The sequence below is a fragment of the Oryx dammah genome, unplaced genomic scaffold, assembly GCF_014754425.2.
Source record: "Oryx dammah isolate SB20612 unplaced genomic scaffold, SCBI_Odam_1.1 HiC_scaffold_3, whole genome shotgun sequence".
NCBI classification, from domain to species: Eukaryota; Metazoa; Chordata; class Mammalia; order Artiodactyla; family Bovidae; genus Oryx; species Oryx dammah.
In genome coordinates, this window is record NW_024070187.1 from 2,832,747 (window position 1) to 2,904,835 (window position 72,089).

General features: G+C 39.0%; 1 protein-coding gene and 1 pseudogene across 1 annotated transcript; one reads left to right on the plus strand and one right to left on the minus strand.

The window, feature by feature from the left end:
• Nucleotides 1-2,233: 2,233 nt before the first annotated feature.
• On the plus strand, nucleotides 2,234-37,368 carry NAF1 (nuclear assembly factor 1 ribonucleoprotein). Its single transcript, XM_040237365.1, has 8 exons — nucleotides 2,234-2,626; nucleotides 5,426-5,594; nucleotides 14,912-15,005; nucleotides 20,717-20,799; nucleotides 24,924-25,084; nucleotides 27,920-27,971; nucleotides 28,952-29,054; nucleotides 36,149-37,368. Exons 1-8 carry the CDS (start codon nucleotides 2,367-2,369, stop codon nucleotides 36,601-36,603), a joined length of 1,377 nt encoding a protein of 458 aa, XP_040093299.1. The 5' UTR covers nucleotides 2,234-2,366; the 3' UTR covers nucleotides 36,604-37,368.
• On the minus strand, nucleotides 34,290-35,375 carry LOC120861660 (annotated as a pseudogene).
• Nucleotides 37,369-72,089: the final 34,721 nt, after the last annotated feature.

A 72,089-nucleotide genomic window follows, 5' to 3' on the forward strand; every position in this document is an offset into this window, starting at 1 on the left:
TGCTGGAGTCTATGTGGTTGCAAAGAGCTTAGGTACGACTGAGCAACTGAAAAACAACAAAATTGAGATAGTGTTTTTACCTCCATTTTAAGGAGGATAAGGAAAATGAAATTTAGTTATGTCAGGCTTTCTTTCCCAAATCAGTTACACCAGCATGGCAATGGTAGAGCTAACATTCAAACACAGGTCAATTCAGCTGGACATACTGGGCTTAATTTGTGCTTACTCACTGTATTAGCAAGTAGTACCTCGACTGTAAATTCCTGCTTCTACTTGGAAGACTTCTACGATACATCATGTCAGTCTTTAACTTTCTATCACTGCTGAACTAGCAAATTCTATTCCACATTTCAAATATCTCTATCTCCTGTGCATTGACCTTTTTATTTCAATTAAATGGTAAATGTCTTAAAACTAGCGACAATGTATTATTCTTGTCATAATTTCTTTGAAGGTCTGGCACTGTGGAGGTCACATAATGAAACTGTGTAAATACTGATAGTGTCTTAGGCATAGTCCTTGACACATATGCACACTTACTAAATAGTCACAATGATTACTATTTATTATTATATGAGGGGCTAATCCCTCAAATTGAAGTTCTAACAGGAAAACAAGAAAATTTTTACCTCTTCTTCAATCCTAAGAACTTCTTGCTTGCCTTCCTTAAGACTGTTGGGACCTAACAAACGCCATGATAGGCTTCAGGGACTAAGGTAGGACTCACGGGAAAAGCTGAGTCATTGCCCAGTGAGGTCATCCCCGTGGATGCCAGGACTTGTCTAATCAGCATACTCCCCGTAACCTAGTTTGAATTTATCAGGACGTAAAAGACATCCCCCTGCAGCCAATAGCCAATTAGTAAATACCAGGAAACCCCTGCAGCCAGTAAAGATTAGCCAATTAGTAAATACTAGGAAACTCCTGCAGCCAATCAGCCCTTGCCAACTCTCTGTTCTAAAACCTATAAATACTGCTGTAAATCTGGGCTCGGGGCTCCTTGCTCCACTCCACTGCGCTGGATGTGGCGGGAGCCCTAGCTCGAGCTAGAAATAAAACCCCTTCATGCTTTTGCGTTGCTGTGGACCTCTTATTCTCTCAGTTTTGGGGACTCGGACTCTGGGCATAACAAAGACCGAGAGTCATGGTTTCTCAAGCCATTAGTCATTTCAGTCCCATTCCACCCTTTCTACAAAAGTGTCAACTAAAACACTAACAGGCAGCAACATGTTTCCCCCACGATTAAGTTCAGTTCAGTCGCTCAGTCGTGTCCGACTCTTTGGGACCCCATGAACTGCAGCACGAACTGAATTGCAGCACGCCAGGCCTCCCTGTCCATCACCAACTCCCAGAGTTCACTCAAACTCACGTCCATCGAGTCCGTGATGCCATCCAGCCATCTCATCCTCTGTCGTCCCCTTCTCCCCAGTCCCTCTCAGCATCAGAGTCTTTTCCAATGAGTCAACTCTTCGCATGAGGTGGCCAAAGTACTGGAGTTTCAGCTGTAGCATTATTCCTTCAAAAGAAATCCCAGACCTGATCTCCTTCAGAATGGACTGGTTGGCTCTCCTTGCAGTCCAAGGGACGCTCAAGAGTCTTCTCCAACACCACAGTTCAAAAGCATTAATTCTTCAGCGCTCAGCTTTCTTCACAGTCTAACTCTCACATCCATACATGACCACCGGAAAAACCATAGCCTTGACTAGATGGACCTTTGTTGGCAAAGTAATGTCTCTGCTTTTGAATATGCTATCTAGGTTGGTCATAACTTTCCTTCCAAGGAGTAAGCGTCTTTTAATTTCATGGCCCCCACGATTAGTGCTCTTTAAATTGGGAGCGCTTCGGAGAAAAGAAACAAAAATATCAGTTGTAATTTTGAGGATGGATGGTCATTGTGTTTGTTGCCTATCCACTGCTGTAACTCCATTTAACTTTAAAAAAGTTTCCTGTAAGTGTTGGTTCAAGGCTTCCTGACTCAAGTTTCCAATGGGCAGGGCCTCGCCCCATCAGGCGTCTTCCCAGTCTTGCCATCCCTCCTTCCCATCTCATCCTCCGTGTAACTGCCCCAGATGTAGCAGCAAGAAAGTCTCTCCATCTGGCCTCTCACAGGGAGCTTCCCAGGACGCAGGGAAAGTAGCGGCTTTAGGACCGCTCGGCTCCGCGTGCAAACGCCTTCGGACCGCCCCGCCTCGCCTCAGGGATCGCCGTTGCGTCCCGTTACGTCACACGCTGCCCGGAAGTGCCGCTGCGTCTGCTGCGGGGGCGTGTCTCCGGACGGCCCCGCGTGTGGTTATCCGAGCGGCGTGTGAAGCGGACCCCTGTTTCGTTGCCGCGGCCCCTGTCGGCGAGCGTCCTAAGTTTGCGCCATGGAGGTGGTGGAGGCCGCCGCCGCTCAGCTGCAGACCCTGAAATTCGGGGGCGCCGGCGTCGGAATTAGCCAGGAGGTGGCCGCGCCGGCCCCAGACCCCGCTCCGGTCGCAGCGCCGCCGGCAGACCAGGGGGCCCCGGAGTCCGCGGGCGAACCGTCGCCTCAGCTCCTGCCGCCGTCGCTCCCGGGGCCGCCTCCGGGAGGGAGCGGCCTGGAGACGTCGGACTCGGACTCCGACTCAGATTCGGACTCGGACAGGTCGTGCCCCCGGCGATCGGGCGCGCGGGGGAGGCTCTGGTAGCGGGAGGCCTGGGCCGAGGAGGTTGGAGGGCCCGGGAGCCGGGGCGCGTCCCTTGCGGCGTCTGCAGTGTCCCGGGGAGGGAGCGAGGCCGTCGGGGCCCCTCCTCTAAGGCTGAGGGTCCGAGAGCCCTCTATGGACAGTTTATCGTTTTTAGTTAGAACGTAGAAAACCTGAGACTGGGGGCTTATCCCCTGATCACTCGACGTGGTATGGCCTTGGGGGTTATAATTTAAAGTTTGTGGCAAATCTTTTTCTTAAGCTTAGTGTGTACTCTTGCTGGTTGAACCAGATAAATGGGGCATCAGATAAAGGATTTTGTCTCTTTTCAGATTGACTGCTGACAGTTTTGTTAGTTCGTAGAATTTCTCTGGTGATGAATTTTTCATGAAATTAGAGGAAAGTGATTCAACTATTACTACATGCTTTGCGTAGCTTTTTTCAGGCTTCTCCAGCCCTACCTCCTGTCTTTTATATAGGAAAGTTCTGTGGTGGGAGGCGAGTTCACTGAACCACGCTGAACCTTGTCTGCAAGTGTTTGAGTGTGTTTTATGCCATGCTGTGTCGGTGAACAATATAGACACGGCCCTTGCTTCACATTCTGGTGAGAGGGAGGAAAAATGAAGTAAAAAAAAAAGTGAGTTGTTGAAAATTACAAGGAAGGAACAAGCAAGGCACTTGTAGTAGAACCCAACCAGGTAGGACCCTCTGGCCATGTTAGTTTTCATTCTAACTACTAGAGAAATTTGAAGAATTTTAAGCAGATGATTTTCATGCTCAAGTTAGCATTTTAATGTTTTTCTCTGTGGAGAAGGAACTGAACTGTGTTGAAGAGTGAAAGCAGAGTGGTTGGCTTAGTGTGAAAGCAATGGGAAAGATGTTGTATTAGTCCACCGTGTGAAGGTGTTTGGATTGAATATTTTGAAACTTGCCTGATTTGGATCGCTAATAGATGTGGTAGTGCCCTATGAAGAGGGGCATCAACTGAGTGGATGGCGGTGCTGTTTACTGAGATGGGGAGAAACCTTTCTGGGATAGGGGCTGTAAACCAATAAGAATGTTAAATTCCAGTTAATTTGAGATTTCACTGTCAACAAATTGGAGATGTCAGGGAAGCAGTAGGAGGACAATTCTGGTATGGCAGTGTGAATTTGAACATCAGAATACAGGTAAAACAAATTTTTTAAATATATTTTTAAATTTATTTACTTTTAATTGAAGGACAGTTGCTTTATTTACAGTGTTGTGTTGGCTGGTTTCCGTGGTAAATTGACATGAATCAGACATAGGTATACGTTTGTCCCCTCCCTCTTGAACCTCCCTCCCACCCTATCCCACCCTCTGTACTTCAAACTTTTTATTGTGGACATTTTCAGACTCAGAGTAATATAATCACTGTACACATAGCCATCACCAAATTTCACAGTTTCCATTATTTCCTAGCTTTATTTAGTTATTTTTGGCTGTGTTGTGCAGGCATGGCTTTCCTCTAGTTAGGCCAGGTTGAGGGGCTGCTGCTCTTGATTGTGGTAGGTGGGCTCCTCACTGTGGTGGCCTCCCTGTGGAGCGTGGACTCTAGGTGTGCAAGCTAAGTAGTTGTGGTACACTGGGCTTAGTTGCTCCACAGCATGTGGAATCCTCCTGGACAGGGGATTGAACTCATGTCCCCTTCATCGGCAGGTGGATTCCCAATCACTGGAGCACCAGGGAAGTCCCCTTAACTTTGTTTTACCTAGCATTTCTAACTTTTAACTTGATAGTTTTAAAACCAGTCTCAGACTGCATGCCACCTTCCCTGTAAATTCTTTGCTGTGCATTTCTGATAAAATATTTTTTACATAACAACCATGTCATTATCAGCTATAGTAGAATGAACCCTAATTCCTTAACATCAGCTAATAGCACTCTGTATTTAGATTTTTCTAGTGGAATAGGAGTCGTGTTTACCAATTTCATCATTGACTGAGCATGCAATACTTTGATACGGTTCCAAAGTTTCTACCTCTAGTGACTGGATTCAGGACTAAACAGTGAAATACAAGAGAAACTGAAAGAAACAGAATTAGTAGGGAGAATGCACTGTTTTTAACTTGGGAGTGTATAGGTCATTAATTCGGCAGTTGTTACTAAGAGTTTAGGGATATCAAGACTGAAGATTTAGCAGTTATCTGCACATTGGTAATGATTGAGCTCATTGGAGGTTATACATGGAAAGAGTACCAGAGAGAAGAGGAGTATGGGACTTGTAGAAACAGCACATAAAAGGAGCAGAAGTGGGTGCCGGCGAACAGTTCAAGCTAAGAGGATAGTTTCTGGCTCTGAGAATTGTTGCGGAAGTCAAGGGCTAAAGGGGTTTTCAGAGAGTGGAGTGTTCAGCATGGATGGTAACTTGGAAAAGTTTCCAAATTGAAGACTGAGAAGAAAGTCTCTTCGCTTAATTGATCTGGTCCTTCTTGGTGACTAATAAGACAGGTGCCTGGCCCAGAATTCTCTTTGGTCAGTGATTTGTCACATGCTTCAGACTGATGCATCACATAAGTGACAGTTGTAAAAAGAGGGTTTGGGTTAGAGCAGGGGTTTTGTGATCAGTTGATGAGACTGCTTTCCAAAAACCATAGTCAATTTCAAAATGCTAGCCTTTGAATTATACCAGCAATCATAAACATCTAGTAAAGCAGATATTTTCTAGTTGAATAATCATATTGTAATACTATTGTAATAATGCTTTTGTATTGTTTTCAACTTTTTCTTCTATATAGTGAAACAGATTCTGATAGTTCAAGCTCCTCCTCTTCCTCATCATCATCCTCATCGTCTTCCTCTCGTATGTCCCTTCCTCCAGTTCTGTCAGATGGAGAAGATGACTTACTAGTTGAGAAGGAAAACAAGAATTTTCCTCTTAAAACAAAAGATGAGTTACTTCTTAGTGTAAGTACTTAGATTTGTTACTAAACTTAATTTATATGTTCTAAAATATTTTATGATACTGATGTGATTTAATTTGGCCTGTATCTGCTCCATGAATTTGAAGACCACTCTCAACTTTTACTGGTCATACTTTTGCCATGCCTTGGCTTTCTTAAGTGAAAGAAAGAATTGATTCTCAATGATTTCTCAGGTTGCTTCTAATGCTAACATTTGATAATGTGCTGGGCATCTAGTTTAGCTTGCTGCCTTTCATTCTTATCTTCCCTAAAGATTGTAAGATGTACAATCCATTTTTTGGGAAGGGGTCCAAAACTCAGGAAACTTTAGCTCAGTAGCAGTTGAAACTGTTTTTTTAATCAATTGCATTTGGAGAAATAGAAAGTAAAATTAGATCAGTTGCACTTTTGAGGATTTCTGTTTACTGGAAGTTTTTGGAGTGTTTTCATTATTACAGTTGGAGAAAACTTCTTTATTATGGATAGATACTTATTGGCATTTGAACTCATGGTTATTTCCTCTTAGACTGTATGCTATTCCTAGGAGGTTAATGATAGTCTTGTTGAAGCCTTATGGTATAAGAGGAAGGTCTTCTCAGACTTTCAGAGTATGGGCTGTATTGCCATATGGTTTTTTTTTTTCAACTCCCATGTGTACTTTTAGTTATTGTTAATGTTTTTAAGAAATTTAATGGTCCTTAATTATAGTTATAAAATGCTTAAACCAGTGAAGCAGTAAAGCAAGATTTGAGAGAAATTTTTAAAGTCTAGAGACATTCAGGAACCTTTTCATGACCATACTGGATCGATTATTTCTTTTTTCTCTACTCGCAATAAGGAATTTTCTATTTCAGTTATGGCTTGTGTATTGAGAACCCTGGAATTTGTGTGCGAATTCATCAGTGATTTATGTTTTCATACTGCCAACCTTAATCTCAGTGGTTTTTTTTTTACACAGAGGCTCTCCCAACTTATGATTATTTTCTGAAGTTATTGGCAGATTTGTTTGGAGTATTTAATAATTTCTTTTGCTAAATGGGATAATCTTAACAGGGAGAGCACTGACTTAGGACTCATACTGTGTCTATCACTTAGGACTTGAATTATGTCAGGTTATCTATAACAAATTTCTTCTCTGTGCTTCAGTTTCCATCTCCTTAAAATGAATAAAATATCTTCTTTTACACTTATTTAGAAGGTTAAATGGAGGAGGAAATGGCACAGTTCAGTTCAGTTGCTAAGTCGTGTCCGACTCTTTGTGACCCCATGAATCCCAGCACGCCAGGCCTCCCTGTCCATCACCAACTTCTGGAGTTTACTCAGACTCACTTCCATTGAGTTGGTGATGCCATCCAGCCATCTCATCCTCTGTCGTCCCCTTCTCCTCCTGCCCCCAGTCCCTCCCAGCATCAGGGTCTTTTCCAATGAGTCAGCTCTTCACATGAGGTGGCCAAAGTACTGGAGTTTCAGCTTTAGCATCATTCCTTCCAATGAACACCCAGGACTGATCTCCTTCAGAATGGACTGGTTGGATCTCCTTGCAGTCCAAGGGACGCTCAAGAGTCTTCTCCAACACCACAGGTCAAAAGCATCAATTCTTCGGCACTCATCCTTCTTCACAGTCCAACTCTTACATCCATACATGACCACTGGGAAAGCCATAGCCTTGACTAGATGGACCTTTGTTGGCAAAGTAATGTCTCTGCTTTTGAATATGCTATCTAGGTTGGTCATAACTTTCCTTCCAAGGAGTAAGCGTCTTTTAATTTCATGGCTGCAGTCACCATCTGCAGTGATTTTTGGAGCCCCCCAAAATAAAGTCTGACACTGTTTCCACTGTTTCCCCATCTATTTCCCATGAAGTGATGGGACCAGATGCCATGATCTTCGTTTTCTGAATGTTGAGCTTTAAGCCAACTTTTTCACTCTCCTCTTTCAATTTCATCAAGAGGCTTTTTAGTTCCTCTTCACTTTCTGCGTAAAGGGTGATGTCATCTGCATATCTGAGGTTACTGATATTTCTCCCAGCAATCTTGATTCCAGCTTGTGCTTCTTCCAGCCCAGGGTTTCTCATGATGTACTCTGCATATAAGTTAAATAAGCAGGGTGACAATGTACAGCCTTGACGCACTCCTTTTCCTATTTGGAACCAGTCTGTTGTTCCATATCCAGTTCTAACTGTTGCTTCCTGACTTGCATACAGGTTTCTCAAGAAGCAGGTCAGGTGGTCTGGTATTCCCATCTCTTGAATAATTTTCCACAGTTTATTGTGATCCACACGGTCAAAGGCTTTGGCATAGTCAATAAAGCAGAAATACACCATTCCAGTATTCTTGCCTAGAGAATCCCAGGGACAGAGGAACCTGGTGGGCTTCTGTCCATAGGATCGCACAGAGTTGGACACGACTGAAGTGACTTAGCATGCATGCATACATTGGAGAAGGAAATGGCAACCCACTCCAGTATTCTTGCCTGGAGAATCCCAGGGACAGAGGAGCCTGGTGGGCTGCTGTCTATGGGGTCGCACAGAGTCGGACACGACTGAAGCGACTTAGCAGCAGCATCCCTGTATCTTAATCACTTTTCTACTTAAATCTCTCCTAGAATATAAGACTCAATAAATAAAGGATCATAGTACTTTGGTGTGTACATGTGTTTCATTTTCTTATTTATCCTACTAGATCTGAAATTCTTCCCTTGGGAATTCCTTGAAATTTAATGCAAAATCTTAGTCAATTTATTTAGGTATTTTTCTGGATAGAGTGCCCATATTTTCATCAGAAAGTCAAAAAGAGTCTGTTTCCACATTTTTGAGGACTGGTTCATAGCTGATCTTCATGGCTCATGTAGTGCCCAACAGAGTGCTTTTCAGATATCTGGCTGTCAGTCAAGAGTAATATGTGACTTGTGGAATGGGTGAGTGAGTGGGCATCTGACATTCACTCACGTTTAAACTATTACAACATGTCTGCCATGTGCCAGGTGCTGGAAACAAGATCCGTCTGGTTTCTACTCTAAATATACCTACTGGAGAGGCAGACAGTAAATGATGGGGAGAAGTGCTGAAAGTGCTGTTGAATTGTGTGAATGTATGCTTAGGTCATATCAAAATTCCTTTTTTGCTGGGAAAATATATTAGTTTTTAAAACTTGAAATAGTGAGAGGGTCTCTTCCTTTTTGTGCTAGTTCTGAAGGATCTTTGGGAAGGATAGTAGGGACAATTGTAGTCTTTTTTTTTTTCTTTTAAGTTTTGGATTCTTAACTAGCTCCTCACACTATTTTATATTCTTAGGATTAGAAAGCAAATGTACTAGAAGTTCCTACCCCTACATATGGTACTGGAGATACGTAGAGGAATGATTTCTCTGGTCTGCCGTAAATCTTCTGGGGCTCTAGAAGGGTATATGAGGACTCCTTCGGGACTTGCGCTCTCAAGGTCAAGGGAAGAGAATGACTTGGCCTTGAATCTCAAAAATAGTGTGGCTGCAAGTACTCATTGTCTTTAGGATCTGCTCTTTATTGTTCAGATGTTTCTGCACGTGGCCGGTGGCTTGGCCTCTGATACTCCTGAATGAACGTCGTGGACAGAACTTGTATTGGTTTACTGGGAGCCTGATTCATGGGTCTGAACAGATAATTGAAGCTAGTGAGATGGGTATTCTGATGGGTATTCTGATTGCCTGGACATGAGTTGCACGGTCACTCCTATACTCTCGTGTGGAGAGTGTGTAGGAAAGTGTAAATGAGAGAAAGCAAATGGGCAAGTGTGAGGGTTGGAGTGTGTGATAAGTGGCAGAAAGGGAGTGTGAAAGTGTGTGAATTTTGAAGAGTATGGGTAGTTTCAACCCCATACAAAGCACAAGGGATGCGTTCATGGGAAGGGGAGGCTTAGAACATGGCGGCTGTTGTTCAGTCAGTAAAAATATTTATCTTCTGTGGAGGGAAAGAGGGAAATATGTGGAAGCAGTTAATCACATATGACATAGGTTGGACTCTTGGAGCTGCAACAGAGACCAGATTACATCAGGAGAAGGGGGATTTACTGTAAACTTACTTGGCTGGGAAAGCCATTGGGAACCAAGGTAGCTATTGAGGATGGCTGTGCTGTTTCTTTTATGTGCTTCTTGACATTCTCATAGCTCTGGGTGTCTTTTTATTTTCTGACTCACTTCTGTTTGCCTGTAGATTCAATCATTTTACTTCTAGTTTGCACTTGGGTTTCTTGTTTCTGGCTCTGTAGAAAATTTGATGTTACTACTTTCACTTTATCCATGAACTGGCTATTCATGCCATATTCTTTGCTGACTTTTGAGACAGCCCTATTACTTAGCTTTGAATTTGTCTTTTTTCAGATGACAGTTCATGCTTCCTGGAAAGCATCCCCTCCTTTGTTACATAAAGTAGCTCTACTGCTGCTGCTAAGTTGCTTTAGTCGTGTTCGACTCTGTGTGACCCCATAGACGGCAGCCCACCGGGCTCCCTCATCCCTGGGATTCTCCAGGCAAGAACACTGGAGTGGGTTGCCATTTGCTTCTCCAATGCATGAAAGCTCTAGGTGGTATTGAATGTGCCTTTGTTCAGGTCTACTGGTGTGTTTCTTCTAAGGCAGCAGGGCTGTGCAGTGGAACTGTTGGCTGTGTGTAGTCTACTAATTTCCTAATGAAATTCTGAGGAAGACCAGTGAAATATCCTGTGTTGTCTTTGCAAAAAGGTGTACATTAATTCAAATGGGTCATATATTTAGTACCAGTTTCAGAGTTTGTGATCCATCTATGAGATCTTTAGAACAAAGACCAGCTTTACTGGTTTTACGGCCTAACACTTCATAAAGTTTCTCATGTTCTGGACTGTTTCCTATCGTTGAGGCATTTGTTGTCATTCAGATGCTAAGTCATATCCCACTCTTTGTGACCCCATGGACTGTAGCACGCTAAGCTTCCTTGTCCTTCTCTATTTCCTAGAGTTTGCTCAAATTCATGTCCATTGAGTCGGTGATGCTATCTAACCATCTCATCCTCTTTTGCCCGCTTCTCCTCCTGCCCTCAGTCTTTCCCAGCATCAGGGTCTTTTTCAGTGACTCAGCTCTTCTCATCAGGTGGCCAGAGTATTGGAGCTTCAGCTTCAGCATCAGTCCTTCCAGTGAATATTCAGGGTTGATTTTCTTTAGGATTCACTGTTTTCATCTCCTTGGCGTCTTAAGAGACTTTGAAGAGTCTTCTCCAGCACCACAGTTCAAAAGCATCAAATAATTTTTTGCCGCTCAGTCTTCTTATTTTCCACTTCTCACATCCATACATGACTACTGGAAAAACTATAGCTTTGACTACATGGACCTTTGTCAGTGAAGTGATGTCTTTGGTTTTTAATATGCTGTGGAGGTTCCTCATAGCTTTTCTTCCAAGGAACAAGCATCTTTTAACTTCATGGCTGCACTCACCATTTGCAGTGATTTTGGAGCCCTGCAAAATAAAATTTGTCTTTGTTTCCAGTTTTTCCCTATTTGCCATGAAGTGAGCAGATCGGATGCCATGATCTTTGTTTTTTGAATACTGAGATTTAACCCAGCTTTTTCACTCTCCTTTTTCAGCCATCAAGAGACTTTTTAGTTCCTCTTTGCTTTCTGCTATTAAAGTGGTATCACCTGCATATCTGAGGTTGTTAATATTTCTCTAGGCAATCTTGATTCCAGCTTGTGATTCATCTAGCCTGATATTTCACATAATGTAAGTAGGGTGACACCATACAACCTTGACATACTACTTTCCCAATGTTGAACCGCTTACTCCTTGGAAGAAAAGTTATGACCAACCTAGATAGTATATTCAAGAGCAGAGACATTACTTTGCCGACTAAGGTCCGCCTAGTCAAGGCTATGGTTTTTCCTGTGGTCATGTATGGATGTGAGAGTTGGACTGTGAGGAAGGCTGAGTGCCGAAGAATTGATGCTTTTGAACTGTGGTGTTGAAGAAGACTCTTGAGCGTCCCTTGGACTGCAAGGAGATCCAACCAGTCCATTCTGAAGGAGATCAACCCTGGGATTTCTTTGGAAAGAATGATGCTAAAGCTGAAGCTCCAGTACTTTGGCCACCTCATGTGAAGAGTTGACTCATTGGAAAAGACTCTGATGCTGGCAGGGATTGGGGGCAGGAGGAGAAGGGGACGACCCAGGATGAGATGGCTGGATAGCATCACTGACTCAATGGACGTGAGTCTGAGTGAACTCCGGGAGTTGGTGATGGACAAGGAGGCCTGGCGTGCTGCAATTCATGGGGTCGCAAAGAGTCGGACACGACTGAGCGACTGAACTGAATGTTGAACCAGTCTGTTGTTCCATGTTCAGTTCTAACTGTTGTTTCTTGATCTACATACAGTTTTCTCAGGAGACAAGTAAGTTGGTCTGGTATTCCTGTCTCTTTTAAGAATTTTCCAGTTTGTTGTGATCCACACAGTCCAATGCTTTAGCATAGTCAGTGAAGCAGAAATAGATTTTTTCTCATATTCTGTTGCTTTTACCATGATCCAGGGAATGTTGGCAATTTGGTCTTTGATTCCTCTGTCTTTTCTAAATCCATATTGTACATCTAAAAGTTCTCAAGTACTGTTGAAGCCTAGCTTGAAGGATTTTGAGCATTAACTTACTAGCATGTGAAATGGGCACAACTGTATGGTACTTTGAATGTTCTTTGGCATTGCCTTTCTTTGAAATTGAAATGGAAACTGACCATTTCCAGTCCTGGGGTCATTGCTGAGTTTTCCAAATTTGTTGACATACTGAGTGTAGCACTTTAACAGCATCATCATTTAGGATTTTAAATAGCTCAATTGGGATTCCATAACCTCCAGTAGCTTTGTAGTGATGCTTCCTCAGGCCCACTTGACTTCACACTCCAAGTGTCTGGCTCTAGGTGATAGACCACAGCATTGTGGTTATCCAGGTCATTAAGACCTTTTTGTATAGTTCTTCTATGTATTTTTGCCACCTCTTTTTAATATCTTCTGCTTCTCTTAGGTCTGTACTGTTTTTGTCCTTTATTGTGCCCATGTTTGCATGAAGTCAAGATTGCCGGGAGAAATATCAGTAACCTCAGATATGCAGATGACACCACCCTTATGGCAGAAAGTGAAGAGGAACTAAAAAGCCTCTTGATGAAAGTGAAAGAGAAGAGTGAAAAAGTTGGCTTAAAGCTCAACATTCAGAAAACGAAGATCATGGCATCTGGTCCCATCACTTCATGGGAAATAGATGGGAAAACAGTGGAAACAGTGTCAGACTTTATTTTTTGGGCTCCAAAATCACTGCAGATGGTGACTGCAGCCATGAAATTAAAAGACGCTTACTCCTTGGAAGAAAAGTTATGACCAACCTAGATAGCACATTCAAAAGCAGAGACATTACTTTGCCGACTAAGGTCCGTCTAGTCAAGGCTCTGGTTTTTCCCGTGGTCATGTATTGATGTGAGAGTTGGACTGTGAAGAAGGCTGAGTGCCAAGAATGGATGCTTTTGACCTGTGGTGTTGGAGAAGACTCTTGAGCGTCCCTTGGACTGCAAGGAGATCCAACCAGTCCATTCTGAAGGAGATCAGCCCTGGGATTTCTTTGGAAGGAATGATGCTAAAGTTGAAGCTCCAGTACTTTGGCCACCTCATGTGAAGAGTTGACTCATTGGAAAAGACCCTGATGCTGGGAAGGATTGGGGGAAGGAGGAGAAGGGGACGGCAGAGGATGAGATGGCTGGATGGCATCACTGACTCGATGGACGCAAATCTGAGTGAACTCCAGGAGATGGTGATGGACAAGTAGGCCTGGCGTGCTGCGATTCATGGGGTCGCAAAGAGTTGGACACAACTGAGCGACTGAACTGAACTGAACTTGCATGAAATGTTCTCTTTTTATCTCCAAATTTCTTGAAGAGATCGCTAGTCTTTCCCATTTTGTTGTTTTCTTCTTTGTTTTCATTGTTCATTTAAGAAGGCTTTCTTATCTCTCCTTACTGTGCTCTGGACTCCATTCAGTGGGGTATATTTTTCCTCATCTTACATCTCTTCTTTTCTCAGCTATTTGTAAGTCCTCCCCAGACAGCCATTTTGCTTTTTTGCATTTCTTTTCCCTGGGGATGGTCTTGATCCCTGTCTCCTGTACAGTGTGACAAACCACCATCCATAGTTCATCAGGCACTCTATCCGATCTAGTCCCTTAAATCTGTTTCTCACTTCCACTGTATAATCATAAGGGATTTGATTTAGGTCATACCTGAATGGTCTAGTGGTTTTCTCCACTCTCTTCAATTTAAGGTTGAATTTGGCAATAAGGAGTTCATGATCTGAGCCACAGTCAGCTCCCGGTCTTGTTTTTGCTAAAAACCTCAACTGGAGATCCTGTAGCGGAAAATTAATACCTGAGATAAATTCATCTAAAATGCTCTGTATGATTTAGGTTTTCTTGTCTTTTTTAACAGTTCTCCAAAAGTCATTTTTTTTCTCCCAGACTTAACCCTAATACACCATTAATAGAATATTTGCACTTTCCTTAATCCCTTCTTAGGGAAAAACTTTTCTTGGGAGAGTCACTTGTGATCATTTGACAAAGGTGAACAGAAAGCTCTGTTTATTTAATTTAAAACCTAAGGTCTGCTTTCTTAGGTTTTTCTTCAACATCCTCTCCACTTCAATACCCAGTTTCTGTAGCAACTGACAAACAGTTAGCACCTGGGTCAGAATGTAAAGAAATTTGGTTTTAACCTAGACAGGGAAGAAGATAATCAGGTAATAGCTTCACAGCTTCTTGAGCTGGAACTTACTACATCATTTCAAGGAATTCTGCATTTTGTTTTGAAGAGACCAGAAATTCTTCTTCCTTTCACACAACCTCAGATAAGTTAGCTGTTCCTTTGTTAAACTCTTTAATCATAGTCAAATTAATTAACTAACCACATTAAGACAGATTAGAGAACTCTTCTGTGGAGAAATCAGAGCCAATAGAATTAATTCTCTTCAAGTGGAATGTCTCTGGGAGTTATTTTATATTGTCTCTTTTAGGGTGATCTCTTGTTCAAGTTGATTGGAAAAATCTAGAGTGGTATTTAGGTCTGTGTTATGGGTTAGGGTGTAGATACTAGATCTCTTGAATCACTTAGGTGGGGAGATGTTGGATAGGGGAGAAATGTTCAGACACTAGAAAGGATGACATCCAAGAGATGAAAAATAATTAATGTTACATCTCAGAAACAGATATAGCATACTACATGGAAACCATCCTTTTTGAAAACAAAAAAAGTTAAGTCCTTAAAGCTGGGGAAAGATTACTGCTTTTTTGTATTACAGGAACTACCTTCTGTTGAAGAACTCACTATTGTTCTGCCTGAAGATATTGAATTAAAGCCTCTTGGTATGGTTTCAAGTATTATTGAACAATTAGGTATGTATGTATTTTTATTAATAATTATAATTTATATCCAAGCATATACTAATAATCAAAGACTTATGGTTAGGGAATTTTCTCCAAAATATGTAATAATACTTCATTTTATAGCTGTTAGGTTTGAACAGATAAATTCAGTTTTTACTTACACAAAGTGAAAGTGAAGTCACTCAGTTGTGTCCTACTCTTTGCGACCCCATAGACTGTAGCCTACTAGACTCCTCTGTCCATGGGATTTTCCAGGCAATAGTACTGAAGTGGGTTGCCTTTTCCTTCTCCAGGGGACCTTCCCAACCCAGGGCTCGAACCCGGGTCTCCTGCATTGTAGACAGACGCTTTATCATCTGAGCCACCAGGGAAGTAGTACATAAATACAGTGTTTTTTTAAAAATTTAAAGTGTGCTTTTACTGACATAGAAATTTCTCCAAAATTTATTTGAATGATACATGTGTTTTCTGTTGCTGTTAAGTTACTACATATTTAATGGTTTAAAACAACACATTTATTACTTTACAGTACTGTGGGCCAGAAGTGTGTTGGGTCCCACTGGGTAAAATCAAGGGGTCCTTCAGGGCTGAGTTGCTCTCTGGAGGCTCTGAGGGAGAATGCATTTCTTGATCTTTTCCAGTATTTGGAGGTCTCTCACATTCCTTTGCTCATGGCCCCCTACCTTCATTTTCAAAATCCATAATGTAGCTTCTCTCTGACCTTATCTATCATCATATCCCCCTCTGATGGATCAGCACAGACTGGGAAGATTCTCTGCTTCTAAGGACTCCTTAGATTGGGTCTACCCACTGTTAACTGGGGTAATTTTGTACTGCAAGGTGCTTAGCCTTATTCTTATCCTCAAAGTCTCTCTTTGTAATATAAAGTATCATTTACAGGTTCAGGGATTTGGTTGTGTGGATATCTTTTTTTGTGGGTAGAGAGCTGTTATTCTGCCTACTGCCTTTGAGCAAACAAGTAAATTAGAAAGTTCTATGATTTAACACTGACATTAATGCCATGAAATATGAACCCATTGGAGTATATGGGAACTAAATTTTACAGATTTCTTTTAGCCCCAAGATATGATGTCAGTACAGGAGAGACTTTGAAATTAATGTTGCTACTATTAACTCTAGTAAGCGACACCAAAAAATAGGACTGCAAGTTGACAAAGTCATAGGATTTTTGAACTGAGAAAAAGGCCTAAATGGTCCACCAGTCCTTAGTTTATGACTTAAGGGACATAGAAGAATTTGAGTCACTTGCTCCTATGATCTGTTGTATAATCAGTCAGTGGTAGAAATGAAAATTTATCTTTTGATCTTTTTATTTATTTATTTTTAACACCAAAAACATTTTGTACTGAGGTATAGCCAGTTAACAGATGAACAGGGAAGGGACTCAGCCATTCATATACCTGTATCCATTCTCCCCCAAACGCCACTCCAACCCAGGCTGCCACATAACATTGAGCAGAGTTCCATGTGCTCTACAGTAGATCTTTGTTATCCATTTTAAATATAGCAGTATGTACATGACCTTCCCAAAGTCTCTAACTATCCTTTCTCCCCAGGCAGTCAGAAGTTTGTTTTCTAAGTCTGTAAGTCTCTTTCTGTTTTATAAGTAACTTCATTTGTATGATTTCTTTTTAAATTCCTCATATAAGGGATGACATATGACATTTCTCCTCTGTCTGACTTCACTCAGTATGACACTCTCTAGGTCCATCCAAGTTGCTGCAGATGACATTATTTCATTCTTTTTAATGGTTGAGTAATATTCCATTAAACATCTTTATCCATTTCTCTGTGAATGAACATTTAGGTTGCTTCCATGTCTTGGCTTTTGTAAACAGTGCTTCAGTGAACATTGGGATGCGTCCGTCTTTTTGGGCCATGTTTGTCTCTGGATATGTGGCCAGGAGTGGAATTGCAGGGTCATTGAAACCATGATTAAAAACCTCCCAACAAACAAAAGTCCAGGACATGACAGCTTCACAGGTGAATTTTATCAAACATTGAGAGAAGAGTTAAAACACCTATCCTTCTGAAACTGTTCTTTTCATCTTTTTTAAAATTGTCTTATCACTATTTTAAAAAATAAGTCTTACAATTTGGGAGATTGTTAATGAAAATTCCAATTACATGAAACTTTTTTATAAAAATCATAATTACTGAAACTCTACATGATTCTTGAGTCATTACATTTACTATCTTATGGTATTTAATAATATGCAAAAATAAATCAGAATGGTAATTTCTTAATTACATAGTATGAATCAACTGTTTATTGGACTTGATGTGTGTAGAAAAAGTTTAGGTAATAATGTTCATTCTCAAGAAAAAGAAAAGTAAATTATGTGATACATATGAAATAATGCTTTTTAAATATACTGTTTTGACTAACACATCCTAATAGACTAACAAAATTCTCACCCTGGTGGGAATAAAGATTAATGAATCAAACAGAGCATGTGCTGCTATTGAATATGCTTGTTACACACTCTGTTTTGAAAACTTGAAATGTAACATTATTTGGACATTTTACAAAAAAGAAAATAACATTAAATATCAGTCAGCTAGGTTGTGGTGATAGTTCTGTGTGGGTTTCACCATACGATCATGTTAAAATCTCTTATGTACTCTTTTCTTCAGTTCACAGTCTCTCAGTAGTGTCCGACTCTTTGTTACCCCATGGACTGCAGCACGCCAGGCTTCCCTGTTCATCACCAACTGCTGGAGCTTACTCAAACCCATGGCCATTGAGTTGGTGATCCCATCCAACCATCTCATCCTCTGTTGTCCTCTTCTCCTCCTGCCCTCAATCTTTCCCAGCATCAGGGTCTTTTCCAGTGTTTCAGTTCTTTGCATCAGGTGGCCAAAGTATCAGAGTTTCAACTTCAACATCAGTCCTTCCAGTGAATACCCAGGACTGATCTCCTTCAGAATGGACTGGTTGAATCTCCTTGCAGTCCAAGGGACTCTCAGGAGTCTTCTCCAACACCACAGGTCAAAAGCATCCATTCTTCGTCACTCAGCTTTCTTCACAGTCCAACTCTCACATCCATACATGACCACTGGAAAAACCATAGCCTTGACTAGACGGACCTTTGTTGGCAAAGTAATGTCTCTGCTTTTGAATATGCTGTCTAGGTTGGTCATAACTTTTCTTCCAAGGAGTAAGTGTCTTTTAATTTCATGGCTGCAATCACTATCTGCAGTGATTTTTGGAGCCCCCCAAAATAAAGTCTGTCACTGTTTCCATTGTTTCCCCATCTATTTCCCATGAAGTGATGGGACCAGATGCCATGATCTTCGTTTTCTGAATGTTGAGCTTTAAGTCAACTTTTTCACTCTCCTCTTACTTTCATCAAGAGGTTCTTCTTCACTTTCTGCCATAAGTGTGATGTTATCCAAGGTTATTGATATTTCTCCTGGCAATCTTGCTTCCAGCTTGTGCTTCATCCAGCAGTGTTTCTCATGATGTACTCTGCATATAAGTAAAATAGGCAGGGTGGCAATATACAGCCTTGATGTACTCCTTTTATGATTTGGAACCCATCTGTTGTTCCATGTCCAGTTCTAACTGTTGCTCCTTGACCTGCATACAGATTTCTCAGAAGACAGGTCACGTGGTCTGGTATTCCCATCTCTTTAGGAATTTTCCACAGTTTGTTCTGATTCACACAGTCAGAGGCTTTTATGTAGTCAGTAAAGCAGAAGATGTTTTTCTGCTGTTCTCTTTCTTTTTCGATCATCCAGCAGATGTTGCCAATTTGATCTCTGATTCCTCTGCCTTTTCTAAATCCTCCTCAAACATCTGGAAGTTCATGGTTCATGTACTGTTGAAGCCTGGCTTCAGGACTTTTGAGCATTACTTTGCTAGCATGTGAGATGAGTGCAGTTGTGTGGCATTGCCTTTCTTTGGGATTGGAATGAAAACTGACCTTTTCCAGTCCTGTGGCCACTTCTGAGTTTTCCAAATTTGCTGGCATATTGAGTGCAGCACTTTCACAGCATCATCTTTCAAGATTTGAAATAGCTCAACTATTGAAATCACCTCCACTAGCTTTGTTCGTAGTGATGCTTCCTAAGGCCCATTTAACTTCACCTTCCAGGATGTCTGGCTCTAGGCGAGTGTTCACACCATAATGGTTATCTGGGTCATGAAGATCTTTTTTGTACAGTTCCTCTGTGTATTCTTGCCACCTCTTCTTTATATCTTCTGCTTCTGTTAGGTCCATACCATTTCTGTCCTTTATTGTGCCCATCTTTGCATGAAATGTTCCTTTGGTATCTCCAGTTTCCTTCAAGCGATCTCTAGCCTTTCCCATTTTATTTTTTTCCTCTATTTCTTTGCATTGATCACTGAGAAAGGCTTTCTTATCTCTCCTTGCTATTCTTTGGAACTCTGCATTCAAATAAGTATATCTTTCCTTTTCTCCTTTGCCTTTTGCATCTTTTATTTTCTCAGCTATTTCTAAGTCCTCCTCGGACAACCATTTTGCCTTTTTGCATTTCTTTTTTCGGGATTGGTCTTGATCATTGTGTCCTGTGCAATGTTACAAACCTCTGTCCATAGTTCTTCAGGCACTTTTACCTTTCTATCAAATGTGAGGGTTTTGAATTAGGTAGTTTTAAATTTTCATGTGATTTGACTCTGGGAAATTCTGTCATTATTCAGTATCAGTCTTTGTCATCTTTATTCCAAAAGCAGATCTAGCTCAAAAATTGTTGCCCATTCCTTAGTGCATGTTCCAACTTAGAAGTAGTAAATCTTGAAATTAATTGGGATACAATTGAAAATCCTTGAATGGATTTTAATAATCAACTAATATTTCATTTTCCAAGTGGAGATGGCATTATCTGTGTAATGTGATGGAGTATTTTTGTTTATAGCTTTAATTTTCTAAGACTCTAGTGTATATGTGTGTCTGTGTGAATGTATATGTGTGTTTGTTTTCGTTTTGCTGTTGTAGATTTGTTAGTTTGACACTTGTGGCACTTAACAAGAACAGGAGAATGTGCTAGACTGGGGGGATACTGCTTTTTGTCTTTTTATTTATTTTTTTTAATTGGAAGGTAATTACAGTGTTGTAGTGGTTTTTGCCATGCATCTACATGAATCAGCCATGGGTGTACATGTGTCCCCTGTCCGGAATCCCCCACCCACCTCCTTCCCCATCCCATCCCTCAGGGTCGTCCCAGTGCACCTGGGAGCCACATTACTGGGAGCTCTATCATTCTCTTTATCTGTTCAGAGGAAAATATTTTTGTGAAGTCTTTAACTTTTTCACATATCGGTACGTAATCAGTACTTTTCAGAAAAGGATTTCTAGGGTGAGAAAGAAGACTAATTTCTTCTAAAACAGGAGTTATGTGACTAAATGTGATTATTATTTTTTGGATAAAAATTGCTTGAGAAAATGTACACAGCTTGATTTTGTTGACTTTTGACTAATGGGTAATTCCAGCTTTCTGTGAGATTTTTTACTTGAATCTTTTTTCCCAGAATTGTAGCTTTCGTATAAAAGAAAATAATGTAGAGTATATTTCCTTATGCTACTTGTTTATCCAGAAGGAATGGTTACCAAGGTATATTATCCCACCTTAAATTTCATTTTAAATTATGTGGAGATTAAAGCCTAAATTCTGATTTGAATTCTGCATTATCTTCTGATTAAATCTTGAAATAATCTATTTTGTTTTATTTTCAGTAATAATTGAATCTATGACTAACGTACCTCCAGTTAATGAGGAGACTGTAATTTTTAAAACTGATCGACAGGCAGCAGGAAAGGTTTGTAAAACAATACTCAAATCCTACTAATTACCCTTTTTCTTTGTTGATTGGATTTTCTGACTTCAGTATCTTAAGTGTATTAGTTTTAGTATGTGAGCAATCTAGAGCTCTCAAATTTTAGTACATTCCTGATTTTCTTCAGTAATTTGTGTCTGTCTGTAAATTGGTTTAATTTGTTGTTGTTGTATAGAATTTTTTCTCTGACAGTTGTCAGGTTCTTTGCCAGGCAGTGGGTCTGTATTTTGAATAAGACACAGTTCTTCCAGGTACTCAGTTGGGTGCAGGAGACTTTCCAATGCATAATAGTTCATAAACCTTTTTGCTTTCTGTGGCCTTTTGCATAGTGGCTCTAGAAACTTTTTAGACTTTGTCTTCCTCACTTGGAAGCTGAGAGTGGAATCTTTCAAATGGAAAAAGTTTTTGGTGACACCAGTAAAGTGTCACTGTAAGCACTTTCTGGAGAATTGTGAATATGTACTTAATCATAAGATTAAGTCCCTTTTAACATCCTTACATGCAGGGAAAAACCCTGCATGCTGCATGTCTGCATTTTACCCAACAGATATATAATTCTGAGTGGCCATTGGAGGACAGGAAATCTTCCAAGATGAAGAGTGTAAATATCAACCAAGTATTCTCTTTCTGGCAGCAGGGGCAGAGTTTTATTCACCTTGGGATATTCCACTGTGTATAGTTAGAGTCCTTTGTAGATTATATGGGCTAAGTAAATAAATATTGAGTTGATAACAATTGAGAAACCAGATGTTGTCTCTGGAGAACTTTTGGGGGTTTAGTTTTTCCTATTCCTAGATAAGCAACAGTTGACATCTTTTTTATTTTAAGAAATAGAATTAATTTGTGTTTAATCAGAAAAAAGCATTTATTTTAAATTACATTATTAGAGCAACTCACATAATTTTCCCTTTTCTGTGCCTTTTCCTGCTGTTCCGTTCTGACAGATTAGAAAGGGATCCAGCTTTTATGAGGGCCCTGCCACCCTGCACTGCCTACTTTTTAGGTTGACAGACTAATTTACCAAAATAAATGAGTCTCTTAGAACTGGAAAGCAATCAATGACAGAATTAATTGGAGTCCAGAGCTAATGCTTTTTGGCAATTTTTGAAAAAGTTTGTGAAGAGAAGAAAGACTTTAATACCTGAAGGGTGGTGTTGACTTTTCTCCCTTTCAAATTCCTAGGCTTAATACTTTTGTTTCAAGTATGGGTCTCAGTATTTTTGGTTCAGAGGAAGTACTGAAATACAGAATAAACTATTTACTGCTGATACCTTTGTAAGGGGCTAGGGAGAGTCTAGGGGCTTAGCCTGGGAAGCTGTTGAGAAAGAGGAGTGGAGGTGAGTGGAGATGGCTGGGGAGGGGAGCTCTTGAGCACAGGGATGCTGTTTTACCTCTTGGGGAGACCAAGGAGAAGAGGCTAGGGAAATGTACTTCCTGCTTTTCTGACTGAATTAAAATTGATTATTTCCATGATTCCTTTTATGACATCCTTCCTTTTCCCTCTCATTTTCAGTAACAGGAATAATCAGCTGCAGTGTCAGATACCTTCTGTATCTTTAAATTCACTGAAACTGTAAGGAAATAGAATTATCTTCATTTATTCAGAAATCACAATAGCTAACAAGGAGCAAAATGCAATGAATAACACAGGTGATCTGATTTTTTTTGCCTCCCTCCCATCTCCTTGTTTTCCACTGATTTAAAGGAGGGCAACTTCACATTTGAAATTCTGCCTTTTGCACTTTAATCCTAGAAATGATTGGTTCCTGTTGATAATTAATGAGTAAATTCCATTTTTAATGTTGAATTCTTATATTAGGGAATTTTTAAAACGTTAACAACTTATACCACCTATAAGTTGGATTTCTTGATCATTGTCTCTACATTTAGTTTTGAGCATTTGTTCGAGCGTTTGTTGTTTTTATTGTTTTTTGTTTTACTTTTTAACAAATGAGGACTTTTCAATCAGCAACTGAGGATATAATAAAATAGGTACTTTCATTGCAGTTGATTTAAATTGTTATTTGGAACGTTATTTAATAATTTGCATTAAGAGTTTTAGTAGTAATCATACTTTTGGCTTTGATAGTTCCATCCCTTACAAACTAGTTTTCAGGAATTCTGAAGTACAGAGATTTACAGATAAAGGTGTTCATTATGGCATCATTTCTGAACAAATTGGGAGCTTGTCTCAGTATTCTACAATATAAGATATGTTAAATTCTGCTAGATCTATAAAGGAGTGTTAAATAGCCACAGAAACTATATATTATGAAAAATATATTTAACATGAAAAAAACTCAAACTTTAGGCTTTAAAAGGGAACAGTAGATCAGTGGAACAGGATAGAAAGCTGGAAAGTAAGTTCATGCACTTGTGGTCAGTTAATTTACAATGAAAGAGGCAAGAATAGGCAATGAAGAAAAGACAGTCTCTTTAGTAAGTGGAAAATCTGGACAGCTATATGTAAAGATTGAAATTAGAACATTCTCTAACACCATGTTGCTAAAGTAAAGTCAGAATGGATTGAAGACCTAAATACAAGCCAAGATATGATGAAACTTTTAAAGGAAAACATGGGCAGAACCCTCTTTGACATAAATCACAGCAGTGTTTTTTTCGCTCTGTCTCCTAGGGTAATGGAAGGAAAGACAAAAATAAACAAAAGGGACTTGATTAAACTTAAAAGCTTTTACACATTAAAGAAAACTATAGACAAAACAAAAAACCTATAGACTGGAAGAAAATATTTGCAATTTATGCTACCAATTGGGATTAATTTCCAAAATACACAAATAGCTCATACAAGTCAATATCAAACAACCCAATCAAAAGTGAGCAGAAGACCTAAACAGACATTTTTCTAAAGACATACAGATGGCTAAGAGGCACATGAAAAGATGCTCAGTATCTCTAATTATTGGAGAAATTCAGGTCAACATATACACAATGGGATATTACTCAGCTATTAAAAAGAATGCATTTGAATCAGTTTTAATGAGGTAGATGAAACTGGAGCCTATTATACAGAGTGAAGTAAGTCAGAAAAACACCAATATAGTATATAAACACACATATATGGGATTTAGAAAGATGGTAATGATGACTGTATATACAAGACAGCAAAAGAGATACAGATGTAAAGAACAGACTTTTTTTTTTTTTTTAATTTATTTATTTTTTATTTTACTTTACAATTCTGTATTGGTTTTGCCATACATTGACATGAATCCACCACGGGTGTACATGCATTCCCAAACTCTGTGGGAGAAGGCGAGGGTGGGATGATTTGAGTGAGTAGCATTGAAACATGTATATTATCATATGTGAAACAGATCGCCAGCCCAGGTTCAATGAATGAGACAGGGTGCTCAGGGCTGGTGCACTGGGATGACCCTGAGGGATGGGATAGGGAGGGAGATGGGAGGGAGGTTCAGGATGGGGAACACATGTACACCTGTGGCTGATTCACGTGACTGTATGGCAAAAACTTCCACAATATTGTAAAATAAGTAGCCTCCAATTAAATATTAAAAGAAAAAAAAAAAAACTAGTGAGGTATTACCTCATACCAGTCAGAATGGCCATCACTAGAAAGTCTGTAGATAATAAACCCTGGTGAGGGTGTGGAGTAAAAAGAACTCTCTTTCACTGCTGGTGGGAATGTAAATTGGTGCAGCCACTATGGACAGTGGTATGGAGGTTCCTTAAAAATCTGTAGAGTTAGTGCATGATCCAGCAGTCTTATTTCTGAGTGTATATCCAGAGAAAACTATAATTTGCAAAGGTATATGTACGCCAGAGTTCATAGCAGCACTATTTACAGTGGTCAAAACATGGAAGCCACGCACATGTCCATTGATAGATAACTGGAATCTGAAAAATCACACACACACACAGTATTGCTTCTGTTTTATGTTTTTTTTTTTTTTTTTGGTCAGGAGGCTTGTGGGATCTTAACTTCCCAAACAGGGATTCAACCTGCACCCTCTGCATTGGAAGGTGAAGGCTTAATCACTGGACTGTCAAGGAAGTCCAATAGTACGAACTTTTGAAGTCCTTATTTTACTGTTGAAGGAGAACTTTATGTTTCTTCTCTTTTATAGATATTTGAGATATTTGGACCTGTTGCACATCCATTTTATGTATTACGGTTTAATTCTTCAGAGCATATTGAAAATAAAGGCATTAAAATAAAGGACACTATGTATTTTGCTCCATCAATGAAAGACTTCACCCAGTATATATTCACAGAGAAGCTTAAACAGTAAGTACTTTATTGGCATGTTACTTCTTTGCTTATCTAGTGTTTGTGTTTTAGAAGTAATTCTTAGTGATGTAGTTTCTTGCAGTTAAGATGATATCTGTCTTCCCAAGAGCTCATTTGTCTTCCTGGTAACATCTCTGAAAGCTACAGTTGTTATCAGGTTTTACAAGGTAGAGATCATTTGTATTTTTTGACCAAAATGACATGATCAACTGGTAAGAGCACATTTGGGCCATATACATTCTTTGAATTTTAATTCATTATCTTTTCCATTATATACTTTCCTGCATATATATGCTACAACTTTTCCATTGTAAAGAAAGATTTATTTGGATTGCATTCATAAGTTTCATTATTTAATGCAGCTTTATAATTCTTAAAAAGAAAATGAGTAAATTTTAGGTTGTTTATAAATTGTACATTTATAGAAGAACATTTATGTGTTGTGTATCAAGCTGCAATTAACAGAGTTGACTTAATCAGCAAACCAGTGGTCTCCATCCTATCTGTAAATGTATGATATCCTATGGTGTGTATCTGGTGATATTTCTTGTTCCACTGATGAACAGTATATTTGTCAGGTATAAATTTGTTGCCAGATGTTAGCTGTAGAGCTATTTTTATTAGATTTGTTATTATAATTACATAATTTTTGCACAAACCAGTGGCATATGAATTAAAATAGAATAACTTTTTCTGTAAATATAAATTGAATGCTTTGGAAAGCTGTAATAAATATGAACCAATAAAATGCTGTCCAGTTAGGAGTGGAGAAAAATACTGCAAAGGATTGGGGATGAGACCTTAAATCTGAAAAGATTTTGTACTCAGTTTGACACAAAAGTCCCTTTGAATAGTTGGAAACTTGAAATACAGGTGAAGCATTAGGAATTTGGTTTTTGCAGAAGATATCATGAGTAGTAACTTCGGTGCTTGTCAAGCCATGGTACCAGTCCCAGCTGGGAGAAGGCCTCTTTACCACTTACATACTAAATCCAGTCTGAGTTTTAATATTTGGAAATCTCTGAAATGAGATGAATATTTTGTTCCTGATAATTTGTTAAACTCATGTTTAAGAAAACACAGAAGTACGTACAGGAACTTAAGTTGTTCTTCAGGCTATGTAAGATTAATTTTTCTAAATAACCATTAACATGAAAGGTGAATTAAATATAGCAAAGTTATAAAAATTTTAATGTGCTTTAAAATCATGCCTTAAATAATTAGCATTTCGTTCTGTTTGAATATTAAGTTGTTGCTTTGGATATTTCATATATTAGCTTTTAAGGGGTAAAATACTTTAGCTTAAAATAGATAGGTTGATGAGATTTTTCTGAAGGTGTTTTTAGATAGATTTAGAAGGAATCTTTGTTCTGATTTGCAAGAACAAGAATTTTTGTCTTTTTTTGCAAAGAAAGAATAAGAAACTAAAGAATCGGGAAATTGAGCCCACTCTGCAGAAGCCCCGCCTGAAGAAGTCCATTCTGTTCTAGACTGCATTTTTTCTGTTGGTCAAGGGAACTCCTTTCCTTTGAGCTGGAGAAGTTGAACTTATCTCCAGCTTACCTGCTTTTAGTTGGGTTATTTTAATCTTAGCTTCCCATGAACTTACTCTTGTTAAAGGTGCTGTTGGAAATGTTGCTTAACTTACTCTTGTTAAAGGTGCTGTTGGAAATGGTGCTTGTTCTTTTGTTCAGTAGTTTTTGATTTTCTGTGGTAATGCCCCAGTTAGGGAACTTTTCCCATTTCTGTCTTTAGAAGATTTCATTCTTAGCTAACTGCAGGCCTTGAGATGGTATCCATGCAAAAAGGAGCCCTGGAGCTATGATAAATGCATGGGTAGAAGATAATAATTAAAAATGGGAAAAGTCATTGGTAAGGCTTTATGTATAACAACAGAATTCCAAATTAAAACAGTAGAGTAGACTCAGAAAAAAAGATTTCATGTTGTACGAACTCACAGATATCTGTAAATTGATTTTAATGGATTAATGGATTAATTCATTCCTGGGAGTTTCATTTATTTTTGAGATTTGGTGTCAAGCATTGAGGACATCTACTCCTAATACTTTGTATATTTTAATGTAATTGAATAACAAATATTGTCAAACTGTGAAATTGGGATCAAACAGACAGAATTAAAAATGAGCTGTCAGAAATTATAATATAATAGATCTATATGCTTTTGTTGGCCATAGAGTATAAAACTTTTCACCAGAAAGAGTTGGTGTCCTGTTGGATCTTTACAGCTTCTCCTCCCCAAACTCTAAATGCCTTTGTCTCACCCTCTGCTCTGAGAGTCACTCTCGGAGCAAGCCTTGCTTACTCATGGAGGATCATTGATAATTCTCAGGTGAATCGAGGAAGAAGCATTTCATGTTGTGATCTCTGTTGTTGAACCTATAAAGTCTTGCACAAGGAAATACCCCGTATTCCCTTTTTGTGTCCTTGGCACCTCGAACGTCTGATTGTGGTCTTGGATAGGTATTTACTTAAGGAGGTTTATGAGCTGAGCTCAGATATTACGAGGGTATCAGTCAGAGTCAGAGCACCTGGAGCTGCTGAAGAATTGCAGAACCACTTTGCCCTGCACAGCGTGGTGTCGGCTTCTCATTCTGATTCTCCACTCCTAATATATATGTGTGCTCTTCCCACATCTTCTTAAATAAAGAACAGAGAAATGAGCCTTTATTCTTTTCTCTTATTGTCTTATATATTGCAAATTAAGATTGAGCTTCGGTCTTTGCTTTTTTATTTTCCAAGCTATTAGGTTATAAGCACTTAACAGAATCTTAATAAGTACTTTGACCCTTTGACCTTTGTTTGTTACCCTAGGGATAGGGGATCAGATGCATCATGGAAGAATGATCAAGAACCACCACCAGAGGTAAGTGTCTTTTCACACAGTATTTGAGAAAGGAACAGGACTCAGTCTTATACATCCCTCATTCCTGACCTGAAGGATGTTCTCGAAACTGCTCACTAGTCACACTGCCTTCAGCCAGCCCACGTGCTCTCCCCTCCCTCCGATGCCTTTTATACCTCGCAGTTAATGTTTGTGGTCATTTCAGAAAAAAATATTTTCAGTCAGATTTTAATTACTCTCAGATTATCATTTTCCTTATAGTGTCCTGTTTTTTATCAATTTTGTTTATACCTGGTAAAGGCAAAATTATTATTTAAAACAATTTTTTTTAGTTTAGTAAATTCACCACATGGGACGTGAATACGTTTATTGATGGTACTTTTAATAAGCTACTTTTCTTTTGGAGGTAGAAAATAATTACAGTCTACCTACTTCTCCGTTTTTTATAGTATACTCACCTTCCTAAAAAGAGTGTTCTTTTTCTTGTCAGCAATAATATTTTACATTTCAAAGTAGCTTGATATATATGGTCTTTATTAAAACATGAAAATTACAGCAGTGAGTATATACATTCTTAAAAATAGCATGAATTTATACTTTTGCATTTTTATTTTATAAAACAAAAATACAATTATAAGAGAATTTTTTATGCACTCAGAAGTTCTGATGAAGTTTCTCAGTTTTGTAAATTCTTGATATTTATAGATTTAACTTTGGTCATTGTAGATTCTCAAGCAGTGCTAAAGGTTCATGATCTGTGTTAATTTGTGATTTTGCTGAAGCTGTGTGAGTCAGTGAATGCCCACTTAGAGGATTACTTAATCAGAAGCAGTCCTATTTTAGCATCCTCATTGCCACGGCGTTATGCCTTCTGATTTGTGTCATGTGTACATATATTAACTTTCAGGGTCACTTAAATAAGTGCTTTATTCTCTTTACTTCTGATAATGTACCATTGAATTGGTAAATGCATATGACATAAATCTATTTTTTCGTGTAAGGCCTTGGACTTCAGTGATGATGAAAAGGAAAAAGAAGCCAAACAGAGGAAAAAATCTCAGATTCAAGGTCGGAAAAAATTCAGATCTGAATTTAATGAACCTGGTGAGTTAAATGTAGAAAATGTGCATACATGTTAAGTCTCATCTGTTGTGTCTGACTTTTGTGACCCCAGGGACTGGAATCTGTTAGACTCCTCTGTTCATAGGATTCTCCAGGAAAGAATACTAGAGTGGGTTGCCATGCCCTCCTCAACATTCAGTCCTCTGTTGTCCCCTTCTCTTCTTGCCTTCAATCTTTCCCAGCCTTAGGGTCTTTTCCAATGAGTCAGTTTTTTACACCAGGTGGCCAAAGTATTGGAGTTTCAGCATCAACTTCAGTCCTTCCAATGAATATTCAGGACTGATCTCCTTTAGGATGCACTGGTTGGATCTCCTTGCAGTCCAAGGGACTCTCAAGAGTCTTCTTCAACACCACAGCTCAAAAGCATCAATTCTTCAGTGCTCACTGTTCTTATAGTCCAACTCTCATATCCATACGTGACTACTGGAAAAACCATAGCCTTGACTAGACGGACCTTTGGTGGCAAAGGGATGTCTCTGCTTTTTAATATGCTGTCATAGCTTTTCTTCCAAGGAGCAAGCATCTTTTAATTTCATAGCTGCAGTCACCATCTGCAGTGATTTTGGAGCCCCCAAAAATAAAGTGGCACTGTTTCCACTGTTTTCCCATCTATTTGCCATGAAGTAATGGTATCGGATGCCATGATCTTAGTTTTCTTAATGTTGAGCTTTAAGCCAGCTTTTTTACTCTTCTCTTTCACTTTCATCAAGAGGCTCTTCAGTTCTTTTTTTTCTGCCCTAAGGGTGGTGTCATCTGTATATTTGAGGTTATTGATATTTCTCTCAGCAGTCTTGATTCCAGCTTGTGCTTCATCCAGTCCAGCATTTTTCATGATGTACTCTGCATATAAGTTAAATAAGCATGGTGACAGTATACAACCTTGATGTACGCCTTTCCCTATTTGGAACCAATCTGTTCCATGTCCAGTTCTAACTGTTGCTTCTTGACAGGTTAGGTGGTCTGGTATTCCCATCTCTTAAAGAATTTTCCACAGTTTGTTGTGATCCACAGAGTCAAAGGCTTTGGCGTAGTCAATAAAGCAGAAGTAGATATTTTTCTGGAACTCTTGCTTTTTTGATGATCCACCGGATGTTGGCAATTTGATCTCTGTTTCCTCTGCCTTTTCTAAATCCAGCTTGAACATCTGGAAGTTCACAGTTCACATACTGTTGAAGCCTGGCTTGGAGAATTTTGAGCATTACTTTGCTAGCATGTGAAATGAGTGCAGTTCTGTGGTAGTTTGAGCATTCTTTGGCACTCCTCAGTGTAGTATATAGTATTTTTAATCTTCATTTACATCTGTATAAATTGCTCAGTAATAAAACTGAGGGAGCTGTCTAGGAGTTTTCTTGTACTTTCGGGCATCTGCCAGCATTGGAGGCATCACACAGCATGAGGTGGGGTGTGGTAGGAGAGGCACGAGGGACACTTGGCTGGTTTTCAAGCTTGAGGGTGTAAAAAATGGCCCCTTGGGGTAAAAAGTAAAAGAATCATTTGTGCTTATCAGTCCTTTTTTTTTTTTTTTCCAAGAAACCTGTTTGCTTCCATTTTTAGAGTTAAATGATATGGTGCTTAAGGTAAAATCAAGGTGTTTTGTTAGCTGTTGACACCAATGCAGTCACAGAAGAAGGTCCTCATGTTGCCTTGTTATATCCACACCCACTTCCTTTCTTCTTCCGTTTCCTCAGCTCCCGACAGCCACTCATCTGTGTGCCATTTCTGTGATATATTTTGTCTTGTCAAGAATGGTTTATATAAATTATCAGTTGGGTTTTGTTACTGAGCATATTTTTCTGGAGATCATCTAGATTGTTGTATGTATTAAGTTTGTTTTCATTCCAGGGTGGTGTTCTGTGGTATGAATATACCGCAGGTGTTTTAACCATTCATCCATTTAAGGACATTTGTGTTGTTTACAGTTTTGGGTTTTATGAATAAAGCTGCTTTATACATTTGTGCACAGATTTTTATGTGAACACAAATTTTCACATTTCTCTGGGATAAATGTCCAAGAGTACAGTTGGATTATATAATACAGTTGACAAGTGAGCAACTTTGGGGTAAGGGGCACTGACATCCCCCTCCCTTCCACACAGTTGAAAATCTGAGTGACTTAAAGTTGGCCCTCTGTTCCCATCGTTATACATCCGTGGATTCAGCCAACCATGGATTATATAGTATGTTTTTATTGAGAAAAATCTGCTTAAAGGTGGCCCTATGCAGTTCAAAGCTGTATTATTTAAGGGCCCACTGTAGTTCCATGTTTAGTTTCTTGAGAGCCTGTCATATTGGTTTTTTTTGTGTGTGGCTTTACCACTTCACATTCTTGTCCCTAGTTTCCCAGTTTGTCTGCATTCTCACAAGCATTTGTGATTGTCATCATTTTTTATTTTATCCATTCTAATAATATGTAGGGCTTCCCTGGTGGCTCAGAGGTTAAAGCGTCTGCCTCTAATATGGGAGACCTGGGTTCGATCCCTGGGTTGGGAAGATCCCCTGGAGAAGGAAATGGCAACCCACTCCAGTATTCTTGCCTGGAAAATCCCATGGACGGAGGAGCTTGGTGGGCTACAGTCCACGGGGTCGCAAAGAGTCGGACACGACTGAGCGACTTAACTTAGTTAAGTATGTAATGATACGTAGTTGTGATTTTAACTTGCATTTTCCTAATGGCTAGTGATATTGACCAGCTTTCTATGTGCTCATTTGCTGTCTATATCCCTTCAATGCTTTTTTGTTCATATTGTGCCCACTTTCTAGTTGTATTTCTGCTTTACTCTTGAGTTATGAGAGTTTATATTTAATTGCTAATATTTCTTTAGCTTGAGTTTTCATCGTTATAAAGGAGCTTTGCAGAATGAAATTTTTTGTTTTGATGAAGCCCAGTTTATCTGCTTTTCTTTGATAGAGTCTGAGAATTCCTTTCCTAGACTTACATTCCAAAGATTTTATCTTTTTTATTTCCTAAAAGTTTTCATAATTATTTTTAGCCATTTTAATTCCTTTGCTTTTCCATATGACTTTTGAAATCAACTTCCCTATATTGACAGAAAGTCTTGCTTGGATTTTGATAGAAATTGGATTGAACCTGTGTATTGGTTTGGAGAGAACTGATGTCTTAACTGGATTGAGTCTTCCATTCCACAAACATGGTATACATCTCCATTAATTTAGATTTTTTTAAAAATTTCTTTAACCAGCATTATGTAGTTTTCACAATGCAAGTTCTGTACATCTTTTTGTTAGATATATACCTGAGTATTTCAGTTGGGGGAAATCATTGTAACTGCTTTTGCATTTTTAATTTGTGTTCATGTGTTCATTTCTAGAATATAGAAATAATTATTGTTTGTATGTTTAGCTTGTGTCTTGTGACTTTGCTGAACTCATTAGTTCTAGGAGTTTTTCTCCTGAGATTTCAATGTAGACAGTTATGTCAGTGGCAAATAGAAATAGTGTTTGTCTTTTCCCTCCCAATCTGTATGGTTTTCTAGTTCTCTTTTGTTTCTGAACTGGCTGTAACGTCTGGCACTATATTCAGTAAATATGTTTTATTCCTGATCATAGAAGGAAACATTCAGTATTTTACCATTAAGTATAATATTAGGTATAGGGTTTCTGTAGGTGTTCTTTATCAAGTTGAGGAAGTTTCTGTCTAGTCTTCTGTCTAGTCTTCCTAAATGTTTTTTCAGAAATCGTGAATAATAATTTTGACAATTGTTTTTCTGCATTGATTGATGATATCACATGACTCCTTCATTAACTTGTTAATAAAGTAGATTACATTGGTTTTAGAATATTGAATGAGCATCACTGGAATAAATCAGTTAGCCGTGGTGTGTAATTCTTTGTAAATATTGCTGAATTTTGCTTATATTTTAATAAGGATTTTTATGTTTATATTCATGAGAGGTATTGGTCTAGTTTTCTTTCAGACTATTTTTAACTGGTTTTATTGTCAGCAGAGTAGCTTCATAAAAATGAACTGAGATTTTCTTTTTTGTTATACTTGAAAACATTATGTAGACTTGCTGTTAATTTTTTTATATTTGGTAAAAAAATCTCCAGTGAACCACTTCAGACTGGAGATAGCTTTTTGGAGAGACTTAATTACAAATTCAGTTTACTTAATAGTTTACTTACTTTTCCATGTTGGATAGGTTATAGTAGCTTTTATTTTTCAATGAGTTGGTCCATTTCATCTAATTTGTCAAATTATGTATGTAGAGTTGGTTTGCAAGATTGTCTTCATTTTGATGTCTTTGACATTGATCATTTGTGACTTGTATTTTTTCAGTTTTGCTTAGAAGATAGCAAATTATATTGATCTTTCACAGAGCCAATTCTTTGTTATTGATTTTAATTTATTATTTTTCTATTAACATTTGCATTCTTTTAACTCTCTATCATTAACTTTCTACTGCTTGCTTTGAGTTTATTTTGTTTTGGTTTTTATAGGTTCTTAAGGTGGGAGTTTATGTTATTAAAGACTTTACTTCTTGAATCTGTTCCATGGATACGGATACATTTTATTTATTGTGTTTAGCTTAATGTTTCTTTGTTTATATTCCTCTTGACACAGTCTCTTGGACCAATGGATTATTTAGAAGAGTACTATTTAGTATTTTCTCTATCCTTAATGATTTTCTGTCTAGTTGTCTTGTCAGTTGTTGAGAGAGAGCATGTGGTTGGTGCATACACATTTAAGATGGCTAAATCTTCTTGGTAGGTCAATGATCCCTTTATCATAAAATGTCCCTATTCTGAAGCTTATTTTATCTGATATTAATATAATTAGTTATATTGCATATTGTAGCTTGTTCCATTCTCTTACATTCAATGTGACTATCACTTGAAATAAGCTTTTTACAGACTATAGTTGTTTTCTAATCCACTCTGCCAACTACTGTGTTTTGATTGGTATATTTAGACCATTTATATTTATTGTAATTATTGATATGTTTGAGCTTAAATCTGCCCTTTTCTGTATTCTTTCTAATTTTTATTTCTCTGTTGTCTTTCTTCTGCCTTCCTGTGGTTGTAAATTGTTTTAGAATTCTCTTTGCATTTGTCTACAGTGTTGATTGTATGAATATAGCTTTTTCAGTGGTTGGTTTAGGTCTTTAATTATCACAATCTACTGTTGTTGTTTTACCAGCTAGAGTGCAATCTATGACCATGAATTTTAAATCATAACTAGGCTCAAACACAACTTTATTAGTCAAAATTGCAACTGTTACAATGAACACATTTTGCCAACTAGAAGAAACAAGTTTGTTTATTCCTGTAACATAAAAATCTGTCCTTTGGGATTCAACAAACTCTCGGAAAGCATTTTCTGCCTTGTGCTATGGAAGCATTTTCCGTGCAGAAAGTTGTTGAGCTACTTGAAGAAGTGGTCCTCAGTTGGCGAGAGGTTTTTTGAATATGGTAGATGAGGCAAAACTTCATAGCACAATTCATTCAACTTTTGAAGCATTGGTTGTGTGACATGTGGTTGGGCATTGTCGTGGATAAAAATTGGGCCCTTTCTGTTGACCAGTCCTGGCTGCTAGTGTTGCGATTTTCAGTGCATCAGTTCGATTTGCTGAGCATACTTCTCAGATGTAATGATTTCACTGAGATTCAGAAAGTTGTAGTGGATCAGACCGACAGCTGACCACCAGACGGTGACCATGACCTTTTTTTGGTGCAGGTTTGGCTTTGGGAAGTGCTTTGGAGTTTCTTGGTCCAGCCACTGAGCTGATCATTGCCAGCCACTGTGTAAAATCCACTTTTCATCGCATGTCACAATTTGACTGAGAGATGGTTTGTTGTTGTTGCATAGAATTAAAGAAGATAACACTTCAAAACAATAATTTTTTTTGATTTTCAGTCAACTCGTGAGGCAGCCACTTACTGAGCTTTTTCATCTTTCCAATTTGCTTCAGATGTCAAATGACCATGGAATGGTTGATACTGAGTTCTTTGGCAACTGCTTATACAGTTGTTAAGAGGATCAGCTTTGATGATCCTCGGTCATTGTCATCTTCCAATAGCCAGCCACTGCACTTTTCATCTTCAAACCTCCTTTGCAAAACTCCTTGAACCACCACTGCACTGTCCATTAGTAGTTGTTGGGCCAAATGCATTGCTGATGTTGCAAGTTGTCTCCGCTGCTTTATGACCCATTTTGATCTCGAATAATAAAATTCCTTGTATTTGCTTTTTGTCAAACATCATTTCTGCAGTCTAAAATAAATATAAACAGCAAATAATAAGTCATTAGGGAAAAAACATAAAGTGAGAAATATGCATTTAATGATGTATAACATAATCACATTTATTTAAGAATGTATTCCAATGTGAAATGGCAAAAGTTCACAATGCAAAACCACAGTCACCTTTGCACCAACCTAATATGTTGTTTTGTTCTTTCGGGGAAAGGAAGGAGGTTGCATTATTACTGTTTACATCCAGGTGAGTATAAGAGTTAAACTTTTCTTTTTAGCTTCAGTTGACATCTGAGCCTGGGGCTGTCTCATTACTGCTGGGTACAGGCAGGCCTCCTCTTGTGTCTGCTGAATGTAAGAGTGCCTCATTACTGCTCCTGACACTATTGGGGCTGGCCTTGTTATGCTGGGCAGTGATGAATGTCCTCACTCTCCTGGGTTTTCTCTGACTGCACCGCAAATGCAAGAAGTGGAGGAAGGTACTTAGGGGGTTATTGCCAGTAGAGACAAAAGTCTATGTTCCCCATGTGATCTGCATTGTCATTGAGGGGACGTGCTGACTGGCTCCCTGCTCAGCCTCTTTGACCACCTTTGAGCGTGGGTGGAAGTGGTGTCCAGTTTTCTTTGTGGTGTTTGGCTGAAGTCAAGTGGTTATTGTCTCAAAGTTTTGTCTTGATAAACTTTCCCTCTCCTGATCCTCTCACCTTTAGGATTCATTTAAAGTTGATCATTTTAAGCCTTACAAAATTATAACTACTGTAAGAAATACTAGAAGTTAAATAAGGCATTCTTGAAATTTTAAACACTGTTTTTTGATGTATGAAAATTAATTTTAATTTTGTCTTTATGCTCTTTCCTTCAAAGGTGAAGATTTTGCAGAAGTACATCACAATTGGAATGTTCATAGCTCTGCTTCAGAGCATTCCAAAGGATATCACAACAGAGAATTCACAAGAGGATTTTCCCAGGGTAGATATCCTCGATCTTGCCCTGGCAGGCTCCCCCCTTCACAGTTTTATAACGCAGAACGCATGGTCCCTCAGGATACTTCAGGATTTGCGCCACAGATCCAGGATAGCCCCATGATACCACAGTATCCCTTCCCTCCTCCAGGGTTTGACATACATAACTTCTCTCTCCCTCCCCCACCACCCCCGCCACCTGCCTCTGCAAACATGGGCTGGGCTGCCCCTGCTGTGGCCCCTCACCCGATAATCCCCCTGCCCTACTCCCTAGCCCCACCTCCGCCCCCCCCACCCTTGCCTCCACCCTCCTCTTCTGGAGATGGTAATTCTGCTCATTTTGGACCTTACTATTAGGTTGATGTATGCGTTCCTCAAAAATATGGACTTTTATATACACACATGCATATATATGTGAAAGCATTTTTTAAAAAGAGATTATAGAGCTAGATTTTTAAAGCATTGTAAATTAAAAATTAGTTCCTTCAGTTGTAGGTTGATATATATTGTAACCTTTATGAAAATTTAATGTTAAACTTGTAGCGGGGAATCTAATTATGTAATATTTAATTAATACTTTGAACCTTGCCTAATTAAATAGTATGCCTCAATCTAATAATCTGGGGGCACCTTTCATCATGGATTAAAATATATTGACCATACTGATTATATTCTTGGTATATCTGAAAATAAAATGTTAAGTTCTATTGAGAGCCTTTAAAATAAACTATTTTTATAAATATATTTTAAAAATTGACTCTGGTTGTAAATGCAGTTTACCAATAAATTAAAATGTACTTTAAAAAAAAAATGCAGGTGAAAGGTACAGAGAAGAAAAGTGTTATATCTTGGCAGAAGTCATGTGTATAATTAAAGTTAATATTTATTTATTTTGCATTGACAGGCTTTCCATTATCTGTGCAGATTTTCATTATTCAGGCATGATACAGTAAACTTTACTGTTTAACTGCTTAAAGAGACACACAGAGTATTCACAGTAAAATGCATTATTCATTCACAGTAATGTGCATTTACCAACAGCAAGGAGACTTGTGTGTCCATATGGATTTCCCAGATTCTTAGATGCCTGGCACAGATTAAGTGCTTAAGAAATAAAATCTATTATGAATGTTATTTCACATGATTAGGTACTCATGAAACATAAGTGTAAGGAAATCTTAGAATTTTAGAGATAGAAGAGGCTTTAGAAGTAGCCTAGAAGAGTCCTAATTTAATAACCTTGGAGCAGCCTAAGGACTCTAGAGAAGTCAAGTCTAAGGTTGCCAGTGAGGCAGCAAGAAGATAAACTGAATTCTGATCTTCAGACCTGTACTTTATATTAAATTGGTGTTTTCCAATCTTTCATTCCTTGGCAGTCTTAGAAAAATAATACTTGTTTGCTGGTTAGGGTAATCTGGTAATTTATCACAAGCGTGTGGATTCTAGTTGCAGGTCCCCATTTTCTTCCCCCTCCCCCCCTTCCACCCCCAAGGGCTGAGGAGACTCTTCAGGGTTCTTGGGTCATGAGATGAGAGGTTCCTGCTTTGGTGGTAACACTGGCTTAAACATGTGTTGTATTTCATGTTTCTTTTTTGAAATGTTATTGCAGCTTCTGTTTAGGAGTTGCCTTTATGGATCACAGCAGTCTTACAGCATAGTAGAGACACAGTCTTCTTTTGGTTGATGAAATATTTTTAAGAGTTACGTGAGGCTATATCTAAAAGCACTGAGGAAACCCCATAACGGAAAGAGTGAGATGTTGCCATCCAGTTACAACAAGTTAGTGAGCTGTTATAATCACCAAGGCATGTAAAAAATCTTTAGACCTCTGTTTAAAAGTAGACTGTAGATATTGACAATATCTCTTTAATACCTGAAGAAACTTGGAGCTGAGTGATACCATTTGATTTCTGCTTTCAATTAAGCTGCTACCTTAAGCACTTAGGTCCAACTTGCCTTCCTCCCTATACTTATTTCAAGGCCTTTGAACTTCAGAAATGACCTAAGCTTTGAATGATTTATTGAAAGTGCACATTCTTGGATTTTATCCCAAGATTCAAATTCAGTAGATCTGAGATAAGATCTAGGAAACCACTTGTAACAGGTACCCCCAGGTGATGAATTTCAGGATTTCTCCTTAGTCTGTGTGGATTTCAGGGTATATGTCTATTGCAACTTCTATGCCCTTCACTCTGGACTGAAGGGAATTCTGTTTAGGGTGGTAGTGAGGGTGTGAAGGGAGTTGGGGAAGAAGAGAGAAATAAAACTGGCTGCTTGTGAATTGTTCATGACATCTTACTCACTTGGTTCTCAGTTATATATATATATATATATATATATTTAGCTGTACACATCTTTGGAGTTTAAGAGGAGGAACCCAATTTTGGAAAAAAGATTACAATTTTCATCGTCTTAATCTTAGGGTGCTGCTTTTAAAATCATATGGTCCTAAATCCTTAAATTACTAGCCAATATAAATACTTAGAATATTCTTCACATGCCATTTGTCATCTGAAATAGGCTATTCCTTATATAAGCCTTTTTCTACAATGAAATAGATTGTCATTCACATGATAGCATACAGATAATGCTTTTGCATGTCTGTGTGTGTTGGTTGCTCAGTCTTGTCTGACTCTGCAACACATGGGCAGTAGCCTGCCAGGCTCCTCTGTCCGTGGGATTTTCCAGGCAAGAATACTGGAGTGGGTTGCCATTTCCTTCTCCAGGGGATTTTCCTGACCCAGGATTGAACCCGAATCTCCTGCATTGCAGGCAGATTCTTTACCATCTGAGCCATCAGGGAAGCCTTTTGCATGTCTAGTTATAAATAATGATAAAATGAAATTAAAATTATAGCCTAAGCTAATGTTTATTTTATTAGATGAGTAACTGTCTTTCTCCTCCTCGTTTCTTTAATGGAAAAGATAGTGAAGTCCTTGGTAACTGGATGACTTGTTCTCATGTTAGAAATAAAGACTGAAAGAATTGGGTTGAGACTCTAGTGTAGACCTAGAATAGGAGGTACTGTACAGAACTTTGCAAAACACATTTCTCAGAAGCCTTATGGTTAAGTCATAAATTTAAGTTCTAAAATGCCCCCATCCTGCTGTGTAACTGAATGATTAGTAGGCCCTAGTTGTCATACCAGTTGGATACACTGGCGGAGCCTGTGTACAGGGGTCTCAGCTTTGCGAACGTTGAAGACTATGGGGTGCTTGCTCTTCCCTCTTTCCCTTCCCCTCTTCCCACCGATTCCTTCTGACTTGTTACTCCCTACCCTCCACCCCTGCCTCGTCTTGTGCTACTCTTCTCCTTGCTTGTGTAGAGTTGGTGAAACTCAAGTACGTTAAAATTTCAAGACATAGGAAAAGAGTAGAGGGACTTCCTGGAGGTCCAGTCGTTAAGACTTTGCCTCCCAGTGCTGGGGGTGTGGGTTCAGTCCCTGTTCAGAGAGCTGAGATCCCACATTCCCGCAGCCAAAAAGCTAAGAACATAACACAGTGATGTAACCAATTCAATAAAGACTTAAGTAAATAATAAGTAGAAACTTGAGTTCCAATCTATAATTTAATACTATTTGATTTAAAAAAAGAAACGGTATTTAAAATCCACATATGCTAAAAATCTTAGTGTTTCTTAAGTTTTCTTCAGGATTTTGGGAGGGAGAAAATCTTGGACATAATGTATCATTTAGGTATATTCTATTTCGGCAATAATTGGCATTTGCTTTCAATACTATGAATTTAAACATTTAATGATTAACCAGTTTAATCCTGTTATTGAGATATGATTCTTTTTCCATCTGTGCTACCAGGGAAGCTCAAGGGAAAATAAATATGTTGTTAAACACTAGGTCTTTTTAAGAAAGGAATTAAAAACTAGATGAATGTTCTGTAGAGTCAGTTTGTATGTCATGACAATATGTGTTCATAAAATCTTTCTGACATTGCCTATTTGATTCCAATCAATAAACTCTCAGGTCTATAAAAAAAAAAATAGGCAATAGAATGAATGCAAGCTGGAAAATAAAATGATTATGAGAAATTGTGCAGTTATGTTGCAGGTACTCTGATTTAATACAGTCTATATTTATGACAATACATTCAGGGTAAAAGCAACAGCAGTACACATTTGTGTCCTTTTCTGCAGATAAATTGCCCTTATTCCAAAAGCCTTACTCATCAAGCTGACCCAGCCAGATCCTAAATTTATGTAGCGATTATGTTCCAGAAAACCATGGAAACATTTACTATCCTGTTCTGAAATTAAAGTTGAGAAATACCTTCTTAATACCACCTATCAGGCCAAAGTACTTGTTTTGAGCTACTAGCAGCGATAAAATTATCTCTCATCTTTGACTCTGCACTCTAGACATGTACAATTACTTAGTGTTCTGGAAATGAGGTACACAGTTGTGTATCAAATGGTAAAATAATGAAAATAGCCAATGAGAAGTTTCTTCTGCACATTCAATAAAGAAGTATACTTAATTATATTCTATATGTGTACTTACAAATATATACATTTGAAAGCTAGTATAAAAGCCTGATTATTATGCATATTTTAGTTCAGTACCTTTTATTTCTACTCATAAGGTTGATGAAATGGGAATAAATGTTACATTGACTTATTTTGTAGTTGCACTGTAACATGCCCCAGAAAGAGCAAACTGTCATGATACGGTAAAAGCTTATTATTTACATTGAAAATACAAGGGCTAAACATTGTTTCTAACACAAAATATGGCCCAAATAGTGGGACAGCTACAAAGGAATGAAACTTTTTAGCAGAGAATCCTTATTAAAATGTGATATATAGATGATGGTGGTCTGTAATGTTTAGATGGTAGAAGTGAACTAATACGTTCTCAGTATCCATAGCCACTGGCAGAACCATTGCTGCAGCTCTTGAAGCCTTTCACGTGTGCTCCTGTGACACGGGAGGGGTGCTCTTCCCCATCGCACCACTCTCCAAATGTCTGCTTGACCACGCATCGTGCAGTGCTTTGTGTCAGGACATGGCAAGCCTCGGGTGTGCCAGCTGTCGTAGTGGCTGATTGATTCAAAGAAAATGATTAATTTTCTTTAATAGCAGTTTGGTTTTTGACCAGCTGTAATTCCTGGTGGTTGTTCAGTCACTAAGTCGTGTCCCACTCTGCATCCCCGGGGACTGCAGCACACCAGGCTTCCCTGTCCATTATCTCCCAAAGTTTGCTCAAACTCATGTTCGTTAAGTTGGTGGTGCTATCTAACCATCTTATCCTCTGTTCACCGCTTCTCCTGCCCTCAGTCTTTCACAGGATCAGGGTCTTTTCCAGTGAGTTGGCTCTTTGCATCGGGTGACCAGAACATTGGAGCATCAGTCCTTCCAATGAGTATTCAGGGTTGATTTCCTTTATGATTGATTGATTTGATCTCCTTGCTGTCTAAGGAACTCTCAGGGGTATTTTCCAGCACCATAGTTCAAAAGCATCAGTTCTGTGGCACTCAGTCTTTATGGTTCGACTCACATTCATACATGACTACTGGAAAAACCATAGCTTTGTACAGACCTTTGTCAGCAAAGTGATGTCTCTGCTTTTTAATAATTCCTGGTACTATATATTTATTGCCAGTATCATAATTTCAAAATAAATTCTGCCCAGCAAAATTAGGGTTTTCAAATACAAGGGCAGAAGAAAATTATTATAGGCATTAACTAATGCATTCAGATACTGGTTGAAATCTATGAAATTGCCTACAAAATTCATTTGGTTCAATCTAATATATGGACTCTAGAATGTGTTACTTCCCACATTTATTTTTCTCCAGTGAGGATCTCCCTGTCCCATATCCTACAGGACACATTTTAGAAACACTGTCACAGATGTTCACTGGGGAAGCTCATGATGGAGCACATTTCTCAGATATACCTGGTCTTGGTAAGACAATTTATTGAAGTTACAGCTGATCCTGGAGTCTGGCAGTAATGTTAAATACTTTGTATTAGGCTAGGAAATCACTATTTAATATAGACTCTTTGGTTCTTAACCTGTTCACACGCCCTGTCCCCTACAGTGTACTGCTGCTGCTAAGTCGCTTCAGTCGTGTCTGACTGTGCAACCCCATAGACGGCAGCCCACCAGGCTCCCCCGTCCCTGGGATTCTCCAGGCAAGAACACTGGAGTGGGTTGTCATTTCCTTCTCCAATGCGTGAAAGTGAAAGTTAAGTTGCTCAGTCGTGTCTGACTCTTAGCAACCCCATGGACTGCAGCCCACCAGGCTCCTCCGTCCATAGGATTTTCCAGGCAAAAGTACTGGAGTGGGGTGCCATTGCCTTCACCACAGTGTAGAACAGGTCAAAAATTACTGACCAGTCACGGTTGGTTACTATGTAGCTATACAAAAGGGGCGGGGGGAGATGAAGAACTTAGGATCTAAAGTACCTTTCTGCTTTTACATATAAAGATTTTTAAACTTTCAAAAAAGAAAACCAAAACAGATGAAAAGCTCCCTATGTACTAATATAAAAAGATCTCCAAGATACATTAAATGAAAATAGCAATTTAATGGTCAAGTTAGTGTGGAGAATATGCTCACATATGTGTATGGGAAGAACTGGAAGACTGGATATATGTGTATGTCTGTACATACACACATGCACACTTATTTGCCTGCATATGCACAGAATCTCTTAAGGAGAAAAAAGCATTGGTTCCCTCTAAAGAGAGGAATGAGATAGCCAAGTCAGAGATGAGAGAATTTTCACTAAGTTATTTTGTTGTATTTATGAATATTGTATTATATACATATACATTAACTTTTCAAAAATAAAATTTATATGTATTAAAAAAAGAGCAGGGTACCAGCAGAGTTTTTGACACCAGAAAACAGAGGCATTGAGTCCTCAGTAAGGCAGATTCTCAAGTCTGAAGGATCAGCATTTATGTAAATAAAGTCAGATGTGTTAGTACCAGTAAAGCCTGGGACATTTACATTTTTCTAGAAGAGAAGCTTTCCTCTCTTTTTAAATTAATTTTTTTGTTGAAGGATAATTGCTTTACAGAATTTTGTTGTTTTCTGTCAAACCTCAGCATGAATCAGCCATAGGTACACATATATCCCCTCCCTTTTGAAATCCCCTCCCTTCTCCCTTCCTATCCCACCCCACTGGATTGATACAGAGCCCCCGTTCGAGTGTCCTGAGCCATACAGCAACTTCCCCTTGACTATCTATTTTACATATGGTAATGTAAGTTTTTATGTTACTTTTTTGATACATCTCACCTTCTCCCCAAGTCTATAAGTCTATTCTCTATGTCTGTTTCTCCATTGCTGCCCTGTTAATTAATTCATCAGTACCATTTTTCTAGATTTTGTATATATGTGTTAGAATATGGTATTTATTTTTCTCTTTCTGACTCACTTCACTCTGTATAATAGGTTCTGGGTTCATCCACCTCATTAGAAATGCCTCAAAGGCATTCCTTTTTATGGTTGAGTATTTGTCCATTGTGTATAGGTACCGCAAATTCTTTATCCTTTCATCTGTTGATGGACATTAGGTTGCTTCCATGTTCTAACTATTGCAAATGGTGCTGTAATGAACAATGGGATACATGTGTCTTTTTCAATTTTGATTTCCTCAGAGTATATGCCTAGGAGTAGTATTGCTGGGTCATGGTGGTTTTATTCCTAGTTTTCTTAAGGAATATCCATACCATTTCCCATAGTAGCTTTATTAATTTACATTCCCACCAACAGTACAAGATCATTTCCTTTTCTCCACACCCTCTCCAGCATCTATCATTTGTAGACTTTCTGATGATGGTATTCTGACTGGTGTGAGGTGATATCTCATTGTACTTTTGATTTGCATTTCTCTAATAATGATAAATGTTGAGCATCTTTTCATATGTTTGTTAGCCACCTGTATATCTTCTTTGGAGAAATGTCTGTTTAGGTCTTTTCCCCCACTTTTTGATTGGGTTGTTTGTTTTTCTGGTAGTGAGTTGTATGAGGTGCTTATATATTTTGTAAATTAATCCTTTGTCAGTTGTTTCACTTGCTATTATTTTCTCCCATTTTGAGGGTTGTCTTTTCACCTCGCTTGTAGTTTGCTTTGCTGTGCAGAAGCTTTTAAGCTTAATCAGACCCTACTTGTTTACTTTTGTTTTTATTTCCGTTACTCTAGTAGGTGAGTCATAGAAGATCTTGCTTTGATTTATAACATCAAGTGTTCTGCCTGTGTTCTCCTCTAGGAGTTTTATAGTTTCTGGTCTTACATTTAGGTCTTTAATCTATTTTGAGTTTATCTTTGTGTATGGTGTTAGGAAATGCTCTAATTTCATTCCTTTACATGGAGCTGTCCAATTTTCCCAGCACCATTTATTGAAGAGGCTGTCTTTGCCCCATTGTATATTCTTGCCTCCTTTGTCAAAAATAAGGTGCCCATAGGTGCATGGGTTTATTTCTGGGCTTTCTATCTTGTTCCATTGGTCCATATTTCTGTTTTTGTGCCAGTACCATACTGTCTTAATGACTGTAGTTTTGTAGTATAATCTGAAGTCAAGAAGGTTGATTCCCCCAGCTTCATTCTTCTTTCTCAAGACTGCTTTGGCTATACAGGATCTTTTGTGTTTCCATATGAATTGTGGAATTTTTGGTTCTAGTTCTGTGAAAAATGTCATTGTTAATTTGATAGGGATCGCATTGACTCTATAGATTGCATTTGGTAGTATAGTCATTTTCACAATGTTGATTCTTCCTCCCCAGGAACATGGAATATCTCTCCATCTGTTTATATCATCTTTGATTTCTTCCATTAGTGTCTTATAATTTTCTGTGTAGTTATTTTGTCTCCTTAGGTAAGTTTATTCCTAGATATTTTATTCTTTTTTGTTACAATGGTGAATGAAATTGATTCCTTAATTTCTCTTTCTGATTTTTCATTGTTAGTGTATAGAAATGCAAGAGATTTCTGTGTATTGATTTTGTATCCTGCGACTTTGTTAAATTCACTGATTAGCTCTAGTAATTTTCTGATACTATCTTTATGGTTTTCTATGTACAGTATCATATCATCTGCAAACAGTGAGAGCTTTACTTCTTTTCCAGTCTGGATTCCTTTTATTTCTTTGTCTTCTCTGATTGCTGTAGCTCGGACTTCCAGAACTATGTTGAATAATAGTGCTGAAAGTGGACACTCTTGTATTGTTCCCGATCTTAGGGGGAATGCTTTCAGTTTTTCACCATTGAGAATAATGTTTGCTATAGGCTTATAGATGGCCTTTACTATGTTGAGGTAGGTTCCTTCTATGCCCATTTTTTGAAGCGTTTTAATCATAAATAGGTGCTGAATTTTGTGAAAGGCTTTTCTGCATTTATTGAGATTATCATATGGTTTTTATCTTTCAGTTTGTTAATAAGGTGTATCACATTGATTGATTTGCATTTATGGAAGAATCCTTGCATCCCTGGAATAAATCCAACTTGATCATGGTGTATGAACTTTTTGATGTGTTGCTGAATTCTGTTAGCTAAATTTGTTTGTTGAGGATTTTTGCATCTATGTTCATTAGTGATATTGGCCTATAGTTTTCTTTTTCTGTGTTGTCTTTGTTTGATTTTGGTATCAGGGTGCTGGTGGCCTCATAGAATGAGTTTGAAAGTGTTCCTTCCTCTGCAAATTTTTGAAAGAGTTTGAGAAAGATAGGCATTCATTAGCTCTTCTCTAAATGTTCATCTGGTCCTGGACTTTTGTTTTATGGAAGATTTTTGATCACAGCTTCAATTTCACTGCTTATAATTGGGTTGTCCATAATTTCTGTATCTTCCTGGTTCAGTCTTGGAAGACTGGACTTTTCTAAGAATCTGTCCATTTATTCCAGGTTACCCATTTTATTGCCATATAGTTGTTCTTAATATTCTCTTATAAACCTTTGTATTTCTGCATTGTCTGTTGTAACCTCTCCTTTTTCATTTTTAATTTTGCTGATTTGAGTCTTTTTTTTTTTTTCTTGATGAGTCAGGCTAAAGGTTTGTCAATTTTGTTTATCTTGTCAAAGAACCAGCTTTTAGTTTTACTAATCTTTACTATTGTTTCTTTCATTTCTTTTTCATTTACTTCTGCTCGGACCTTTATGACTTCTTTCCCTCTACTAACTTTGGTGTTTTTTCCTTCTTTTTCCAGTTATTGTAGATGTAAAGCTAGGCTGTCTATTCGATGTTTTTCTTGTTTCTTGAAGTAGGATTGTATTGCTATAAACTACCCTCGTAGAACTGCTTTTGCTGCATCCCATAGATTTTGTGTTGTTGTGTTTTCATTGTCATTTGTTTCTAGAAATTTTTAAATTTCCCTTTTGATTTCTTCTGTAATCGATTATTTAGAAAAGTATTGCTTAATCTCCATGTGTTTGTGTTTCTTACAGTTTTTTTTCTTGTAATTGATATCTAGTCTCATAGTGTTGTGACTGGAGAAGATGCTTGATACAATTCAGTTTTCTTAAATTTACTGAGGTTTGATTTGTGACTCAAGATGTGGGCTCTCCCGGAGAATGTTCCATGTGCACTTGAGAAGAAGGTGTATTCTGCATTTGGATGGAATGTCCTGAAGATATCAATGAGATCTCATCTAATGTATCATTTAAGACTTGTGTTTCCTTATTAATTTTCTGTTTTGATGATCTGTCCATTGGTGTGAGTAGCGTGTTAAAGTCTCCTACTATTATTGTGTTACTGTCAATTTCTCCTTTTACGTCTGTTAGTGTTTGTCTTCAGAGAAGGCAATGGCAACCCACTCCAGTAAATCCCATGGTTGGAGGAGCCTTGTAGGCTGCAGTTCATGGGATCATTAAGAGCTGGACACGACTGAGTGACTTCACTTTCACTTTTCACTTTCATGCATTGGAGAAGGAAATGTCAACCCACTCCAGTGTTCTTGCCTGGAGAATCCCAGGGATAGGGGAGCCTGGTGGGCTGCTATCTATGAGGTTGCACAAAGTCGGACATAACTGAAGGGACTTAGCAGCCGCAGTGTTTCTTATGTATTAAGGGCTCCTATGTTGGGTGCATAGATATTTACAATTGTTATGCCTTCCTCTTGGATTTATCCCTAGATCATAATGTAGTGTCCTTCCTTATCTGTTGTAATATTCTTTATTTTAAGGTCTATTTTGTCTGATATGAGAATTGCTACTCCCAGCATTCTTTTGCTTCCCATTTGCATGGAATATATTTTTCTATCCTCTCACCTTCAGCCTATATGTGTCTGTAGATCATTTTTCTTCTCTTGTATTTCTTGACTATATACGTCCCTTTAACATTTGTTGTAATACTAGTTTGGTTGTATTGAGTTCTCTTTTGCTTGTCTGAAAAGCTTTTGATTTCTTTATCAATTTTGAATGAGATTCTTCCTGGGGAAAGTTATCTTGGTTTTAGATTTTTCCCTTTCAGTACTTTAAATATATCCTTCCATTCCCTTCTAGCCTGCAGAGTTTCTGCTGAAAGAGCTGTTAAACGAATGGGGTTTCCCTTGTATGTTACTTGTTGTTTTTCCCTTGCTGCTTTTAATATTCTTTCTTTGTGTTTAGCCTTTGTTAGTTTGATTAGTATGTGTCTTGGTGTGTTTTTCCTTGGGTTTATCTTGTATGGGACTCTGCACCTCTTGGACTTGATTGACTATTTACTTTTCCATGTTGGGGATATTTTCAACAACTATAATCTCTTCAAAAATTTTTCCATACTACCCTTTCTTTTTCTCTTCTTCTGGGACCCCTATAATTCGAATGTTGGTATGTTTGACATTGTCCCAGAGGTCTCTGAGACCCTCCTCAGTTCTTTTCATTCTTTCTACTTTTTTCTGCTCTTCAGAAGTTATTTCCACCATTTTATCCTCCAGCTCACTGATTTGTTCTTCTGCTTCAGATATTCTGCTATTGATTCCTTCCAGAGTAGTTTTTAATTTCAGTATTGTCTCTGTATGTTTATTCTTTAATTCTTCTTTTTTAGGTAGTTTGCCTAGATCCTCTTTTTTTTTTTTTTTTTTTACTTCTCTGTTTCTAAATTGTTCCTTCATTTGTGTAATATTTCTCTGCCTTTTCATTATTATTATGTTTTGTTTTGTTTTTAAACTTACTGTGTTTGAGGTCACCTTTTCCCAGGCTTCAAGGTTGAATTCTTTCTTCCTTTTAGTTTCTGCCCTCTGAAAGTTGGTCCAGTGGTTTGTGTAAGCTTTATATAGGATGAGATTTGTGCTGAGTTTTTTTGTTTGTTTGCTTGTTTTTCATCTAAAGGGCAAGGCTGAGTGAGGTGCTAATCCTGTCTGCTGATGATTGGGTTTATATTTTTGTTTTGTTTGTTGTTTAGATGAGGTGTCCTGCACGGGATGCTACTGGTGGTTGGGTGATGCTGGGTCTTGTTTTCAAGTGGTTTCCTTTGTGTGAGTCCTCACTATTTGATACTAAGTTCTCTGGTAGTCTAGGGTCTTGGAGTCAGTGCTCCCACTCCAAAGGCTTGGGGCTTGATCTCTGATCAGGAACGAAGATTCCACAAGTGGTTTGTTATGGCATTAAGTGAGATTAAAACAAATATCCAAAAATGAGAAACCAAAGATGAGCCTCAGACAAATGGCAGTTACAAAATCAGGCAAATAATAATTAAAATAGTGGAATATACATTTACACCCATAAGCAAAGTCAAAACACTCTAACAAAAATAAAGTACAATAGATTGACCTTGTAAACAAAGGAAACCAAAGATTATATCTACCAGTTAAGAACAAAACTAAAGCACAAACTGGAAAACAAAACTAAAGGTGCCAATTGGGGAATAAAGCAATGAAAATAAAACTAACAAATACGTTGAGAGGAAAGGAGAGAACGAAAAGAAAGGAAAATATGCAACTTTAAATAGAGGTAGATAAAGATTTATATACATTGAAGATTAACGGCAAGGGGAAAAGAACAGTAGGAAAAGCAAACTAATAAATGTAGAAAAGATAATAATAGGTTTTAAAAATTAAAAAGAAAAAAAAAAAACAGAACTGCAAAAGCCTAAAGTAGAGGCAGAAGTTTATAACAACAATAAAAAAATGTGACTAAGAAAAGAAGAAAAAACTCAAAAGCTTAATAGATTTCATAGTGCCAATAAAATCATCAACCACAACAGAGGGGGGCAAGAAAAGAAAAAAAAAATCCACAAGAATCTACAGAACAAATGAAAACATAAGAATAATAGATGTTTTTCTTGAGTCACTGCTGTCAGAATCCTTTCCCTCACTGGGAGTCACAGTCCACCTCACCTCCCTAAGATGGCCCCCAACACTGTGCTGATCTGTGGACTGGCTGTGGGGGCAGCTCAGATTCTAATCTGGTCCTACTCCTGTGTATTCTTGCCTCCAATGTCCACAGCTCTCAGAACTAGTGCCTTTTCTTTTGTGGGAGCTCTCAATGTCCTTTTATATATTCCATAGACACAGAATCTGCCTAGTTGATCATGTGGATTTAATCTGCAGCTTGTACAGCTGGTGGGAAGGTTTTGGGTCTTATTCCTTAGCCACACTGCCCCTGGGTTTCAATTGTTTTTTTTTCCTCCTCTGTATGTGGGTCATCCACTGGGGTTTGGTGCTGAGGCTGCCCTGGAGGACTTGGGTTTGCCTCTGTGTGGGCCAGGTATAGAGGTGGTGCAGCTGCTTGGGTTGCAGGGGTTCTGGCAGCACCAGGTATTCAGGTGAATTGGTGGCTAGGGCAGCAGGAGATATAGTGCTCTAGAAGGGTATGGCAACCAGTATTGGCCAATAAGCTCCAGTATTCTTAACTAGAGAATCCCCCTTATAGAGAAGCCTGGCAGGGCCATAGTCTACAGGGTCACAAAGAGTTGGACACGACCAAAGTGACCCTGCGTGTATAGACACAAGACGTTTTTGTGCCTGTGGCAGCTCTGCCCCAGCAAGAGTTGAGTGTGAAGGTGGCGCAGCTGCTTAGCTTGCAGGGACCCTGACAGCGCCAAGTGTGCAGAGATGTGGCCTGCCTCGACTGCAGGAGTTATGACCCTATCTGAATCTTTTCTCGAGCCTCTTGTAGCTGGTGATCAGAAGGCCTCTTCGGCCAGTCTTTCTCCATAGCTCTGCCTGTCAGGCAGTTCTTTCCTTTTGTTTTTAAAGAGAGAAGGGGCTGCAGAGAGTCTCAAGTTTTTCTCCGTTTAGAGCAAGTATATATAACAAATGATTTTCAGATTTGATAGTTCACAAGTCCTTTAAAAAAAAATTTATGAACTCCCAAAGCTGTACTCACAGTTTACATTGGGAGACATTGAATTATGAAGCTAAAATCTCTTTCTACAAAAATGCTTCTGGTTTCTTATAGAATTTTTATATCCACAAAACTGTACTGTGGATATATTCAAATTAAAAAAAAAAAAAAGTTGGCCTCAACAATGTTGGATTTCAAATGGCTTTATAGGCAAAATTTCCAAATAACTGTAGCCAGGAAAAAAGGAAATATTTAATGGTATTACACATCTAGATAATGTCTTCCCAATGTTTCTGCCCAATGGTAAATTTATAATTTAGACTGAACAGGAAGTCATTCTTACACTAAAAGGAGAATCATCTACAGCTTAACAAATTTTATTGTCAGTCTCCATTTTAAAAAGCTCTCTCCAGGCGTACTGTGATGAGTGATATTTGAATGTTTGCAAAATCTGAGAACATTCTACAAAGACAAAAAATGCCTGTGCACAAGAACAACAAAACAGTAGTTCATGTGGTAACTAAACAGCTGGTGTCTAGAGAAGACAAAGTTTTAATTCATCAAGTAGCTGCTGGCAGAAAACATTACCATAGAAGTAAAGATTAAAGACTTTGCATTAGGCAATTATTGTAAATTGACTGGAGAGTTTGCAGGAAAAAAGAGATGAACTCAGGGCTTTAAATTCTAGTCCTTCAACCTGAGTAAGGACCAAGAAAATTGTTCTTATCCTGGTGTAAACAAAGACAAAGCCAACTCCCTTCACAAAGCTATCTCCTGATAACTGAAGTGCTGGGATTTCTGGAAACCAGACCTAGGACTGATCCTGTGGTTGCCTGAATTTAAAAATACAACACTGTGAATGAACCTCAGAAACATATTGTAGGGACCTTCCTGAGGGTCCAGTGGTTAAGACTTTGCTCCTAATGCAGGGCATGTAGATTTGATTCCTGGTCAAGAAGCTAAGATCCTGCATGCCTTGAGGCCAAAAAACCAAAACATAAAACAGAAACGGTATTGTAACAAATTCAATAAAGACTTTAGAAAACATTGGCCCACATCTAAAAAATTAAAAACAAAAACAAAAACAGTAAAGCAAAACTGCCATATACAAAAAGAGTAAAAGTACATTGATTCCACTTAAGAAAAGATGAAAAAGGCAAAGTTAAAACCATCTAATCTAATCTTTGGACTTTGGTGATACAAGCTTTGGTAGCACAGCTATTAAAAATGAAAAAAAAAAAAGATAGCAAGAAAATAATTATGAATGTTAGGAAAGTAAATGTCATTTACAGTGAGGAAGGGAATAACTGTTGGGGAAGGGCAAGGGGGGGGCCTCCTATGGTGCTGGCTATGCCTTGTTTATTCCTCCAGATAGAGTTATGTGGGTGATTGCTCTGTGATCATTTATTTGGCTGTACATTTATGTTCTATGAAATTCCAGATGTGTGTATTATTCTTCAAAGTCAAAAGGATTAAACAACCCTGCATGGCTTCACATCCCATTCACGGAAAAAAGACAAGGTCCTGAAATGACCTGCATGTCCCTAATGATCTGGCCCCCCTCTTAAATGATTTCTCAGTTCTTCCTTTTTTCTCATTCTGTTCCTGAAGCTGCACATGAATGTGACTGGAGAAAACCAAACTATCATGCTGAAATTCCTCACTTGAAATTTCTCAGCACTACCCCTAAAATGCACCCTTAGAGCTGCCTGGAAATGCACCATATTTCCCAAGACCATTCACCAGTCCTACCTAGGTGGCAATTTTACAACACTCAGTCTCCAAGCCCTCCACTTCCCTCACCCCGTATTTCACTGTCCTTCTGGATACCAATTTTACTGAGAAAATGGAAAAAATTCTTTGTGGTGGACATACAGATGTATTATCCACATCACCCCTTCAAGAAGAGTCATTGAGACTTCCCCAATGGTCCAGCGACTTAAGATGCCACGCTCCCAATTTTGAAAGCCCAGTTTTGATACCTGGTCAAGGAACTAGATCCCACATGCTGCAACTAAGAGTTTGCAGCTAAAGATCTCGTGTGAAGATCAAAGATCCCATGTGGCACAACTAGGACCTGACACAGCAAGGGAAGGAAGAGACGGAGGGAGAGAGGGAAGAGGGAAGAAAGAAAAGAAAAGTTTTGGGGGACGTGGGTAGCAGCAATGTAAAGACAGTTCAGTTCAGTGGCTCAGTCATGTCCAACTCTTTGAAATCCCATGGACTGCAGCATGCCAGGCCTCCCTGTCCATCACCAACTCCCAGAGCTTACTCAAACTCATGTCCATCGAGTTGGTGATGCCATCCAACCATCTCATCCTCTGTCATCCCCTTCTCCCGCTTTCATTCTTTCCCAGCATCAGGGTCTTTACCAATGAGTCAGCTCTTCACATCAGGTGGCCAAAGAATTGGAGTTTCAGCTTCAACACCGGTCCTTCACCAAGGGACAAATCCAAGTTGTCTTTGGAGTTGATGCAGCTTTGCCAGGCATGCACCGTACTTTGAATTTTCCTGCAAGCCAATCCTGTTCCCTCCCGCTTCTCTCCATAACCGTTGATCCCTCTATTCAGCACTCCAAACTCCAACTTAATTTTCTTCCTGAGGACTGTCTGTGACACAGAGCATCCAGACTCCCATCACCATGTCCGTCTACTGCACTGCTTCTGTTGCAAAGTCCTATGACTATCTTCTTTAAGTAGAGCTCTTATTTAAAACAATCACATCATTTGTGCTCTGTTGCTTACTCAGAAATCACTCCAGCAATTCTCTCCTCTCCCCTCTGACATCATCAATCTTTCCTTATTGAAAAAATTGCTATTATTTGTCCCATCCTATAATTAAAAAAAAAAAAAAATCATTCTTTTGGCCCACTTCATCAGTTACTGCTCTATTTCTCTGCTCTCTTTTGTATTAAAAAAAAAAAAAAATTTTAAACATGATTTATAATCCCAGTCCCCAATTCTTCTCTCATCTCTCTTTAATTTATCCTAATTAGGATTTTGCTCCCACTGATACTCCCACTCTTGTTAAAGCCATTCCATGCCTCCTACAATGCCAGCTACTGTGGTCTGGCCTCAGCGTTCATACTTCACTTCTTTTCATGGTTGATAATTTTCTGCTTTTTGAAACTTATTCCAGTGGCTTCTAGGATGTCAGGTTCTCTTGTTTACACTACCTCACTGGCCACTGTCTTTCTCAGATGGGGCACCTGTTCCACACTTTGCCTGGATGAAAGCACACGGTGTCCTGGAAATGTGCTCTGCTGTCAGTCTCCTTTCCTGGTTTGCTCTTTGCTCTGAGTCTTATAGGGCAGAGTGACAGAGTTCTGCGCTTGATGCATTTCTATTCTCCAGTTATACTTATCTCTCCCCCAGACTTTCCTCCATGTTGGAATTTCATAGAGTTCCTGACACTTCCACTTGGACGACTAATCAGCACCTTAAAGTGTCCTTAACACACCACTTCTGAGTTCTTTGTTCTCAGTTGCTCCACTAGAAGGGTCTGCTTTCTCAGTGGTGACAACTCCATCCTTCCAGTGAATCAGATACCTGATTCAAAACAAGACAAAGAGAAAATCAGTACGGATTGCATGTTTTACTTTATGCTCAGAGATGGAGAGGGAATGATGGTTAAGGTAGAGATGTAAGCTACTTTCCAATTTTCTAGGATAAATTATCTGGGTTTCAATACTTCAAATGGGTTGACAGCTTGCCAAGACCAAAGTAATTAACTCTTCTTCCCTTTCCACTGATAATCTTTCCTCCCTCCTTTGACTAAGGTGTTACCAAACTCGGCTCTGACTGCTTGACTCTTGAAATCAGCATATGAGAGAGAGAAATGTTGGTAGAAAGTAAAGTTGCTTTTAATCAGAATGCTGGCATCTGGGAGATGGTGCACTCAGTGTTCCCCATAATCATCTCTGAAGATTCCATTTGGCCATGAAGGTTTATAAAAGGAAACAGGCAAGTGATCCCAGCTAATCGTTGAGATGGAGGTCAGAGTCATCATCATCCCCCCCAGTGTGCAGGCTTGTGAACTCCTTGTTGCCTTTCTGCAGATGCTATCTTGTTCACACAAGATTGCTGAAGGGGAAGCTGGAGAAGAGATTTGGTCATCTGTTAAATACTTATTTTTCAGTTCTACTTCTTTGATCTACAGAAAGAACCAACAAGATAGGCAAGGAATTGTGTGCTCCAAAGATTTGAAAGGTGCTTGGACTGGAGATGAGTAGAGCATGGGGTCCCTGGTTTAATGTTAGTGACAAAAGGGCTTCTTCAGAGAGCTACTTACAAGGATATTCATCTATTTATTCAGCATCAAATCAATTTTTCTGCTTTATATCTAGAAGAATATATTCTACTTCTGTCATTGAAAAGTAAAATAAATAAAGGATAGGTGTGCAATTAGAGTCCCATCCAGAAATCTACCCCAAAAGGAGAGATTTTTGCAAAATCCACTTAGATAAGGAGTTTTCTGAAGAGCCTTTGAAGAGTTATTCCTAGCCTTCACTAGTTATTCTATTTATTGTAAAAGGGAGACACACATTCAGGCAGCCTTTAATCCATTTTCTGAATACAAATAGTTCCTGGAGCTGCATGATCCCTGGGAATACAAATATAAATACCTTGTTATAAAGTGGTTAGAGCTTGACATTGGTGGGTTCAAAATATCTACACTAGAGTTTAACTTGATGGAAACAAAAAGAGGAAAACACATATACAGTGATATCATATGGTATTAGTCTCTTTCCAACTACTTCACTGAGAACGCTAATGTTTGGAATATGACACAAATGAACCTGTCCATAAACCAGAAACAGGTTCACAGACACAGAGAACAGACTTGTAGTTGCCAAGGGGGGCAGAGACGGGGGAGAAGGAGTGGGAGTTTGGGCTTAGCAGATGTAAACTATGACACACAGATGGATCAGCAGCAAGGTCCTACCATGTAGCATCGGGAACTAACTATATTCAAGAGTATCCTGTGCAAAACCATCATGGAAAAGAATACAAAGAAAAGTGTATCTAAATGTATAACTGAGTCACTTTGCTATACAGCAGAAATTAATACACCATTGTAAATCAAATGTACTTCAATAAAATAAATTTAAAAGAAGGGGAAAAAGCAAAAGCAAAACTAAAATTCAGCTTGAAATCTGTGGAAATGCGTTGAAATACATGTGTACCACTTTTGCTTTATCTTGTTTCCAGAGCTGAAAAAAAGTCAAAAACCTTTCAAGTTCCTTTTAAAGTTAAGCGCCTCCCACTGTCAGAGGCTGGCAATGACCTTTAAACAAATGTTGAGTGTGAGTGATCCCAAGGGACACCTTTCTGTGTCAATTGATGTCAGGTTTCCGCTCCCCATGGAGAAGCTCTCTCCTTCCTACGGTGGATCTCGTTGTTGCCACAGAAACAAGTTGCGGCAGGTTTTTCTTAGTTCTATGAGGTCAGTCATTATGACTTGGTGCCCTCATAGTTATACCTGTGTTCTTCTCTAAATCCGTAAATGTTATTTCCTTTATTAGGATAGGAAAATACATTAAATAAATATTAGACTCACAGTGAGGATTTTTTTCTTCCTAGAAAAATAGAAATGTTATAGACAGTAGAAATAAAATAATTTTAATGAATTCAGAGTGAATATTTCCAACTTCTTTTCCTCCTTCCACCAAATGAGTAAGTGTCAATTGTAGGCTAACATTTGACAGAGGAGCCTGGTGGGCTGCAGTCCATGGGGTCTCTAAGAGCCGGATACGACTGAGCGACTTCACTTTGACTTTTCACTTTCATGCATTGGAGAAGGAAATTGCAACCCACTCCAGTGTTCTTGCCTGGAGAATCCCAGGGATGGGGGAGCCTGGTGGGCTGCCGTCTGTGGGGTCGCACAGAGTCGGACATGACTGAAGCGACTTAGCAGCAGCAGCAGCAGCAGCAGCAGTCAGGTTGTATGCGCTTTTTAAGTAGGAAAATATTTTAAGCACTTCATTTTTGGCATACTTGTGACTTTTATATTGGGGTAGAGTATATGAGGGTAAGAGGTCATGGAGGGAGAAGAATGACATAGAAGCTATTGCCTCTAGTCATCTTCTCTCAGCCTTTTTGAGATCAAGTCTCTACTTGAGCAAAAAGAAGTTGGGAGAAAAGTATCAAAACCTTGTCTGGTGGAGCTATTTTAATGAAGAGCTTGTTTCTGCTCCAAACAGAAATGACTCAGAATGTGAGAGCATGGAGCTTTCTAAAGAAGTTATTGCCCACATACAGTGAAAATTTGGGGACAAAAAGGAGGGAATGAAGAACTATGTGCCCATGAGCCTAATTTCATTAAGGAGCTGTAACCCAAGAGAAAGCCCTCTGCTTGTGAGGCTCTCTCCTGAGAAGAGAGGGGCTCGACAGATGAGCAGGATGGTCACTCAGCTCTTTTATCTGCACCTGCTTCCTCCAGCACATGGTGTGCACAAAGAATGTTGAATAAATGAAGGATTAATTCAAAGAGTGTATTTTCTTTCACCTGCTACTTTAGTTCAGTGCATTTTAAGAACAATATCTCACTACGCTTTAAAATTTAATACTCCTGTTATAAGTGTGAATCACAATAAAGGAAAATATAAACAAAACACATTATTGTTGTCTTAATTGTAAACAGTTGTTGATTTATCAACTAACATGACGGAAGAAAACTTTGTAAGTTAAAACATGCAGATTAGTGTAAAATTTTAGCAGTTATTAAAGTATGATGACTTTCTCATATTGAATTCAGTGTTCAATATTTGAATATTATTTTCTTTTTAGGAAATGGTGGGGGATTTTATTAACTGATAAAGGGGAAATGAGAGATGCTTTCTAAGCACTAACCTGTTAAGTTAGAGTTTCAGAAAAGACAGGGTAAACTATTAGATGAAGAGCTTGAGTAAATATGGGAAATAAAAAATGTGCTATTATCTAAATATCTTCATCTACTTCTTCCCCTCTTTCCCAGTCCTCCCCTTCCTGTCAGCAGTTACACTGAAAACACAATAGAATGACTCAAGATCTCCAAGGTCAACTCCAAGGACTTCTTTAACCTCTCAGAAAGCCCAGAGAGTTTATTTCCTCACTAACCTACCAAAGTATGCAAATATGTTGTATGCAGGAAAAAATAAATATCTTATGTATCCTGACACTCAAGTGAGCTATAATCTTTGAAATGTACACACTGCAACATACACAAAGTATCTAGAAAATGGTACCTATTTCTGATATTTCAGTTCCCATTTATTAGGAATTATCAAAGGGAGAAACATCACCCCCAACAGGATAAAACTTGATTCTTGGAAAGTGAAAAATTCTTACTCTTTTTATGTCCTGAAATGTTGTTGCTGAGCCGTGAAAAACGCTGGGATTCTGGCCTCCAGAGGAGAGGAGATTCAGTCCGGGGCCAGTGATGAGGCTTGATCGTTCTGAGCTTTTGTGTAATAAAGTTTTATTAAAGTATAAAAGAGAGAAAGCTTCTGACATAGACATCAGAAGGGGGCAGAAAGAGTGTCCCCCTGCTAGCCTTTAGCAGTATTTTATATACCTATGAGCAAACTATTTGTTAGAGAAAGGAGATGTCTCAAAACTCAGAGTGGCACCAGGCACCTCACCTACAACATGCATTTGAGATAACTTTGGCACAAGATGAGTCATCCCAGGCCATAAAACAATTGACATGAATCTTGAAGAAAGACAGGTTTCCAAGAAAATATATAGTTTTATTAACATAGATTAGGAGAACAATGTATGAGTAAAACATACTGGTTCCTTGAGCCATTACAGTTCTGAGTCTTAAGCGGAACTGACTTGAAGAGAGTCTAGGGTAAATACATAGTTCATTAACATAGCTTAAGAAAAACATTTTCATAGGAAAAACGCATTGGTTAGCTCGAGATTTTAGAAAAGTTACGTTTAGGTGGAACCAGTTGTCGTCATGGCAACACAGAATTTTAAGAGAAACCGCCTTTTAATTTTGTATAGAGAAGGGAAAAAAAAAATCTGACATTTGTAGTTTGTTTCCTCCTGCTATTTAAAAGAGAGATAAAAAAAGTCTGACACTTGCAGCCTGTTTCCTCCACTTAGAGACCCTTAGCCTTCCTGCCTGTTACCCTCTCAGTACAAAGTAGATATACCTACAGTAATTATGTATTAAATATATATAATTATAATTAGATACACAATATATCTGAGGTATTAAAATTTCATGCCGGAAAGATTAGTTTAAAATGTCTAAAAAGCAGGAACTCCCTGGCAGTCCAGTGGTTAGGACTCACGCTTTCACTGCTGTGGCCCTGGTCAGGGAAGTAAGATCCAACAGTGTGCTCACTGAATTTAAAAAAAAAAAAAAAAAGTCTAAAAAGGCTCCCTCCAGGGGAACTATTTTTAAAAGTCTCAAAAATACCCCCACTAGGGGAACTACGTGAAAGTCACTCAGTCGTGTCCGACTGACTCTTTGTGACCCCATGAACGATGCAGTCCATGGAATTCTCCAGACTAGAATACTGGAGTGGGTAGCCTTTCCCTTCTCCAGGGGATCTTCCCAACGCAGGGATTGAACCCAGGTCTCCCACATTGCAGGCAGATTCTTTAACAACTGAAGCATCAGGGAAGCCCTAATGAAATGGGGATTGGGGTGGGGGAGTGAAGACACACTATTGTGCATCATTCATTCTGTTAATTAAAGGTTGTTATTGTCTCCCCAGTTGGCTAATGGAGCAAATGGTAGAGAAGTATGGAAAACAGTTTTTTAAATAGTTGAGCCAGTGCAGGGCTTTTAGGTAAAAGCTTATTTTTAAGATATGCTTGGGTCTGGGACTGGTGTGAGGTCGCTCTTATCTGAATTGGAGTCAGTTTATTCCTGCAAAATGGCCTACACTTGAAAGAGAAAGAGACCTGGAGGGAAGATGCCCTGGGGAGAACGCAACCCATCCCATCTTGTCTTACAGTGATGGAGCAGCGGGAGACTCCTACCCCAACACCATTGCTCCAAGCACACAGAAGCAGAGGGCTCTGTTGCAGGGACCGTGGTCGCCAGTAACAGAAAGGTGGCCCAGTGAGCACCAAGCCTGGCCGTTTCTGTCAAGAGAGTCTGGAGAAATAATTCTGAAGTGTGATATTCTTCACAATAATTGGGAAAGGATGGAGAATTTTCTCTAACATGAAGAACGAAAAATCAAAGTGAGTTTTGCCTAATTCACCAAGGATGAATGAACAGATTTTTATTTGGAAATTGCTTGTTAACTAGATAATCACCTGAGATACGGTGTTTAAAATATCCATTTCTATCTAGATTGTTCTCTAAATTTCTCAGGAAATCTTTTTACTTCAACTTGTTTTTCTAAATTAATTTTTTATTTGAAATAAATTATTCCATTTTGAAACTGATATCATATTGGCTGATACTATATTGAGATGAGGAACACAGGCAGAAGAAAATGGGAAAAAAGAAATTAAACAAAGGAATGAAAAAGAGAAAGAAATGAATGTTTAGTCTTCACATTATTTCAGTAATTCTTTTTGAACCTTAGTTTTCATTACAAGGGAAAATGGTAACTCAAGTCTAGTGCCACCCAGGACACCTTCTTACCATAATGGAAATGGGCTGCATGGCACTGGAAGTATGGCTGGTGGCACCCAGGAATTCCGTCTAAATGTATTTAATTTTAATTAATTTACACTTGAATTTATATACCTGCTTGGGGCTAGTGCTCCCATATTGGTCAATGCCACCCCAGGAATATGAGGATGTTTAGTATATTTAATTCACACAGTCAAACTACTTACTTGGAAGCACTCTAATAAGGACACTGACAAGTCACTGCAAGTTTTCCTCACTACAGGCGAACACCTAGTTTTCTTCTAGGAGAACTGTCAGTAGAAAAGCCCTGGTTCACAGTCCACAAGGAGAGGCTTCCCATGGGAGTAGCTGAAAGGAAGGCATGGATTCATTGTGCATTTCTTAAATAAAAAATTGAAATCCTTTAAATGGTTAAGCTTAATATTAAAAACATTGCATTATATTGAAATGAAGTATGCAATTAATTTAGAACAAAATGTTAACAAATACACATTTCATGCATAACGTGACATCTTGTTCATTATAATTTTTCTTATTCTCAGCCATTACTTAAGCTTATTTCTCAGTAGGAATGAAACCAAGACTCTCATTCAGTGACAGAACCTAGCAGACAATGATTAAACACTGAAAAATATGCATGTACCCCACATCTACTAAAAGATTTTAAATACAAATCAGATTCAAATATACATGTATTTTATTTATAAAATTAAATATACCAGTTTGGTCAAAGGTAAGTATATTTTTAGTTTTTTGTTTAATTTCCCTGCTTTACTGAGATGTAGTTGACAGATAACATTGTGTAAGTCTAAGGTGTACAGTGCATTGATTTGATGCATTTAGCTACTGGGAAAAGATTACCACCATAGCACTAGTTAACACCTCCATCCCATCATATAATTACCATTTGTGTGTGTGTGTGTGTGGTGAGAACAATTAAGGTCTACTGTCTTAGCATATTAGAGGACAGTAGTTCTTGGGAGTTCCCTGGCTGTCTAGCAGTTAGGACTTGGCACTTTCATTGCTATGGCCTGGTGGTTCCTTGGTATCCTTGGTGGGGTTTGTCTAGGACTTTCATGGAGACTGAAATCCACGGGTTCTCAAAATGGTTCTTGTATGTAACCTAAGTACCTCTTCCCCCCATACACTTTAAATCATCTCTGGATTTTACTTATAACACCTAATACAATGTAAACCATAACTATGCTTCAATATGATTAAAAAGTAAAAAAGATGTGATCATTTCTAACAATTTGATAGCCATTATAAAAGTCTGTCTTTTAAATTCCATATATATGCATTAATATACTGTATTGATGTTTTAAAATCTAACCACAAAATGAGAGACTATTCACATCGTTCAAATATTAAATAACTGGTTAAGAATCATGTGTTCAAAAGTTTCAACTTGTGATCATCTCCCTTGTTTTGCTATAATTTTCATTTAGTGATCTAATTATAAGTAATATTTATTAAGTATTTAAAATTATACACCAGGCATCATGTTAAATGCTAATTTTTAGATGTTATCTCAGTAAATGTTTATATAACAGCTATTACTATCTGAATTATACCTGAGAGTAGAGTAAACCACCCTTCACAGTGATTAACTTACCAAGGCTCCACTGACAGCAAATGGCAGAGCTGAGCTTTGCATCAGACCCTGCCTCAGTCCAGAGCGCAAGGCTCACATCTTAAATCTCAGCACCAACTGCCTCTTAAAATTTGTCTAATACACACAGGACAGGAACAATAATAGGAACACTGGAAACTAGTGATTATGAAGGAAGGGGCTAATGACGTCTTGGTGTAACACTGTAAGTCTGACCTGGAATAACACCAGGAAGAAGGATTTGTAGTAAGCCTAATAATTATAATTTTAAGTGCTGGCCTTCTTTTCTATATTTTTTAACGTAAAATGTCCTAATGCATGAAAAGACACTGAACAAATTGTTGAATTGTGGCTTTATTAACACAACTTTGTTAAATTGGGTTTATCTTAATACCAAATAGTAGCTTGTCTAGTCGTTTATAGTAAATCACTGAGAATTTCACAAGACTTCACTACTAAGGTTGGAAAAACATTCCACTGGCATTCTCTTGGAACCACTGCTCTGTTTTCTTTCAGAAAGGGAAGCTTATCATTTTCAGAATTGCAAGTTGGTTCTTAGTGATCATTTATTATGACTCTGGTTAATAAGTTAATGACCTTAGAGATTGGGATGTGTGTGTCTCCATAAATATAAATGTCTGTCCTTGCTACTTTAATATAGATGAGTAATTTCAAACATCTTTGTATGTCCATGTTTTGTTATCAGTAAAACTAGGAACAAAAATAAATCCCATGTATGAAATATAACAGAAACAGCCCAAAATTAACTATATTTTTATGGACATCTCTATAATAGCATCTTATTATTATTATTATTATTAAGTAAATATACATCACTGACTCAATGGACATGTATTTGAGCAAGCTCTGGGAGATGGTGAAGGACAGGGAAGCCTCGCATGCTGCAGTTCATGGGGTCGCAGAGTCGTACATGACTGAGCGACTGAACAACAGCAAAAGGTGTATTCAGTTTTATTAAAAGCCCATTTTACAAGATGTTACCACACTCAAGTTCAGTCTGCTTGCTACGTGATAGGTCAATGACCAGGAGACAAGGTGTTGAGACAGGGAGCAGCAACTTTATTCAGAGAGCCAGGTATTTGAAGAGGTGTGGACTAGCATCCCAGAGTAACATCTTACCAAGGTCTGGATGCCAGTTTCGTTTACAGAACAGACAAGAGGAGGAGGAGATGAGGAAGTAAAATAAAAAGGGCTTAACTCTTGCAAAATACCTGCTGGTTTGGCCAGCCTCCGGGAGTGGACATGTTATTCTTCTTTTCTGTAGCCATTCAAGTGGGTAGAGGTTGAATGTCTCCCTGCAAACTTAACAAAGGCAATTTATCAGGCAAAGGGGCTGGGTTCTCCAAGGCAGCACATTATGTATGCTCAAAGCTATAGATAGCATCCTTTTAGTGATTATGGTAACAAAAGCAACAGGGAGCAAAGGTTAAAGTAAAAGAAATAGATCCAACAGGGAGTCAGATTCTGTTCTTCCCTGTTACAAAAATGCTAGTTACACCAGATATGGCATGAACAGAAACTGCAGTCTTAACCACACATGTCCAAGGAGCTAATAAAATCACCCAGCGAGTGTATTGTTGAAGCGGAGTAGCTGGGCCAGGCAGGGAGAAGATATATTCTAAATCTTCATCAAGATAACAATCTGGTTAGAAACAAATGTCTAAGAAACAATCAGGAAATTTCCAAGCAATGCTGCTAATAACTCAAACTCTGACAATCATAACTTGGGTGTCTCTATCGAAATGCAGCAGTGCTGCCACTCTTGTTTTAATAATAGAACACTCAGCCAAGACACAAGCAAACTGGAATACTGAATAAGAGAAAGCACATGTAAGTTTCTGGAGGCTGAGGGTCATTTTCAAAGGTGGGGGACCAAGCCTGGCAGCTTTGGTCTTTCAGTGCTGAAATAGAACCTGAGATGATTCCCTTCCTCTCTGGAAGGCGCGTGTAGAGAAAAAGAAAGAGAGCCAGGCAGTGAGGCAAGCAAAGGGAAATTTATTAGAGGGAAACAATAGGATGACTGGCCCTGAAGGAGAACCAGTGTCCGCCCTTTCTGACAGGGTCTTTCTTATACCCCGCCAATGAAACATTCTCTGAAGAAATGGTTAATTATTAGCCTGTAGTTGCATCCTGTGTGATCACGTAGCTGGAGGTCTGGAATCTGGTGGTCTTGTAGCTTTGAGAAGGTAGGCACCAGAGAGAAAACAGAGTGTTGTTTGGGCAGTTTGGTCAGTCTCAAGGGTCACTGTGACATTATTCTTTGTTTGCGAGGTCAACATAATGAGCCGTTTCAACCATGAGCCCCTATGAGGGCCCCGTCACTCTCCCTGCCCCACACTGAAACTGAAGGGGGCCGATGGGGAGGGGCAGCCAGGGAGATTCCTCTCTCCTTCACAGTTCATCCTCCGACAGATGAAGTTGGGGGAGTCCGAGTTTGAAGTCACAGCCACGGGAAACAGCCTGGTTGGACACGTGGTGTCACCTTTTGAACCTTCCCAAACTCTTCCAGTTGGTGGTGGCTTATTAGTTCAGTGTTCCTTACCAAAACCTACTGTTGTAAGACAACTCACACAAATGGTTGCTATGGTGCTTGGCCAGGGTAGGCGGTTTCAGGCATTGTGCTTCCCCTAACATAATCACCAAAAGTATGCTGTCGATGTGTGTGTGTGCGTGCACACCCAATCGCGTCTGACGCTTTGCGCCCCTATAGATTGTAGCCCGCCAGACTCCTCTGTCCATGGGATATTCTAAGCAGGAATAGTGGAGTGGATTGCCATTTCCTTCTCCAGGGGATCTGCCCAACCCAGGGTCGAACTCTCTGTGCCTGTGTGTCTCCTGCATTGGCAGGTATGTTCTTTACCAGCTGAGCCATTGGGAGAAGACCCTCTGTAGCTGTGAGCATACATAATGGCCTGACCTAGGAAACCCTGCTTCTTTGCCTGCATGTTAAGGTTCAGTTGACAGGGAGACATTCTGACCCTGACCACCAGTGAATGGCTGCAGAAAAGAAGAAATTAACACATTCCCTCCCCAATGTGGCCAAGCCAAGAGATAGTTGCAAGATTTATGACCTTTTTACTTCACTTTTTTTCACTCCCCACCCCACTTTGTTCTATAATAGAAACTGGCATCCAGACCCAGATAAGATGGTACTCTGGGACATTAGTCTACCATCTTCTCGAACACCCAGATTTCAAAATATAGTCGCTATTCCTTGCCTCAATACCTTGGCTCCAAATTACTGGCTTGTCATGCAGCGAGTAGATGAAACTTGAATTCAGTAACATTAAGGCTTTGACATGTAAATTTTGGGAAAAATCAAAATTTGGGGAATGTTAAGCCCATAACATCTTCCATCTACTTGATGATACTGTGCTGCTGGAGACTGAAAAAAAAAAAAGCACAACAAAAGTTGAGAATTCTGTTTTATTTATTTTTTCTGAGGACTCACATACTTTGGCCACCTGATGTGAAGAACTGACTCCTTGGAAAAGACCCTGATGCTGGGAAAGATTGAAGGCGGGAGGAGAAGGGGACAACAGAGGATGAGATGGTTGGATGGCATCACTGACTCAATGGACATAAGTTTGAGTAAACTCTGGGTGCTGGCGATGGACAGGGAGGCCTGGGGTGCTGCAGTCCATGGGATTGCAAAGAGTCAGACATGACTGAGCAACTGAGCTGATCTGAACTGAGGATTCAATTCCAGCCTCTCAAGTAGCTTTGAGGAGCTGCTCTGAAGAGGTAAAGGAAGAGCAAGGATACATAGAGGTTTCTGAAACAAAAACCAGTTAGTCAGAACATGAAAAGATTATTGTTAATTAAAGAAGCTAAGGAATTTACCACTTTTCAGTGTATGGGAACATACACACAGGAGTCTGGGCTCACTGAAACCATTACTTTGCCATGCACGTCTGCTATCTGGGGCCCGAGTCCTGTGCTTTCTCATCTTGAGTCTGCACAGGGCACACCACAGAGAGCAGTTACGGTGCTCTAGGGCTTGACAGTGAGCAGCCTATGTGTCTCCATCCTGAATTCCATCAGGGTGCACCACATGGTTGACTGCAGCAGCTGACTGCTACATGCTAAGTGTTCTTTGTTTCCAGGCTGATAGCATCCGGGCTTATTGGTGGGGGGACTGAAGTGGCTTGAGGCCTGCAACATCCCTTGTTTGCTAATGTGCCAGGCAGCATTTTTTATTCACGCTGCCAAGTTTATTTTGATGTGGCTTGTGTCCAGGTAGATATGGGCAGAAGGGCAGCTTGTGGACACAGCTGCCTTCCCCTAGTACCCTTCCTTCCCTTGGTATCTCTCTTTCTCCCTAGAGAACCTAAAATTAGACATACATATGAGCACCTTGCTTTCCTTCTCTTTTTCTGTTCTCCCCACAATCTCAGTAAGAGGATTTTCTTTAGATCATTTCTTCTGACTTCCTCTCCTTCTGATTCTAGCTGAAACTTAAGAATAGATAGCAGTTCCTTCCGTACATGAAAAAATATCCGTGAGCTACATTCTTCTAAATTGATTGTTGATTGGATAGTAGGAATAAAAAAAATTTTTTTTAATTGTCTTTCTACTCTGTCAATGGAGTTATTGTCTTGCTGCATAATCTTATTTCGCAGTAATAAGTTTAAGCCTACTTAGATAATATATTTATGTGATTCATTTTGTGTGTGACTGAAACAAAAGCAAAAACAATCACAAGGAGAAATAAAACATTTGATATGTGTACAAAGTAAAGTAAAACTTGCAACTCAAGCCATTCTATTTAATGTAACAAGCAGAGAAATGTTTTTCACTTAGGTTCATAAACTCTTATATTAGGTAAGTGCTTATCAGCTTACATTGATCCAGGGAATTACTAAACCACAAAGAGCAAGTTGAATGAGCTACAGAGAAATTTGTAAGCAGGAGCACAGATTTTCTTCTTACACAGTTATCTTTGATTGCCAGTAAATCTTAGAGATGATTAAAACAAAAAGGAGGTAAGAGTTTTCAGAACATGTAAACCTTGTCAGCAAATGGCTGAAACTCACTGAAATTCACTTAATGCTCCTATGGATCCAGAAGATGGAAATCATTTCTTTCCTCCTAAGTTCTTTCCAGGTATCCAGAAGCTACAAATATTCCTGGTTTTTTTTATAAAGGTATCAATTTTCATATTTTTTGAGTTCTCTATTCTATGGGACCTCTAGTTAATGGAATTCTTCCTCTAGGCAATCTTTAATAGAGAAGACATTCTTTAAGTTTCCTTGTCATTTCTGGTTCCAATTAATGAACCAGAAGCGTAAGTGGCTATACGTTTTCTTTATTTATTTTATAAATGTTTAGTGAGTATCTTTGTTCCAGATAATGCTTTCAGTTCTGGAAACACAGTGACTGAACCACAAACCACGAACTCTTAAGGACCTAACTGTCTAGCGGGGATGGCAGGGAAAGGAAAAATTGGTTTCTGTTCAGTGAGATGAGTGCCTTGGTAGAAATAACTATGAGCTGGAGTGAGAAAATAAAAGAAAGAGCAGGGAAGGCAGCCCAGAGGAGGTGTCACATGTACTGTGTCTTGATGGATGTGTCAGAGTTTTCCAGGTTGACAGAGAGAAGAACCTTCAGAATAGTCTACAACCTGTGCTAAGGCAGAGATCACATCTTTATTTTAGTTATGTTCTGCTGACTCTAGGCAAAATCAGAATCATTTTATCTTTGGTAAGTTGTACTTTCTAAAAAATTGAAACCAGTGGTGCAGTTTATGTATTTTCATACATTGGTCTTCGAGAGTGAAATTCATCCTTAAATTCAGAATGAAGTTCAATTTCATCTAAATATTTTACATTATATTTTCCTTCCACTTGTGTCAAAACAAAGATAAAAACAATTACCTGCTTCCCTGGTGTCTCAGATGGTAAAAAAAAAAAAAAAAAAAAATCTGCCTGCAATGCAGTAGACCCAGGTTCTATCCTTGGGTTGGGAAGATCCCCTGGAGAAGGGAATTGCTACCCACTCCAGTATTCTTGCCTGGAGAATTCCTACAGACAGAGGAGCCTGATGGGACTATTGCTCCCTGCAAATGTCCACACTGGCTGCCTAAAATAAATTAGACCTTCATGAAGGGCTTCCCTGGTGGCTCAGATGATAAAGAATCCACCTGCAGTGCAGGAGACTCAGGTTCTATCCTTGGGTTGGGAAGATCCCCTGGAGAAGGGAATGGCAACCCACTCTAGTATTCCTGCCTGGAGAATTCCATGGTCAGAGGAGCCTGGCAGGTTACAGCCCATGGGGTGGCAAAGAGTTCAACATGACTGAGCCACTAACACTTTAAGGCTTCCCTGGTGGTTCAGGCAGTAAAGAATCTGCCTAAAATTCGGGAGACCTGGGACCAGTCCCTGGGTCTGGAAGATCCCCTCAAAAAGGGAAAGGCAACCCATTCCAGTATTCTTGTCTGGAAAATTCCACAGATGGAGGAGCCTGGTGGGCTACAGTTCCTGGGGTTGCAAAGAGTTAGACACGATTGAGTAATTGACACAATGTGCCAAGAACGAGAGGTGCTTGTAGATTTGCTTGTGTCACAGCACTCACTTTGCCCAGAAATAAGCAGTTTTAGGAAACATGTCCTGGTCTGATGTAGGGTGGCTTCTCTTTCTGGTCTCGCTCTGACAGCTGGGGGAGGAGGACCTCTCTGCTCTGTTCCTCCCTGTCTTCCTGTATCCACTTGAGGAAGAGGAGCTACTGCTCTCATATATAATTAAATCCAAGAAATTCCACTTCCTTCACCAGTGGTGAGAAAGCTTTAAGTTAAAAATACATGTTAATCCAGAAATATTCTCCTCTGCTCTTCTATCTTCGGTGACTGAGTTAGGCAATTCACCGACAAACTCAGCAGCTCTATCCGTGATTTCCTCACCTAATAGGTTGTCAAGTCGTCCTAAGATACAAATTTGGGCGAGGGGAGGGTGGCGTGGGTAAAGGTCATGCTTAGCCACACCCCTTGAGCCTCTGCCAGATATGTGCTTTTGTGGTCACTGGTCACCAACTTCACGGTCACTAAGTGGTACTTTGTTTTCCATTTGCTTTGTTTCTTTTTAGAGTTCTTGAGAAACTTATGGGGAGAAGGGAGAGGGAGGAATGATTGGCAGATTTGGGGCATTTTTGTATTTTTGGATATAGTACTGCCAACTACTATTAAGAGTATGCTTTTAATGCCTAACTTTCTGGTAAAGTGTCAGTGGGCTGGAAAGCAAAATAATGCAACTAGCATCTGGAAACCAAATTGTATCTGGAGAGGTAAGGGCAATGTAGGGTAAGCAGATGGAAGCCATGCTTCAGACAATCAAGAGAAGAAATTGGGGCTAGGGAAAATATATCTGGAATTTCTGAGGTTTGGGGAAATAAGAACTGATATTGTGAATATGTTACTTCATGTAACCCTTTAGTGAATATTAAAGATTGGGTACACAATGCCATTAATCCAGAAATTCCAGTTTGAGGTATTTATCCTTTAAATATACTTGCATAAGCAGTTAATTTTTTGTGTATGAAGATCTTCATTGCAACTCTGTAAGATTGAAAATAACCCAGATAATAATAATGAATTGGTTAAAAATGACACAATAATGTGTGATGCATTGTACAAAAGAATATGAAACAGACATTGAAAAGGATGATACTATGTGGTCATATTTACTGTGCAGAAATTTGTTGTTAAATAAAAAAGCAAGATACAAAGCACTTGTTGTTGTTGTTTAGTCATCCAGTCATGTCTGATTCTTTGTGACCCCATGAACTGCAGCAAGCCAGGTCTTCTTGTCCCTCACCATCTCCCGAAGTTTGCCCAAGTTCATGTTCATTGCATCAGTGATGCCATCCAGCCACCTCATCCTCTGATGCCCTCTTCTCCTTCTGCCCTCAATCTTTCCCAGCATCAGGGACTTTTCCCGTGAGTCAACTGTTTGCATTAGATGACCAGAATACTGAAATTTCAGCTTCAACGTCAGTCCTTCCAGTGAGTATTCAGGGTTGATTTCCCTTCAGATTGACTGGTTTGGTCTCCTTGATGTCCAAGGAAATCTCAAGATGTTCAAAGGCATCAATTCTTCAGTGGTCCGCTTTCTTTATGGTCCAACTCTCACAACTGTACATGACCGCTGGAAAGACCATAGCCTTAACTATATGGACCTACCTTTGTCAGCAGAGTAATGTCTCTGCTTTTTAACGCACTGTCTAGGTTTGTCACAGCTTTCCTGCCAAGAAGCAAATGTCTTCTGATTTCCTGGCTACAATCACCATCTGCAGTGATTTTAGAGCCCAAGAAGAGGAAATCTGTCACTACATCTACATTTTACCCCTCTATTTGCCAAGAAGTAACGGGGCTGGATGTCATGATCTTAGTTTTTTTTTTTTTTTTAATATTTAGTTTTAAGCCTACCCTTTCACTCTCCTCCTTCACCCTCATCAAGAGGCTCTTTAGTTCCTCTTTGCTTTCTGCCATTAGAATGGTATCATCTGCAAAGCTGAGGTGTTTGATGTTTCTCAAACATATCTTGATTCTAGCTTGTAACTCATCCAGACTTGCATCTCATGATGTGCTCAGGGTATAGATCAAACAAACAGGGTGACAGCAGATACTCTTTTCTCAATCTTGAACCAATTAGTTGTTCCATACAGGGTTCAAACTGTTGCTTCTTGACCTGCATACAGGTTTCTCAGGAAACAGGTAAGATGGCCTGGTATTCCCATCTTTTCAAAAGCTTTATAGAGTTTATAATGATTCAAACAGTCAAAGGCTTTGGAGTAGCTGAGGAAACAAAGGTAGATGTTTTTCTGGAATTCCCTACCTTTCTCTATGATCCAGAGAATGTTGGCAATTTGATCTCTGGTTCCACTTCCTTATCTAAATCCATCTTGGACCCCTAGAAGTTCTTCGTTTGCATAATTTTAAGCATGACCTTACTAGCATGCTTTAAGCATAGACCTGTTTAAGCATAGACCTATATCATTCAGTGTCGGGAGCCACGTTGGGCATTACTGACAAAATGGAGGCACGGCCCCAATCCCCTCTCCTCATCTCGCAGGCATGGTCCCGGTATGAAGGAGTTAGGCCTTGTGATTCTAACTTGCTCTTTCCTTTCTTCAGTTGAGTTGGCTAGAAAGAAAGTTAAGGTGCTGAGAGAAGCATGAGAAAGCACAATGCCTTCTACAGTTGTGCCTGGAAAATAATCTACAAAACTCAGTTCAGTTCAGTCGCTCAGTCGTGTCCGACTCATTGCAAGCCCATGAATCGCAGCACGCCAGGCCTCCCTGTCCATCACCAACTCCCGAAGTTCACTCAGACTCACGTCCATCGAGTCAGTGATGTCATCCAGCCATCTCATCCTCTGTTGTCCACTTCTTCTGCCCCCAATCCCTCCCAGCATCAGAGTCTTTTCCAATGAGTCAACTCTTCACATGAGGTGGCCATAGTACTGGAGTTTCAGCTTTAGCATCATTCCTTCCAAAGAAATAAACTGAGGAATATAGCATGAGTTACAATGTAATCACAAGTTCAGTTCAGTTTAGTTGCTCAGTCTTGTCTGAATCTTTGTGGCCGCATGAATCACAGCACGACAGGCCTCCCTGTCCATCACCAACTCCTGGAGTTCACTCAGATTCATGTCCATTGAGTCAGTGATGCCATCCAGCCATCTCATTCTCTGTCGTCCCCTTCTCCTCCTGCCTCCAATCCCTCCCAGCATCAGAGTCTTTTCCAATGAGTCAACTCCTTGCATGAGATGGCCAAAGTACTGGAGTTTCAGCTTTAGCACCATTCCTTTCAAAGAAATCTCAGGACTGATCTCCTTCAGAATGGACGCATTGGATCTCCTTGCAGTCCAAGGGACTCTCAAGAGTTTTCTCCAACACCACAGTTCAAAAGCATCCATTCTTTGGCACTCAGCCTTCTTCACAGTCCAACTCTCACATCCATACATTACCACTGGAAAAACCATAGCCTTGACTAGACAGACCTTAGTTGGCAAAGTAATGTCTCTGCTTTTGAATATGCTATCTAGGTTGGTCATAACTTTCCTTCCAAGAAGTAAATTTCATGGCTGCAGTCACCATCTGCAGTGATTTGGGAGCAAAAAAAAAAAAAAAAGTTTGACACTGTTTCCCCTGTTTCCCCATCTATTTCTCATGAAGTGATGGGACCAGATGCCATGATCTTCGTTTTCTGAATGTTGAGCTTTAAGCCAAGTTCTTCACTCTCTTCTTTCACTTTCATCAAGAGGCTTTTTAGTTCCTCTTCGCTTTCTGCCATAAGGGTGGTGTCATTCGCATATCTGAGGTTATTGATATTTCTCCCGGCAATCTTGGTTCCAGCTTGTGTTTCTTCCAGTCCAGGGTTTCTCATGATGTACTCTGCAT

Bases quoted from the DNA above. Each gene is read 5' to 3' on its own strand.
- NAF1 (XM_040237365.1), top strand. From the start codon at position 2,367: ATGGAGGTGGTGGAGGCCGCCGCCGCTCAGCTGCAGACCCTGAAATTC. The intron at 20,800-24,923 runs GTTTGTAAAACA...TCTCTTTTATAG, and splicing joins ATCGACAGGCAGCAGGAAAG to ATATTTGAGATATTTGGACC. The intron at 27,972-28,951 runs GTAAGTGTCTTT...TTTTCGTGTAAG, and splicing joins ATCAAGAACCACCACCAGAG to GCCTTGGACTTCAGTGATGA.